The sequence below is a fragment of the Lontra canadensis genome, unplaced genomic scaffold, assembly GCF_010015895.1.
Source record: "Lontra canadensis isolate GAN:19392208 unplaced genomic scaffold, GSC_riverotter_1.0 scaffold2, whole genome shotgun sequence".
NCBI classification, from domain to species: Eukaryota; Metazoa; Chordata; class Mammalia; order Carnivora; family Mustelidae; genus Lontra; species Lontra canadensis.
Genome location: NW_022630996.1, coordinates 35,316,924 through 35,389,012, shown reverse-complemented (window position 1 = coordinate 35,389,012; position 72,089 = coordinate 35,316,924).

Below are 72,089 nucleotides of genomic sequence, written 5' to 3'. Positions count from 1 at the left end.
ACCTCCACAGTAAGGGAAGGTCATTGAGAAAACTCACAAACTTTTAATTTGTTTCTGCAGTACTTTATCTGTACCTATCTGACACCTTTACCCAGTGTCTATCTTGGTCATAATTTTCTCTCCAGATATGTTTATTCTCCTAGTGAACTATAAAATTATGAGAGGCAGAGTTTATGTTAAGAATTTTACACACTGCTTACCATAATGTCTCACACACTCTAATTCACAAGACTTGTTTATTTAATGAATTAATTGCACCACCCTATTCTTGTTGGTTTTTGTATAATTACATCTCTTTAGTCTATAAAAAGAGCTCTCAGTTTGGATTAGCTAAGACGGAACTGTATAATAGAGGGACAGATGATAATGAAACAACGTGGATGATATGTGGGGAAAGAACTAGGGATGTCAGGGAAAGGAATGAGTGAAAGTCAGGGAGAACTGGGAATTAGCAAGAGGAAGGACAGATCTGTCCAGAAAAGGCTGGAGGAAAGAACACTGATTGAACTTGACCATGTTTGCCTTTAATGGAGTTTAAGTGAAATTCCTTCTGAAACCACTCCAAACTCCCATCTTCCTGTCCACTAAGTTTTGAATAATTCATCTTTATGTGGAGAGAGGGGAGTTACAATGGACAAAGCACAAAGTTTTGAGTAAGAAAAGGTGGATTTGTACTGACACTGTCACATTCCTCGGCAAATACACAGAATGCCAAAACCACTGGTTTTGTCAGCTATGCTCACTTTCCGATCTCCTTTTGCCTGGTGACCGGGTATCCCTGTTCTTTGGCCAGCCTCTCCCTTACTCCCCATGGTACAGTATCTTCCTGGATAAATCCACAGGATAAGCCCGGGGTTCAAACTCTGCACATTCCAAGCTCCTCCCTAGAAGTTTTTAAATTAGACATGGGGGGACCATGGACAGGTCCACTTAAGGTCCCTTCTCAAAAATGGTTTGAATCAGAATCCCAAAGAGAATGAAATTTTGGCTGGGTTTAGGTTCAGTTCAAAAGATATTTTGAATGCTGATTCAGTAGCTATAAAAATAGATTTGTTCCAGCTCAAACTGGTTTACTATTTTTGTTTTAAAAAATGTTTAAATAATTGAGGGGAAGAAATGAAGACTTGGGTTTATTAAGAAGCTTTCACACAAGGCGGGGAGCGCAAGTGGCTTTCATGTACGGGTTGCATCAACCCCTTATTGGGAACACAGACATCTAGAAAAGGAAGAACACAGATGAGACCATGCACATTGTTTCTCAGGCTCGTTGTGCTCCCCATGGACTTGAGAAGAGAGTGGAGAAAGCTGGCCAAATTAGCTGGCACAGAACGTCAAAGCCAAATGAGGAATTTTAAAAGGCAGAAAAGACTTTTAATCAGGAGGCTGTACCCTGAGGGAGATCAAAAGCCTGTTAGACACAACTGTTATGATTGAACTGAGTGCTAAAGGGCCATTTGGATCATTAAAGCCTCATATATGACTTTTATTGCCTCTACCCTCAGAGGCCTCTGGAGAGAACAAAGCCCCTGTCTGTGTAGATGGAGGTACAAACAGGAATCCTGGTACAGAGACTACACTACTGACAGCAATGAGGTTTGAAGGCTACTGATGACAGGTGGACCACCATTTGTCACTCAGAGGTTAGAGCCTGGCAGCCTGCCCACCACATTCTACCTGAAGATAGGTGTGTGTGTGTGTGTGTGTGTGTGTGTGTGTGTGTGTCTGTCTGTGTGGGGTGCTTTTTGTTGTTGGGTTTTTTTTTTTTTTTTTTTTTTGGCTTGCCCAGTGTTTAAGATACTCATGATGAAGTGGGGGGAAAAATCCAGTTCTATGACGTCCCTTGAAAAACCAGACCTGGAAGCTGGCTCTAAATTTCCTCACCGCAGCAGCTAGCTGGTTCTGAGTAGCATCGCTCTCTTTATACAAGTCACCACAAGTCCAGTGCCTGTATTATTGCTTATTTTATTTTATTTAAAAATTTTTTGACTGAATTCATTAATTGATTATTTACTATTGGAGTACAGCTGACACACAATATTACAGTAGTTTCAGGTGTACAACATAATGATTTGACAACTCTATACATGTTATGCTGTGTTCACAAGTGTTGCTCCCATCTATCACCGTACAACGCTATTACCATACCATTAACTATATTCCCTATGCTGTGCCTTCTATTCTGATGACTTTTCCATTCCATGACTGGAAGCCTATATCTCCCATGCCGCATTATTGCTTATTTTTTTTTAAAAAATAGCCTTTATATCCTTGTCTGCATAAAAATAGGAAACTAAACAATTGAAAATTAAATAAAATGGAACACAATTTTTCCTACATATGGTCCATGTCACCTGTTTGCTTTATCTGCCTAGTGTCAGGTACAACATTTGATTTAGTCACTCTTTTTTATTAAAGATTTGTTATTTCAGAGAGAGAAGAGGGTTCGAGTGGGGGGAGGGGCAGAGAGAGAGGGAGAGAGAGAATCTTAGCAGACCCTCTGCTGAGCGTGGATCCACATGTGGGGCTCGATCTTATGACCCTGAGATCATGACCTGAGAGGAAATCAAGAATCGGACACTCAACTGACTGAGCCACCCAGGTGCTCCTGATTTGGTCGCTGGTGATATAGAAAATGTTTACACATGAACTTGTTGAGATTTTATTGACCATACCAATGAATAAAACCTGATTTTATTTTTTAATGTATTTTTGACAGAGAATGGGTTGTGACTTTTTTTTTGGTTGCTCAATGTGAGATGATAGTGTGATGGGGAAGAGGAAGACAGGGGTTGGAGTCAGGCGGTGTCGGCTCAAATTCCAGCTCTGCCAATAATCCCAGGGCCGCTGGAGGAGAGTCACAACCTCCTCATCCCTAAAAATAGGTGTGATAAAACTGATCACACAGAGAGACTTTGAGGGTGAAGGGGGAGCATTGCACCAAGATCCTAGCACAAAATAACTGCTCAATAAATGACACTTAACCAATTAATCATTAAATTTTATCTTCCAGCTCCAGATTTAATCGAGATTCACGGGCAATAAAATCAGGTAGCCGGGAGTAAGCTGGGTGGAAACAGGCTGCATAGTGTAGAGAAAAAAAGAAAAATGAGGTCACTCTTTGAGAGGCTAATTAATAAAACCAAAATAATGAATGAGAGCAAAGGTCAGCAAACTTTTTCTATGAAGCACCACAGTATATATTTTAGGCTTTGCTGGCCCCGAGGTCAGCATGGCAGCTGTGCAACTCGGCCATTGGAACATGGAAACAGCCACCATAGACCAAAACATAAAATGAGTGAGTGTGGGTGTGTTGTAGTAAAACTTCATTTATGGACACTGACAGTTGAATTTCATTTCATTTTCACATGTCACAAAATATTATTATTCTTTTGGGTTTTTTTTTCCCCCAACCATTTAACAAAGTAAAAAACTCTTCGTTCTCAGGCATTATGAAGTCAGTTGGCAGGCTGAATTTAGCCTGTGGGCCATAGTTTGACCACCCCTACTTTAGGACAGTAACATGAAGAGGCATTAGGAAAACATTCTAGTTCACAGAGATAAAATTAACTTAAATGAACTTTTATCCAAATAGTCCGAAGCAAATAGAAAGTCACAGAAGCAAATGTTGGCAGAGTAAATCCTCTGAATGTCTGCCTGACTCCAAGCCCTGCTGGAAGGACTAGCCCCATCTGGAAATGGATGTGTTGGACTAACATGGTCTGCTGTTCATCTACAGCCAAACTACCCTCACTCACCAAGTCATCTGAATTTTTATTTGGCTTTTTTCTATAGAGTTGCCCCACAGGGAGGGAACATACAGGTCAGGCTGACACAGATATCTATTTTGTTTGACAGTTCTTTCTTGCTGCAAATAGATAACATTGTGATTCTGATGTGCTCAATCAGACTTTTGTAAATTCTTTTTTTTTTCCCCTTAAGCCTGAATCAGCATTTCCAAATCCAATTAACTCCGGGCTGTATGTGAGAGTGTTTTTATGAGCCTACATGGCTGAAGGCCAGTTCCTCAACACTCATTAATTTATGAAGGTAATTTCCCTTTAAAGGGCCTTTTTATGTGGCCAGTCAGCCTTCCACAGGAAGCCCTACAATCACGCTTTGCTACCCATTCTCTGTCAAAACTCCAAACTCTTTTCAAAAGCTTAGTGTAATGATTCATTGAATTATTATGAGTAAAGTCATACTGGCACATAGGGAGTGCTCAGTATTCGCTATTATGATGATCATGACTTCAATTACTGACACTTGATGTCGCTTTACCTTTGCATCTGAATTGTACCCATTAACAGACCTCACTCCTTCCCATCCTTGATGTTAAAATATTACAAGTCATTTTTATAAGAGGTGCTGAGATAGAGGGAATGACAATAGACTGTCTCAGATTCTTGAATTTAAGGCTGCTCTGACATAGCTTATCTTTCTATTTGGCGTCAAAAGAGTTTTCTACTTAAATCAAGGTCACATATAGAAGAAAAGGAAGAGGGCCTCCAACGCACTGAGTGCTTACTCCCTCTTAGAACCACCAGGCGTTTGCCACACACATTTTGTGTTCTTCAGAGTCCTGTAGGTGGACATAATTGTTCCCTCTGTACCAACAAGGAAAAAGGTTGCTCAAAAAAGTGAAGTCATAAAGCTGGAAATGTGTGGCTCTGGGGTTTGAATTAGAATCTTTCTGTCTTCTTTTTTTCCCCCTTCTTTTTTTTATTAATTATTTTTATTAACATATAATGTATTATTTGCCCCAGGGGTATAGGTCTGTGAATTGTCAGGCTTACACATTTCACAACACTCACCATATCTTTTTAACAGGATAGTTCCGTTTATGCACACATTCTTTGTGCTACGGTTGTTGGATAACTTACAACTAAATATGCTATAAATTTTCCCACACAATGCTATAATTTTGCTCTAAGCTGCCATGTCTTTTTAAAAAAATTAAGAAAGGGAAAGGATGATGTTTGTATTCATGTTCACATAGCTACAATTTCCGATATGGGTCTGAATCTCGTTGATTGCGAGCTTGAAATTCTCTGCTGCATAATGACAGAGAACTCCACCAGGTTCCCAAGCTCTGATTTTCTCCTCTTTGATGCCTTGGATAAAGGATGAGTCTACTACAGTGTAAGACTGTAGGAAGGGGCAAAGAAAGAATACACTGCCTCACAACTTTAAGCCAATAGTGATAATAACTAATACATACTTGGGGTCTATAATGTGCCAGGATTCTTCCCAGAGCTTTATGTGTACTTTCTCATTTAACTGTATCACCATTAACAAGAAGTAGAGACTGATAGGTCCCCCAATGATAAGTCCGTGATCAAAGGAGTGAGACTGATACAAAGCGAAGGTCAAGCAAAGCTTTATTTTGCGCCAAGCATCGAGAATCAAACCGACCGATGGGGGGTGCCTCTTACAGAGAGGGCGACCCTTCCAAGCCTCACAGACTAACTTTTATAGAGCAAAGGCCATGTGGTTGAGTCTGGCCACACACAGGTGGCCAATGAGATTTTAACCCACAGAGAAAGCTGCACAGTCATGCTAGGTCACACGCGGGTGGCCAATTGAATTACAATTCACCCCACAGTAGCTATTTGAACTAGCCTATCACCTTGGTCAGAATTGGTGCCCAAAAAGTGCCCAAAAAGCGGGGCCCACACTCCTTGGTAGCTAGGGAGACAGTATGTGCGCCCCACTGATTGGATATCTCCACCTCGCCGGACTCATCCCTGCATCTTGCTCTATCTCCACTTGACCTGACCCACCCTTGATTTTGGCTCTGTTATCAGGGGCTGGTCGACCATATTTTACTACATAAACAACACAATGGCTGTTTAATCCAAGAGATGGAATTGCTCTGGCTAAGTAGGTCCTTACAAGACTACTATTAGCTCTATTTTATAGGTGAGGAAACAGGGTTAATGAGGCAATTTGCTCAATATCAGTCTGACCTGAGATTAAAATACAAGCCTATTTGACCCCAGAGCCTATACATTCACTGAGATGTCTCCTATTAGTTTGTATTCTGTGTTGTAATTACAATTATATTACTGTATACTTATTCAAATCAATGAACACAAGTGTCATCTTACAATATCCTAAACAACATTCTTAAAATTAAGATATATTACAAATATAACATGGTATCAGTTATAAGATGACTTCCAACTTTTTTTCTGATAGAAATATTCCCTCAGGGGCACCTGGGTGGCTCAGTGGGTTAAGCTTCAGCCTTTGGCTCAGGTCGTGATCCCAGGATCTTGGGATTGAGCCCCCTAGGGGGCTCCCTGCTCAGCGGGGAGTCTGCTTCTCCCTCTGCCTGCTTGTGCTCTCTCTCACTCTCTCTCCCTCTCCTCTCTGACAAATAAATTAATAGAATCTTAAAAAAAAAGAAAAAAGGAAAGATTCTCTCAGAGATTTTTGGTTTTTAGGTTTTTTAATACACATAAAACTTTGGAATGTAATTAACTAGTTAATTGTCTCATTATTTTTAGTCCATCAACTCACTTATGCATACATATGTGTATATATTTAAGTAACTATAGAAAATCAGGTACTCATTAGAACATTGAGGGTTTTTTTTTTTCACTATTGCACTTCATAGAACGATTTCTTTCAAACTTTTCACATGCCTCTTCAACACCAGGCTCCATCTACAATAGAACCACTTTTTCTTTTTTTTAAAGATTTATTTATTTGAGGGAGAGACAAAGAGAACAGGAGTGGAAGAGGTAGAGGGAGAGGGAGAGAGGGAGAATCTCCAGCAGACTCCACGCTGAGCATAGGGCCCGACATGGGGCTCAATCCCATGACCCTGAGATCACGACCTGAGCTGAAACCAAGAGTCAGAAGCTTAATGAACTTCACCACCCAGGTGCCCTTAGAACCACTTTTTTATTCATCTAAGGGTTTTCCAGAACACGTTGTCTTCACTTCCACATAAATTACTGGAGTTGCAGAGCATTTTGAGTTTTAGTTTGAGTATAATGGTACTGCTATAAAATTCTTCCCAAGCCACAAGAACTCATTTTTAAAATGAAGAATTTGTTTTTAATTTGCTGTGCAATCTCTTTGACATAATAATGAACTGACTGTGTTGTGTTTATGTGCCTAAAAACCTTTTGCAACAATATCCATCACTGGCAACAAGGCAGGCAAACTCCAGGGCTTAATTATTAAAGCTGTCTAAGTTATGTATCTTTCTTATCTTTTATTATTTATTTATATTTATTTTATATTATTATATTTATATTCATTATTTATATTATTTACCTATATTTATATATATTATTTATTAAATAATCACACACTAGAAAAAAGTGAAAAGTACATCACAAATAACTTTTTTTCCTGAATCATTTGAGAGTTAGTGGCCAACCTGAAACCTTGCCACCTCTGAACACTTAGTTTGTATATAATACAAACCAGGGCCTTTTTTTATATGCCAGGAAATGTTCATAAAAATCGGGCAATTAACACTAACATCCCACCACAATCTGAACTTCAGACTCTATTTATGTTTTGCTGATTGTCCTAATAATACTTTTACAGCAGATGGATCCAGTTCAAAATCACACCTGTCTGTTTTGTCTCCTTCAATGTGGAGAAGTTTCTTGGCCTTTCCTTGCCTTTTTTAACGTAGACACTGGAAGTTTATAAGCTCATCTATATTGTAGATTCCCTCAATTGGAATCATGTTTCCTTGTAGTTACCTTCAAACTCTATAATGTTGGAAGGATCATCACAAAAGTAATGCTCTGTTCTTCTTAGTGCATGCTATCAGGTGGAAAATCATTTCCATTTGTCCTATTATTAATTATGTTCACTTTGATCCCTTGCTTGAAGTTATGTCTGCCAGACTTTTTCACAGTAATGTTAGTCTTTCCCCCTTTTGTAATTAAGTATTTCTGGGGGAAGGAACTTTGGATATATCAATATCTCATTTTCTTCAAACCTTTAATCTATTCACCTATTTATATCTGTATGGATTTATGGTTTCTGATTTTATATTTCTTATCAAATGGGTTATAACCCTTTATTATGCTTATTGTTTAATCTTTTAAAGATTTATTTATTTGACAGAGAGAAAGAGAGCAGAAGCAGAGGGAGCAGCAGGCAGAGGGAGACGGGGAAGCAGGCTCCCTATCACTGAGCAGAGAGCCCGATGTGGGGCTCGATCCCAGGACTCTGGGATCATGACCTGAGCCAAAGGCAGATGCTTAACTGACTTAGCCAACCAGGTGCCCCTATTATTTTTATTTTTTCAATATTCCAATGATTCCTGGTTTGGCCAGTGGGAGCGCATTCAAACTGACTTCTTCATCCTTCTGACCTGTCACCTTCATTCTTTGAATGCTTCTTTGTTTTCTAGCCCCGGATGTTCCAGAGGTCAAACTGTATTTTCCCTAGCCAGCTGTGCCCACCTAATTCAGAATCCATTTTTCCTATTAATTCTTCCTCCACCCTCTTTTCTGCTGGCCTTGCAGTCTGACTCCCCCTTTATCATAGTCCATTTCCAGGTGGCTTTGGTAAAACCCAGATAGATGGACCAGCTCCTAGTTTCTGATTCAGGAGGTCTATGGCAGCACCCCAGAATGGGATTTCAAACATGTTCCCAGCTGCCGCTGCTGCTCTGGGAACCACACTCAGAGAAAGACCACAGAAGACACACACTCACAACACGGGGAGATGGGCTTCCAGTCAGAAGTTTGATCCTGGTGCTGCCACTTGCTGCTGCTACAACCTCGGACGTTTTGAGCCCACCTGCCTTATCTATAAATAGGAGTAATCCTGACAGGATTATTAGGAGGCTCAAAGGAGGTCACATACAAAAATGCCTAGAGTGAGTGTTCTACACAGAGTAGGAACTCCATTATTATTAGTTCCACAGACCAAATGCAGTCCCGGCTACTGATGAAGGCAATTTTCTGACTTCTGTTTTTTGTGGCTATGGCCCTTTTGTCCTTGAAGGAAGCCCTTGATGGATTACCACCTTTACAACCAAGACACAGAGAGGCAGTGCCTTCAGGCTGCTTAGAAGGCTGGCTGCTGTTTCATCTGCTTGTAAGCTGGTCACTGGGTTTGCTTGCCCAGAAGGTCTTAAAGTGTTCCTCTGGGTTTATTTTCCAGTGGTTCCCAATACTAACAATGATAATGATAATAATCATCATTTTTCTGATTTGGTGGAGAGATGCAATCAGCAGGATACTTTACATGTGTAATAGTGTTTTACAACGAGCCTGAAGTAAAGGTATTATTATCTCTCATTTCCGAGATGAGAAAATTGAAGTGCAGAGAGGTTAAGTAACTTTCTCAAGTTCCCAAAGCTAGTACAGAACAGCTGTCATCTAACCCCTTTGTATTCAAAAATGAGCCATGCTGGGCAAAACCTATGATGGCCACTATGTTCAAGAACAAAGCAATACACATCCCCCTTTCCCTCTTTCCACTGTCAAAATAGGATGGAATGCAAGTAAAAAGTTATAATAAAAAATTAAATTAAATGGAGTAAGACAACATTACGTAATTCTCTGCATGGAAATAAGAATCTTTGTGGCCAAAACAAGATAGTTTCTGGATCATAGGAAATTCTCAGACAAGCCCAGTCAGGCCATGCTGGCTGGGCCTCTGGCTTTTGAGTATTTTTTCCTATGTCGGAATGCCCTTTCTCCTGTCCTTTTATTTTCACTGTCTGGCAAACTTCACAGTCTTGAAGAACCCAGCTCATACATGGTATCTTCTATCAAAGCTTTCTCAAGCCCTGTAGAAAGAGATAGACATCCCTTATCTGTGCTACCATGGTCCCTGTGTTCCATGGCATTTGAAGCAACGATTTATTTCTTACCTTTTCTTGTGTCTGACAATGGTGTAGTGTTTGTATAGTAGATATTTGATGGTGTTTCTTTTGGGAACCTCCCTTTTCCTGAGTCAGCCCACCCAGTTTGGGAAAGACCTATCTACCCTCAGCTCTGGGGGTGGTTGGAATGTTTTTAAAAAACAGTGTATCCCATATAGGGCACCATGTTTGATCCTGGAAGGACAGGTGGTCCCATTCAGGTCAACAAGACACAGTAATGCTAGAAGCACCTAGAGGGATAGAACCTTCTTTGATCTTTTGGGAAAACCAATGAAAAAATGTCTCTCTTCCTCAGGACTTTCAACCCTCTCAGCTAACCTCCTGAAACTCCTCCAGACACTTCAAACTCCACACCTGCCCAGCAGAAGCCACCACTCTCCAACCTTGCTCATTCTCCTATCTTTCCTGTGTTTGTGAACACCATCAAGATCATCCAGGTACCCTGGACTCTGCTAGTTATCATGGGCTCCTACGTCTTCCTCACCCATAACTACTCCAGCAGTAAGTCTTATCATTTTTCACTCCTAAATATTACTATAATTTCTCACCTTATTTTTCTTAGCCACACTTTGGGCTGCTGTCACATCTTGCCAGGACTATTTCAGCTCTTCCTAACTGGTCTCCTTCCTTCTAGTCTGACTCTATCCAATTAGACATGAACACTGTCTCCAGGTTCAAATTTGACTCTGATACATTGCAGCTCAGAATATTTCTGTGGGTTCCCATCAGATCCAAGATTAATCTCAGCTTCCTTAAAATGACATGTGATTCTCTTCCTGATCTGACCTCTCCTTATTTCCACAGCCTCATCAATCCGCATTTTGCCCATGCCCTAATAATTAAATCAAACAATGCTGAATGCATATCCTGCTCTCTCTTGCTTCAATGTCTACCCATGCTGAGCCTTCCGTCTTTAATGTCTTCCTTCCCCACGTCTATCTGGCTAGCATATTCTCTTCTTGCCCAAACCCAAAATCAAATTAAGAATTAACTTTTCTGTGAGTTCTTCCATGATGCTGCAGGTAAATGTGTGTTTTTTTTTTTTTTATGCCCTCCATCTTTTGATTACAACCTTAAGTATCCCTAAGTCTTTCTGCCTATTAAGGTCACCTTTCCTTTTATAGTCAACATTGCAACCCTCCACCATCTAACATCTAAAATTCTTTGCAGGATAAACCATCATTTATATTTCAGCAGTTGCGTCTGCATATCATTCTCCCACAATCCTCACAGTTGTCATCAGTTGATTTCCTGGTTGTCCCCCCTCGTTTTGTAAAGATACTAAGAGATGGGGTATGGGTCTCATCTTCCTTCTCAACACCTGCTTTCATCCTCAGAGACCTCAAGGTCAATGCGTGTGACCCAGCTAATCCCTCTTCTTAATTCCTTTACCTCCATATCACAAAAAACTTTCCATCACTTCACTTTAGCAACTCAGTTCTAAGGGCACATCCTGGACTTGTCATCCATATAAACTAAGCCACTTCTGAAATCATAAATGCTTAACATTATTTTCTAACCACAGCCTTGTAGCCTTCTATCTCAATTGTTCAAAATTGCACAACACACAGTCTTCACCACATCCTTAATATTGGGCTCCAAAGTGCACATAGCTCAGTAGATGAATAAGATAATGTATTGGACTGTGGGAAGAAAATATTAGAACCTCTATTTTTAATTCATCTTTTTGCATATGTTTTATCATGGACATGATATACTGTTAGAATAATTAGGTTACTTTTATGCACACAAATAAGAGCATGAACCCTGCAGTAACTCTGTGAAGTCAAATCCTGTGGCATTTACTAAGTGTGTGGCTTGGAGAAAGTTATCTAACTACTCTATGCCTAGTTTTCTTATTTGTAAAATATGTTTACAGTTTCTACTTCATGGAGTTACTATGAAGTTTAAGATGCTCAAGGGATTTAATGTTTGTAAAGCACCTAGCTCAGCATTGGAACATACTAAGTATATATAAATGTTAAACAAGCACATACCCATGCATGTATGGGTATGTTTTCACTTATATAGGAAGACTATTTGTAAAGTATGAAGGCAATTCCTCCTATCCATTCTTTTTCAAATAAATTAATTCTTTTTATTGAAGTATAATTGATATACAATATCCTGTTAGTTTTAGATGTGCATCATAGTGATTTGGCATTTTTTATTGATATTTTTATACATTATGAAATGATCCCCATGGTAAGTCCAGTTACCATCTGTCACCATGTAGAGTTATTACAATATTATTGACTATATTCCCTATTCTCTACCTTATATCCCATGACTTATTTTATAGCTGGAAGTTTACTCTTTATCTATTCTTCTTTTTAAAGATTTATTTATTTACTTTAGAGAGCAAAAGAGAGAGCACAAGTGGGAGGGGCATAGGGAGAGGGAGACAGATTCTCAGCAGAGTCTGCTGTAAGCATGTAGTCCAACCCGGGCTCTATCTCACAACCCTGAGATCATGACCTGAAACAAAACCAAGAGTCGAAAGCGCAACAGGTGCCCCATTCTTATCTATTCTTAACACCATTGCCTTCCCCAAAATTCTTTTCTCCTCTCATTTTCCTCCACATCTAGCTGAGATTACACTACTCTGAACTCTCCTCTCACTGACCCCCATCATACTTCCCTTTATGATTCCAAAAATCTGAACGAACTTAAAAAAGTGTCACTGTTGGACTTGTCCCCAGGAGGCCAGTCTTAACAGAGAAAAATTATGTAGTGGGCAGGCTGGTGTCTCGCCACACTGGCAATTACTAGCTCCAGATGGACTTTCTGCTCTAAGTAAGTGTCCTACTCAGTTCTTGGCTATCTGCCTTTTGCTTGTTCATCACTGACTATTTCATGTCTCTTTCTTTTCACAGTACTCGAACTTTTTCTCCCTATTGTATTTCTAGCTGGCAAAATTTACCTCTTGTTTCTTTGGGAAAAAAGTGAACTCTTTAAAGTAGATCTTCTCATTGTACAATGAGTAGGTCTAAAGACCTAGTGTATCTTTCTACAGTTTCTCCTTCACAGTTTCTGGGGAGGCAGTGCTCTTCCTCAGCTCACACTTAGGGTCTGGAGCCCCTACTTTACTACCCCAAAACATCATTTGCTCCTTCAGTGTCTCCCTCTTTCTCCTCATACTGCTTAACTGGACAATACTCTACAATGTCCAAGTAGGATTTGGTATTTCCCATCTTAGAAACAAAAAAGGACCATGTCTTCTTTATCCATTCATCTGTTGAAGGAAATCTCAGCTCCCACCACAGTTTGGCTATTGTGCACATTGCTGCTATGACCAAAAATGTGGTCCATCTATACCATGGACTACTACTCTGCCATCAGAAAGGATGAATACCCAACATTTGCATCAACACGGATGGAACTGGAGGAGATTATGCTGAGTGAGATAAGCCAGAGAAAGACAGTTATCATATGATTCCACTTATTTGTGGAAGATAAGGAAAAGCATGGAGGATATTAGGAGAAGGAAGGGGAAAATGAAGGGGGGGAAATCAGAGTGGGAGAGGAACCATGAGAGACTATGGACTCCAAGAAACAAACTGAAGGTTTTAGAGGGGAGAGGGTAGGGGGATGGGTGAGCCCAGTGATGGGTATTAAGGAAGGCATGGATTGCATGGAGCACTGGGTGTTATACACAAACAGTGAATCATGGAACACTACATCAAAAACTAATGATGTGCTGTACAGTGACGAACATAACATAATTTTTAAAAAAAAGAAGGAAAGAAATGAAAAAAGAAAAAAATCTTGGTTTCACAATACAATTCAGCTGTTGTCCCATTTCTCAGATCCTCTTTATATCCCAAATTCCTAGAACACTCTCTTTCTACCTCCTTCCATTCATTCTTCCAACAACTCTATTCTGAATTTTGTTTGGGACTGTACTGAAACTGTTATTTTTAAGATCACCGGGTTCTTCAAACTAAATGTGTGTTTCCCTGTTCTCATCATCCTTCACCAGCCCCCACCCGGCCCCAGCAGGATCCACACAAGCAACAACTCCTATGGCTTCCATACTTTCTCTCCCGCTCTCTCAGTCATGTTCTTGACTTTCCTCAGACCTCTAAGACTGATTCTTCTAGCTTTTATCCTGGGGCCTTTAAATTTGCCTACTCTCCAAATGTTGGAGAATCTCAAGCCTTTCTGGATGTCAGTTCATCTTTTTCAGTCTCCCTCCTGACCCACTCTCCAGGACACTGCCTCCATTCCCCCTGGCTATAAATTCTATCCCTACCTTCTTGACTTCTACATTTACTCTCTTCTTGGAGCTTTATTCTTAGATATCCACTTGTCTACTTGATATCACTTCTTGAATTTATTAGTCACCAATATTTACTATGTTCAATGGAGGCTTCTAGTTTTGTCTCACCTAGAGTAAACTGCCATCACCTTTCAACTGGCCACAGTTGTAATGTCATAATTGCTTTCTCCATTTCCTCTTTTGCCCCATTTTTTTTTATAATTTTATTTTTTATGAACATATATTTTTTTTTTCCCCCAGGGGTACAGGTCTGTGAATCTCCACGTTTACACACTTCACAGCACTCACCATAGCACATACCCTCCCCAATGTCCATAAGCCTCCCCCCAACCCCCCTCCGCCCAGCAACCCTCAGTTTGTTTTGTGAGATTAAGAGTCACTTATGGTTTGTCTCCCTTCCAATCCCAACTTGTTTCATTTACTCTTCTCCTACCACATTAACCCCCCATGTTGCATCTCCTCTCCCTCATATCAGGGAGATCATATGATAGTTGTCTTTCTCTGATTGACTTATTTCGCTAAGCATGATACCCTCTAGTTCCATCCACGTTGTCGCAAATGGCAAGATTTCATTTCTTTTGATGGCTGCATAGTATTCCATTGTATATATATACCACATCTTCTTTATCCATTCGTCTGTTGATGGACATCTAGGTTCTTTCCATAGTTTGGCTATTGTAGACATTGCTGCTATAAACATTCGGGTGCACGTGCCCCTTCGGATCACTACGTTTGTATCTTTAGGGTAAATACCCAGCAGTGCAATTGCTGGGTCATAGGGTAGTTCTATTTTCAACATTTTGAGGAACCTCCATGCTGTTTTCCAGAGTGGTTGCACCAGCTTGCATTCCCACCAACAGTGTAGGAGGATTCCCCTTTCTCCACATCCTCGCCAGCATCTGTCATTTCCAGACTTGTTAATTTTAGCCATTCTGACTGGTGTGAGGTGGTATCTCATTGTGATTTTGATTTGTATTTCCCTGATGCCGAGTGATATGGAGCACTTTTTCATGTGTCTGTTGGCCATCTGGATGTCTTCTTTGCAGAAATGTCTGTTCATGTCTTCTGCCCATTTCTTGATTGGATTATTTGTTCTTTGGATGTTGAGTTTGCTAAGTTCTTTATAGATTTTGGACACTAGCCCTTTATCTGATATGTCGTTTGCAAATATCTTCTCCCATTCTGTCAGTTGTCTTTTGGTTTTGTGAACTGTTTCCTTTGCTGTGCAAAAGCTTTTGATCTTGATAAAATCCCAATAGTTCATTTTTGCCCTTGCTTCCCCTGCCTTTGGCGATGTTCCTAGGAAGATGTTGCTGCGGCTGAGGTCAAAGAGGTTGCTGCCTGTGTTCTCCTCAAGGATGTTGATGGATTCCTTTCTCACATTGAGGTCCTTCATCCATTTTGAGTCTATTTTCGTGTGTGGTGTAAGGAAATGATCCAATTTCATTTTTCTGCATGTGGCTGTCCAATTTTCCCAACACCATTTATTGAAGAGGCTGTCTTTTTTCCATTGGACATTCTTTCCTGCTTTGTCGAAGATTAGTTGACCATAGAGTTGAGGGTCTATTTCTGGGCTCTCTATTCTGTTCCATTGATCTATGTGTCTGTTTTTGTGCCAGTACCATGCTGTCTTGATGATGACAGCTTTGTAGTAGAGCTTGAAGTCCGGAATTGTGATGCCACCAACTCTGGCTTTCTTTTTCAATATTCCTTTGGCTATTCGCAGTCTTTTCTGGTTCCATATAAATTTTAGGATTATTTGTTCCATTTCTTTGAAAAAAATGGATGGTACTTTGATAGGAATTGCATTAAATGTGTAGATTGCTTTAGGTAGCGTAGATATTTTCACAATATTTATTCTTCCAATCCAGGAGCATGGAACATTTTTCCATTTCTTTGTGTCTTCCTCAATTTCTTTCATGAGTACTTTATAGTTTTCTGTGTATAGATTCTTAGTCTCTTTGGTTAGGTTTATTCCTAGGTATCTTATAGTTTTGGGTGTCTTTTGCCCCATTTTTATAAGCATTTTAAACAGCAGTGAAAGTGATCTTCTAAAAGCATGAATTAGTTAAAACCGTTCAGTTCCTCATCGCATTTCAAATAAAACTTGCTTTCCCTATGTCAGCCTGCAAGACCTCTACGAGTCCTGGCCTCCGCCCACCTCTTCAGTCTGTTTGTGCCATTCTTCCCCTTGGGCACTAAGGTGCGACCTACAGATTGCACCTTAACACCCAAACGCCTTGAGTTTTGTCCAGCCCAAAAGGCTTCTGTGTGCACAGTTATCCCCTGGGCCCGAAATGCTCCTCCTAACCTTGCTGCGTGGCGTGGCCTCTCCCTCCCATCCTTCGGGTCTCAGAGTACAAATCACTATCTCAGGCATGACTTCTCCTATCTCTGGAAATCAGTACCATTCCCCCACCTCTTTATTCATTCCAACTTCCTGTGTGTTTCCTCCTTAGCTTTCTCTTCTTTACAATATCTTATTTGTTTATTGCTTATTATCCATCTCTTGCACTGGTATGCATGGCTGTGTGATACAGTCAGAGCTGAGCACAATGGAAGTCGGTAGGGTCTCACACATTAGAGCCAAATACTTATTCCAGAACTTCAGTACTTACTATCCGCGGAAATTCAGCAACATATTTAACACCTCCATGCCTCAGTTTCCACATCTAGAAAATGAAATGGCAGTATGAAGATTAAGAAAGACAACATAACTAGAGCATTTAGAACAATGTTTGGTGCAGAGTAATCAGCACTGTTATTACCAAATCTGCTCCTATTACTACTGATGATGATATTCTTATTGGTAGTATTCAATAAAATTGCTGAATGAATAAATAAGTGAATAAAAACTCGGATTTAGACTATTGTACAACTCCATTGTGCCAGACACCATACTACTTACTGTCACATACACTTTATGTAAAAATGTTTGTTCTCACAACTTAAAGAATAGACAGATTTATGTCAGGATAAGTTATTCAAAGAATCTGATGTATACTGGGATGTATACAACAGAGAGCTATAACTCCTGAGTGATGGAACCAGAATTTGAAACCAGTTTGCCTCAAAGTCTGGTGCTATTTCTAACAATCCACTGTTGATGGGTCAGGGCCAGCCTGCACTGAAGAACCACCTGGAATCACTTTAAGTTACATACTCTTTTTTTTAAAAAAATTATATATGTATTTATTTTTGAAAGAGAGAGAGAGAGAGAACTCATGAGCACAAGCTGGGGAAGGGCAGAGGGAGAGAAGCAGGCTTCACTGATCAGGAAGCCCAATGTGAGGCTCAATCCCAGGACCCTGGGATCATTACCTGAGCTGAAGGCAGACACTTAACTGACTGAGCCACCCATATGCCCCTAAGTTGCACAGTTGCTCTCATCCCTGGAGATAGGGGTTCTGGAGACTAACACAGGACTCTGGACTCTGTGGCTTTCAAAAGTGCTTCAGTGAACCTAAGACAGGAACTGTTGCCCTGTCCTTTCTCTGGCACATGGTCCCATGGTTTCCCCTTGTCTCCACAGTGATGTGTGAGCCCATTTAGCAGCTTAGAGCAAGGTGGTAAAGAGGCCACCATTGTGAGTTTGGTTCTCTTGGCAGGTTTTTCACTTTCATAGCTGCACCTGGACTGCCACGCAGGCCTGAATGTGGGAGAGGCTGAACGAGTAGCTGTGTGGTAGTGCTAGTTCGGATTTTTCTCTTAAATGTGGAGATAAATCTAAAATCAACTTCCAAGAGGACTTTCTTTAAATTGGGTAAGAAAACAAAGTGACAAACAAATGAATTTCCAACTGATTCTTTATGTTAATTTGTTAAACACTCAGGAACACGGTGTGCATGGGAAAAGTTTAGATGTGATCAGGAAGAGGCAGGCAACAAAAAGCCATAGGGAAATGTTTACCAAAAGCTCCCTGTTCAACTAAACAGAAGACCAGATGTTACTGCAAACTGCTCCATGTTTGAAAAATTCTTCTGCAGAGTTCTGGCCAGGAAAAATAATTGACATCTTCTTGAAAACATGGGTAGCTTTTAGTGCTGGCAATTAGGTACCTCAGTTCCTTTCAGTTATCATGTAGAGTTATCACTCCTCTCAAGCCAAATCATAATAGGGTTGGCCATGTTTCAGTATAAATTGGAAACGTTCAAAGAACATTGGGATTATAATTCCTAGTGAACCTTTCAGCTTTTGTCCTTGCCTCACAACCTAAATTATGCTCAGAAAAAGAAAAATGAAGTTGTTATCCTTAACCATATATAAATTCAGAGGCCATCCAGGGTAGACCAATAAAACTTGCCTGGAAACATAAGGTTTCCATGTAACTGGTTATTAAATCCTTTGGGGAAGAGTCAGGTCAGACATAAGAGGAAGAACGCTGGCAAGGATTTAGGATCAGTGTCTGTGAGGGGAAAAGGAAAGAATGTTCCGACTCGTTCCCGTGCCCAGTAGGGTAGATAAGACCACTGAAAGGACCCAGGGCTGGAGCGGGCAGCACTCACAGGTATAATTTGTCTGGATAGGCTAGGATGTACTGCAGTAACAAAGCCCAACTCTCAGTGGCTTTAAAAAAACCAACCAACCAAACAAACAAACAAACAACCAAAAGTGGCACTACAACTTGGACATGAGCAGTTGGGTAGACGTTCTCCAACAGGAAGCTCAAAGAAATGAGGTAATAAGGCAGCAGTGACAAAAAGTACCGTAGAAATGAGGTTCTGGTACTCTGAGGCTGACATTGATTGTGGGCTGATTGTCCTAAATGTTCTCATTTATTGATTCAATGTGTATCTACCGAGTGATGACAATATGAGGGATCAGGAGACAGCAGAGGATAAACCAAAGGGTCTGGCTTTGTGCACTTGACATTTTAATAGCTTTACGCATGTCCCTTAATCCTCCAGAGCACCCCATGAGGTGGGCAGTACTATCATCCCCATTTTAGTGCTGGAAATCAGAGGCACATAGAAGTCTCATCCAGCCAGTGAGTGGTAAAATGGGGATTTGAACCTCAGCAGCCTGACTTCAGAGCACACGTTTTTGACCGCCATCCTACGTTAGTGCCATGGATATCTGATGAGGTTGATCACTCTTTGCTGTTGCCAGCATCTGGAAAAGGGAGCTAAAGAAAGTAGGATGTGGAAACCCATTAAGTCCGTTGGAGAGCCACATGGTACATGAAGTGCCAAATCATCCTGGGTGGACTGGCACTGAGAACCTCAAGGCATCAAGGTTTCTCCTACTGCTGTTCATCAAAGGGATGGGAATCCTAGTTTTTATGATAGTGAATTCAAGAGTCTGCTCATTTCAGAAAGCTATGGACTAGGGAAAACCGGCCCCCACCCCTAAGCTCATGTTAGGGCAGTGTAGGGCATTAGCACCCATATGGCATACATTTGGATTTCAGCCCAAATACCCATGCCTGTGACCTTGGGTAAATCACTTGTCCACTTGAATCTTTGGTTTCTCATCTATAAAATGAGCATTTGTATAGTATTTTCCCATAAATGTGTTATAAGATTAAAAGTGATAATGCATGCAAGTGGAGATCTGGAACATAGAATATCCCCAATAAATTAAGATCCATAGATGTCAAATGGGCCCAATATTCCTTAATAATAACAACAAAGATAGTTAATGGGAACTTAGCAGCCATTAGTTGAAGAAATTCGAAAGAGTGAGGATTACTTTATTTTATTTTTTAATTTAAATTCAGTTTAATTAATATATACTGTATCATTCATTTCCGAGGTAGAATTTAGTGATTCATCATATGCATATAACACCCAGTGCTCATTACTTCAAGTGCCTTCCTTAAAGCGCTTCAACCAAGTACCCCACCCCTCACCCACCTCCCCTCCATATTATTCAGCCATCAAAAAGAGTGAAATCTTGCCATTTGCAATGACACGGATGGAACTAGAGAGTATAATGCTAAGCAAAATAAATCAGTCAGCGAAAGAAAAATACCATATGATTTCACTCGTACATGGAACTTAAGAAACGAAACAAATGAACATAAGGGAAGGGAAGGAAAAATAAAATAAGATGAAAACAGACAGGAAGAATGAGTTTTATCTTAGAACAAGGGGGTGTTCAGAGGATTATGTCCACACACACTGCCCGGCCCCCTTCTCCACTGCCCCGGTAACAAGTCATTATCCCTCATTTCTCTCCCAGTGTGCTTTCTCAGGCTTCTGGCATTCATTTCTTCTCTATCACATTTTGTCTAATTAACATCAAATTCTAATCCACCGTCACTACAAGGAAAACTTCCACCAGGAGTGACATCTTAATCCCAGGTGGTGTGCGAGCAAGGAGGGTGTTCGCGGAGCCTGGGACAAGCTTACTAGCCCAAGAAGCAACCAGGCAGGCATGAAACCCAGACACCAGCAACTGAGCTACGATGGTGAAGAGAAGTTTCCCTCAAAGGCTATTGGTTCCCCAAAGGAAACATCAAGCACCACCGTAGAGAGAATTTAGGACATTTTGCTCTCAAGGGGCTCAATTATTTCTAAATATATTTTCAAATAAATGAGACTTTCTTAAACCATTTATCACCATAGCAACTAAGCTGGCAGAGTTGGTGGGAGTTTTAGCTTCTATCAACTGTGAAATATGCTTGTTGCTTGCAAGTCTTTAGGAAAAAAAAAAGTGTTATATTGAATAAGTAAAGCAACAAATTTGTGAGGACTCACAGGAAATTAATGAATAAAGAGATGACAAGAGCATTTGCAAAGACGCACAATCTTACTCTGAGAGTTAAATAATAAAATTCTGTTGGACAGGATCTCTTGATGTCCCCAATCTGGTTATCTCGTAGGTAAAATAATTATCTTAAAATGAAAATACTTTTCTCTAAGCATATGTACTTCCAGCACATGCAGTGCCTGGAAGTTGGGGGCCCAGACATCAAGAGAGGTGCGTTCTAGCCTTAGTTCCGACATTAATTAGCACTAGGTAGCGAGTAAGACTTCCAACCTCAAGTCTATTTCCTTTTCTATCTAATGAAAGGATGTGGGATTCTATTACTCGCTTTGAATTAAGTGAGGTAAACATTAACTTTTAAAACTTATTTATGGCCTTCAAAAATTTTTGTTGTCATTTATTTATTTAGTTTTTAAGTTCTTAGAAATGAATCAGGATTCAGGCTTACGCAGACTCTGTGTGTATGGCAGACCCCGGCTCCCCGCTTGCCTTTGCAAAGGCTCAAGCATTACCAAAGGAAAAGGAAGGGTGACCACATCGAGGAATTTTTGAAAAATGAAGGCCAATATTTACAGTTCTTGAGCAACTTTGTACGTACAGGCACTTTCAAACATTATCTCCTTTCATCCTGACAGACTTGTATGTTAGGGACCACAATTCCCATTAGAGCTGAGGAAAGAAAACATCTAATCTAGCTGATCAGTGTCCCACACCAGCCAGTGGTGGGGCTGGGGCTTTAGCTCACGTCTGCCGGACTCCTGAGGCATGACTCACCAGGCCGCCTCTCCTTTGAAACCATCTGGTTCAAAGGCACAATGTGGTGACAGGAGGCTTGGTAAGGGAGTCAAGACTTGGTGACAATTTTGGACTCACTGTGGCCATGGGCTTTTCCTGCAGAAAGGTGGTGAGGTGACCTCATGTAGAGGGGTAGTTTCAGCCTTGGGAAAGTGAGGATAAGCTTGGGGAGTCCTGGCTTTGAAAGGGGTTCACTCAGCATTCACAACCGGAAATAGATGTCAGACACTGAAATCAGATAAGCTAATAAAGAGCTTTCTGGCAGCTGTGACAAGGGTTAGGTTGAAAGCAACAGGCTGCATTCTGTTGTCTCAATTTTTCTCTGCAGGTGAGTTGTTTTCAACTGGACCAGGTATCCAGACATGAGAGGAACAGAATTTCTTGGAAGAGTAGACTTTGTTTGAAAATTTTTAATACTATCTTTTGTGAAGTTTCCTTTTCAAATGATCTCACAGTGCATTGATATATTGATAGTAAGTTTTCACTGAAATCCCATCACTCCCTTCTGTTTCTGTACACTCCAAAAGACTAGCCAGCTGCTTTGAGGAGAAGCAAACATACCCAACCTTCCCCTCAATCCTGGCACGTCTTCGTCTAACCTTAGTAACTCTGCAGACACAAGCTCAGCTTTCTTCATTCGTGAATTAGAAGAGAAGCCACTAGATGCCTTTCTTGGAGATAATGCCTCTAGATACAAATGGAAGAGAGAACTTCTGCTTCAGGAAGAACACAGTACAATGCACAGACCTGGGGTCAGCCAATGGTGGGTCTGATCCTGATCCCTTCACCTCCTAATTGTGTGACATTCGTAAATTAGTCATTCCATACTTTATTTTCCTCACATGAAGTTGACTTGGGAAGTTCTAAGAGCTGTCATTTCCCAGAGAGTAAGTGTGGGGTTGAAAGTAAAAGATAAAAGAAGGAGTCAAAAATGAGAATTTTGGGGAAAAGTTAAGGAATAGGACTCAAAGCAGGATGGTGTTTTGAGGCCCATACAGCGGTGGCATTAAGAGCCTAAGTATCCAGAGCCCATGCACAGGCATGGATGGATTGGCAGGAGGGGAGGACCCAATTACCAGCCAGGTGCAAATTTGTTGGCAAGCTTGGTGCTGTGACTGTCCATCCGCATTTTGACCAAATCACCAAGACAAAGGAATAGAGGAAACAAGAAGTCCTCAGACTGTGAGAAGCAACCACATGAAAACACTTCCAAACACAAGCACTTCCAAAGGTAAGAATGATACCAAGAGGACATAGGAAGGGGCTCAGGGACACATTGCTTTATTACTAACACTGTTTGCATTTGCATTCCATGGGCCTGCAAATGCGGAGGAAATCATGCAAAGCCCTCCAGTTCCTCTGCATGTTCTTCCTTTTGCTTTCTGTCAAGCATTTCAAGTATGATATCACACTTCTCTGCACACAGCATCCATCCAGCGCCCTCATTCCTGAAACGAGGAAGAAACAGGGAGACTCTGGGAGTGGCGTTCTGAAATGAGCAGGACTGGAATGAGCAAAAGCAGTCCTTCCATCCACAGGCAGGGGCACTGTGCCTCCTTCCTCTGTCTGTGTGGGCGATAGGGCATTGCTTAGCTTCCCTCTGTGTCCTTGTCACTTTGCCCCACGTAGCTATACACCCGGGCCTGGGAGTGTGGGTGCAGATTATCAGAGGTCTGCACATGGACCCAACAGTGGTAAACCAGATGGACAGCGCTGAAAGGGGCTTTTGGTGGCATCTGTGCGTAGTCGTGGACCACTCTCTTCCCTTATGGCTGGCCTTTACACTTACACAGTTAATAACCATCCATGTAGGCCAATTCCAGACACAAGTCCCTTTAAAAAAAAAAATCAGTTTTAGTTTCCTTGTTTTGCTTTTGTTTTTTAAATAATTCCAGACTTACAAAAAATTACAAAAATGATACAAGGTACTCTCGATACACACTTCACCCAGATTTAGTTTCAAGGGGCAAGAATTCATAGAGAATTCTCATATGTGCTCTACCCAGGTCCACCACCTGTTACTTTGCCACATTTGCTAACTATTTTCTATCTCTCATGTTCTGAACCATTTGAGAGTAAGTAGCAAACATGTACCTTTCATTTTAACCTGTACAGCGTACTGTTCTTCATAACAGAGCATTCTCTTATATAACTTCAGTACAGTTATCAACATTAAGAAATTTCACCTTGATATAATACTATTATCTAATCCACTGGACATATTCAGATTTTGCCAATTTTCCTACTCACGTTCTCTGTACCATTTTTCCCCCTATTCAAGCATCATTGTTGCCTTTAGCCCCTACATATCCTTAATCCCCTTTAATCTGTAACTATTCCTTCATTTTCCTTTGTCTTTCATGAAGGACATGGAGATTTTCAGAGAGTACAGTGCACTGTGCTTTTTAAAAATGTTTCTCAGTTTGAGTTTACTGTGTTTCCTCATGAATAAATTCAGGTTAATACCGTTTTTGGCAGGAATATCATGGTCATATTGTGTCCTCTGTGCATCACAGCAGGAAGCCCAGGACCTCTGTTTGTCTCATGATTGGGATGTTAACTTTGATCACTATGTATTTTGTGTTTGACCTGGACATTAGGATTTTTTAGGAAGATTTTATTTATTTATTTGACAGAAAGAGAGAGAGAGAAGGAGAGAGAGCACAAGCAGGGGGAGGGGCAGAGGGAGAGGGAAAATCAGATTCACCATTGAGCAGGGAGCCCCATATGGGGCTCAATCTCAGGACCCTGGGATCATGACTTGAACCAGAGGAAGATGCTTAACTGACTGAGCCATGCAGGTGACCCTGAACATGAGGATTTTTTAAAACTCTCCATGTCAAGGGAAGAAAAAGAATCACTGCTCTGGCCAATTAAGCCAGATTTTCCGAGAGTGGGAACCAGAATGTTTTCAAAGCTCTCACGGATATCTGGGTGTGTGGCCAGGGTTGAGAACTACAGGTGCACACCTGCGAGATTAGCATCCACCTTCAGTCTGTTGTACCCGAGTTTTTGAGTCCGAGAGACCACCAAGGAGCCAAGCACCGATGCCACTACAGGAGGGTTTATTTGACAAGCTTAAGCTTGGGCCCAACTATACCCGACACAGCAGAGTAGGGACTTGGACCCCGAACTTAGTTAAGGCAGGAGTATTTATGGGTTCCTGTTACTAAAGCGGGTAGGGGGTCTCTGGAACTAAAGTAGGGTGGGGCTTCCTGAAACTAAAGTAAAGTAGGGGAAAGTTCAGCCCTTGGGCACAGGGGTCTGAGATGGCTGTACTTATGCTAAGGCTAAACCTGAGGTGGGATGGCCTTGATTTTTCTCAGCCTCCACATTTCCCCCTGAACAATTTTGACTCTTAAATCTTTAAGGTTGTTGAAGGTGGAAGGTCTCATCTTCTGTAACTTCTTCCTGCTGAGTAGGGGCATAGAGTTGTCCCTACCTACTCGGTTCAACATTGATCAGTTGGGGAATGTATAGGGGAGTTGTGAAAGACAGAGGCAGCTGAGTCCAGGGGTTTAAATCAATCATTAAAGGAGAGAGGGACTGTTTAAAGTGCTAACCTGGGTAGGTCAGAACCCAAGAAATATTTTGTGATAATCTGGAACATCAAGATGACTACACTTATGTCAGGGCTAGACTCGAGATGGGTACAGCCTTGTTTTTCTTGGTCTCCACAAGTCAAAGAGGAAACCTGGAGCTGCCCTGGTTTCCTCAAGAACATAGAGCAGATTAGTGGTGGGGCCATGACTACTAACCCTAAGTCTTCCCTGAACGAGTCAGAAGTCAGACAGTTGACACCTTTTTCACCTGAGAGGGGACCACTTCCAGCCCAGAAAAACTGAGACAAGTAGACAGTTGTGTTCCGGTTCCTCCATGAATGACCACCTCCATTCTACTCAAAGCAGGGCCCAGGGAGCAGCCATGTGGGCAGCAGACTCTCAGCCCCCTCTCAGACTTGTGGGACCAGAATCTGAACATCACAAGATCTCCAAGCGTACTGAATGCAAATTAAAATTTGAGGAGCACGGGACCCTGGCACGGGGGCAATGATGCAGAAGCTGGTAAACCTTCAGATGTTGTAGGTCACACAGTCTTTGTCACAACCACTCCTCCTGCCTTTAGAGCACAAAAGCAGCCACAGACACTGGTGAGTGAGGGTGAGCATGTTAACAGCAACAGGTAGTGGGCCAGTGTGGCCAGTGGACCATAGTTTGCCGACCTCTGCACTAATGCAATGAGGCAGGGTTGAGAGCAAATAAGATGAGCTCACAAAATAGGGAAATGAAAAAATTCAGATCCTAGCTCTTCCAGCAACCAGCTTTGTGAGCTAGAACAAATTACCAAGCACCTCCAGGCCTCATCTGTAAACTGCATGAAGAAACCCCTGCTGTACAGGGTCAAGGATGATTAAGAGAGAAGGCATACCATAGGAGTAGCATGAAGAAGGCCCTCGGCAAAGGTCAGTTTCCTTGCTTCCTTCCAACTCTCCTTGTGTACAAGCTCAACGAGTCTGCCAGTTTGCACCAGGGCACTGTAACACAGAGAAGCCAAACATACTTTTTTTTTTTTTTTTGTTCAAAATAGCATTTTAATTTGGCTCTGGAATGTTCTTTTGTTTTTTATTTGATTATAAGAAGTCTGATCACTGGAAAATCTCCAAATGTTTAATCAAATAATGATGCCAAACTATAAAAATCCAGCTCTCAAAAAGCAGGAAACCCATCAGCTTTATTCCTTCTTACATTGTCCCTTCTCTTTCCCTTTCTTTACAGCTCATTCTGTCTAGAGTATGAAAGGCACCTCCCCATCCAACCTCTTTCTCTAAGCTGAGGTTTTTCTGACTCATAAGTTCCCTGAGGGAGAGGAGAAAATAGAAAGTGAAATGATTTTGCTTGAAAGACTTTGGTAAGGTAGTATGGGGGAAGTGAGCTGTAGCTCCTGTTTAAGGATGAGATTGCTAAATACATTTAACAGGATGATTCAACAGGAGAGAAGAATGTTGAATGGGACTTAACAGTGTGCCCAGGATGGTCTACCAGGGAATAATGACAGCATTAGAGAGGAGGCAGGCAGTGAGCAGGGACATCGATGACGGACCCTCACCCTGGACTAATTATAAAACAAGGGTCCATGCAGAAAGCTGATTGGCACCTTTTCCAAGCAGCTTGGAAGTCAGCAAGAAAATATAGTTCTTATTATGGCTGTCATTAAATTGGGACCAGAAGCTGATGGACAAATATATATGGGCAAGCACAAAAATAAAACTTGATGCAGCCAGGAGAGTGATAAAACATCAACTCAGAGTCTTATTCAGAGCAGTTCAAATAATCCCAATATAGAACATCAGAAAAATAGCCCATGCATGTTATTTGGTTATAGAGAGCTTAAAATTTGGTGAGACATGTAATTGATTATAGGGACAAGGAGCCTTGGGGATGTCCCTTTATGATGACAATTTGATCACCCGTATGTATTATGCTTTTCTCTCTAACTCACGTGCATCAAAGTGACCAAGAAAATATAATAGACATCTCTGGATCCCAGAAAGGGTTCTATTCACATTTTGGAAACTCTGGAGAACAGGCAGATGGGGAAATGGGAATGGCAAGACCTTCCATATTACCATTACCATACACAAGGGTAGCAGTATTCTGAGCTAGAAGAGATATGGGAGGCAAGAGTAGGCTGCAAGAGAGAAAGAATCTGATCTTGATTTAAGAAGTGTACCAGGGTTGAGACCATGGATCTCACTCTGAAGTTATGTCTGGTCTGCATGCCTTCCTGAGAACAGAGAAGAGGTGTGGGAGAAGGGGTCTATCTTTAGGTTGTACATAACACAGAAAAGCATGACTGTGACGTCTTCTTTCTGCTCTTGTATATAAGAATAAACAAATAAAAATCACCAGATGAAAAGATTTAGCAGTTTCAAGAGAAAGGAAATCGAGGTAAGGAATTAGAATAAATATAAATATTCATAATTAAATTTTCAGATATTTCAGATGACATTGCAGGAAGATGTTAGGAAAAGAATATTCAATGTCAGGATAATATTGTTTCAGATAATAAACCCAATTGCCACATTTTTGAAAACACTTGGAGGCAGTCACTGGCAAGTTGAATCATGAGGGAAGCTGAGAAACTGAGAAAAACTGAGCTAAAAGCATGGTCCCAGAATTCAGAGGAAACGGATAAAGATAAGAATATAATGATGAGAAGAATGACAAGAGACTAGGAGGAATGATCTAGGAGATCCAACACTCACGACGGATATAACACCAGAGGGTGAAATGGAGCACAAAGGAAAGCAAAATCAAAGAAATAATTGAATAAAAGTTGCCTAAGTTGAAGAAAAATTTGAATCTTTACCAGGAAATGGATCATTAACTATCTGATGCTATTAATAACAAAAAGAACCAAAGTCTTGCCTTTCAAAGAAAAAAAAAATCTATGCGGGGGGGGAAATCTCAGGATAAAGCCAAGTTTTTTCTTTACTACTCTGAACACTAAGTGAAAATGGAACTTTCCTCTGAGATCTTGAGGGAGAGGTTTGCCTACCTTTTGAGAGGTAAGAATTCTATACTCAGCCACGCTACAATTTACAAATAAGAACCATGGTTTAATTTATTTCCTTTCTTTAAAAACAAATATTTTTTTAAAGATTTTTATTTATTTATTTGACAGAGAGGAAGAGAGCACAACACAGGGGAAGCAACACACAGAGGGAGAGGGAGAAGCAGGCTTTCCGCTAAGCAGAGAGCTGGATGCAGGGCTCCATCTCAGGACCCTGGGATCATGACCTGAGCTGAAGGCAATCGCTTAATGACTGAGCCACCCAAGTGCCCAAATATTTTTTTTAAGATAAAGAATAACATGTTGCTTTAAAACAATCAGACAAAACAAACAAACAAACAAATAAGAAACCTAAGTTAACAAGCTTTTCCTGTTTCTACCACCACAATCTGGACTAAGATCCAAAGGTAAGCATGTTCTTTTTCTAACAGCTTTAATATGGCTTTGCAGCTTGGTAAGAGTGAAAAAACAAATTTTTTGAAAAATAGTAAATATAATTAACATGATTATTAATGATGATAATCGGGATGATCCTAATTAAATCCCAGATGATCCTAATTAAAACTACTAGGAGGACAAGGGAACAAATAAACTGTAGACAGAGCCTACAGTTTGCAGCTTATGTGTACACAGCACTGGATACTATTCCTAATCACAGTAGGGAAATGGGCTATTTTAAATTTATTTCCTTTCTTTAAAAATAAATATTTTTAAATTAAAGAACTTGATTGTCTATTGAAAGAAAAATACCAAAATGCTAATTACACGTTAGCTAATATATACATAAACGATGTTAGAAAGCAACACCTGTGGGACATGACAAAAGAGGTAATGAAGAAAATGTCAAACCTAAAATCCTGTCATCATGGTGAATCTTACCTTCGGTGGCCAAAACTGAATGATTAAAAGCAACATTATGACTGTACTAGTGAGTGGGCTGAGCTTCAGGGAGGTACAAGGTCATTCCTGGTGTCAGTACCAGTGTGAAGTGAGTCCTGGAATGTGTTGGTCTTTCCCAGACCTGCTCCCTTACTGCCTGCTGGGGTTCAGTGACTAGGGCCCCACTCTAGAACTGTGTAATATCAAATTCACTGTTACAAAGAAATGTTCCCAGAGTGCCTGGGTGGCTCAGTCAGTTAAGTAGCCGACTCTTGATTTCATCTCAGGTCATGATCTCAGGGTCCTGGGATTAAGCTGCGCCCCCCCCCCCCAACCCTGGCCCTGTCTGGTGGGACTCTGCACTCAGTGGGGAGTCTGCTTCGGGATACTCTCTCTCTCTGCCCCTGCACCTATGTGTGTGCTTTCTCTGTCTTTATTACTAAAATAAGTAAATCTTTTAAATAATAATAATAAAAAAAAAAAATCCCTGCTACAAAAACCCAAAAAACAAAAGACTAGATGCCCAACTGGGAAATAGCGGTGTGCAAGGACTGTTGAGTGAGAGCCACACCCAACAGCAAGGGTACCGCAGTATCTTTTCAAATACATAAATCACACTAACCTTTTTAAAATAAAAGCGTCTCAAGTCATCTTGACATGTCCTCTTTTAAATATAAAGAAGAGCTCGTGTTTCCTGAGATGAGGCAAGGTGGAGGTGAGCATTCTCTATCTTTGCATCAACACAAGCCAGAACTCCGATGCATCATTTGTTCAGGCAGAGTGTGGGAGCCGGAAGTGAAGTTTAAGAATCACAGGGTTTGGAAAGAAAGAAAGAAAGGAAGAAGGGAAGGAAGGAAGGAAGGAAGGAAGGAAGGAAGGGAGGAAGGGAGAAAGGAAAAAAGAAAGAAAAAGGAAGGGTCACAGAGTTTGCTAAGGAAGATATCTAGAGACAGAGTCCCAAGGAGGTTTGGCTGAGGGAGGGATAAAAACACAACTGGCCATAGCACCAAATCAAATAACATACAGGAGTCAGTGTGTAATTCAAGATGATGCACATTCTTCACATTTTTTACATTCTTGCAATTTCCAAAAACTTCTTTCATAATCTTATTTTAGATACACAGCTGCGCCCAACACCTACTGTCAGGAAAGTTTCTGATGTAGTCATGTCTACACTAGTGTGAATCCAAAGATCACCTCTGCCAGAAACCTTTGCACTCTAAGTCTCATTAATTATTACAAAACTGAAACTCCTACATCTCCTTAGAAAAAATTCTGAGCACCGACAAAATGAGTAGGAAAAGTATTTTGAAGAGCAAAAGATAGTTCCTAATTTGAAAACTCATGTCTGTGCAAAATCCTGCACATGGATGTTTATAGCAGCTTTATTCATAGTTGCCAAAAACGTGGAAGCAACTAGGATGTCCTTTAGTAGGACAATGTAATATTATTCAACGCTAAAAAGAAATGAGCTCTCAAGCCATGAAAAGACATGGTGGAACTTTAAATGCATATTACTATGTGCAAGAAGACTATTTGAAAAGGCTCTATACGGTACGCTCCCAACAATACAACATTCTGAAAAAAGCAAAACTGTGGAGACAGTAAAAAGATCAGGAGACAGTAAAAAGATCAGTGGTTGCCAGAAGTTAAAGGGAAAAGAGGGATGAATGAAGTAGAACACAGAGGAATCTTTGGGAAGCAAAACTACTCCTTAAGACATTATAATGGTGGATACTTGTGCCATTAAACATTTGCCCAAGCCCAAGAATGTACAACTCAGTTGTATATGGTGGACTTTGGATGATTATGGTGTGTCCGTGTGGGTTCATCAGTTGCAACAAATGTACCCCTCTGAAGGGTACACTGATGGTGGGAGAAGCTGAGCCTGTGGAAATAAGAGAACTCTCTGCATTTTCCACTCAGTTCTGCTGTGATCCTAAAACTGCTCTAAAAAATGAAGTCAATTAAAAACAAATTTCAAGTATCAGCAAATGAGCAAAAAAAGCATTTTGAAGAGCAGGAGATATTTCCAAGAGCCTCTGCCTTTTACAACACTGGAAGCTTGCTAAGGCCTTTCCTCTCAGAGCAGTCCCTGGGGCCATGGGGTCAACATGGGTTCTTTGCTTTATCGGTTCAGTAATGCCAGCCACGTGACCTTGAGTGCAGCGTTTAACTTCTTTCTTCCCTCCTTCATGGAATTGTTGCAGTGATAGAAGAGTGCACGTCCTGATAGAATAGATCAATGAAGAGTAGTCATTGCGATTTTTGTCATTATTTAATACATCCTAGGGGAATTTCATGGGTTGTAATAGGGAAATTTGAAAAAGAAAGAAAAAGCCAATTTGTTTTATGCCCATCACACACATATGCGCACATACACACACAGATATACATCCAATGTGTGTAGATTCTTCCTCTACACGCCCTGTAGCTGGCTCATTAAAAATCCACTGCATTTATGGAAGTGTTTTCCCATAGAAAACCACCATCATTTATCAGATCTGATAGTAATGGTTCAGAAGGAGACCCCTAACACTTTAGTCCTGTTCTCACGACAGGGTAATTTGTTCATCAATTAGTGTAAAGGAAAACAGAAAAGAAATAAATAAGAAAAATTTTAAAAAGTGTAAGTGGGGAAAGAAAACATGGTGTAGATTTTTGTGCATAAATAATAAAAGGATGGCTTGATGAACAGGAAAAAATTAAATGCAAGCACAAAACACTTGTCAGCTACAGAAAGAGGCTTTGTTTTTCATTTTCCTTCATTAAACCTTTTGTTACTATGGAAATTTCTTTGTGTTGACATTTTCAATACTTGCTCAAAATTTTAAAAAATATTTACTAATTATCAAGCTCCAGAATTCGCGTTTATTTTTAATGTTTTTTAGGAGACTGGGTTTTAGATACTGTGTTTTTAGAAATCAGGATCATTGTTTGACACTTTTGTTACTCATGTTTCTCCATTACTTGCTCCAGCAAGCCTCATCTCCCACATTGACAGCCACTTTCTAAAGGGGTCGTAAGCAAGCCTCAAGAAAAATCAGCCCAAATAGCTTTATGGTCCCACGCTCCAGTCCTGACATTTGTAAAATGCCATTGTTCTGACTTCAGTGCAGCAAAACAATGACACTGTTTCCACTGAGCTTCCCTTCTACTTGGAAGAGAAAGACACATAACAAATAATTTGGACAATTTCAGATAGGCTGAAGTTCTATGAAGATGAGGAAACAGTGTAATCCTGTAAAGGTGGACTCCGGGCAAGAGAAGAAAACTTTTTAAGGGGGTAGTCAGGGAAATTCTGTGATATAGCCACACCTGAGGAGAACTTGACTGATAAAAAATATTTCAGGGAGAATTCCTCACAGATATAAAAGCTCTGAAGCTGAAATGTGCCTGAACTGTCTTCCAGAGAGATCAGGGCAGCCATGATGGCCAGGAGCACAAGGGAGCTATGGGGAAGTAGTACGAGATAACGTCTGGCAAGAATAATACCACGTAGGGCTTAAAGGCCACACTCAGGGACATGAATTTTATGTTGAGCATCAAGAAAAAACATCAAAAAATTTTTTAATTGGGGAGCAAAACTCTCTTATTTATATTTCACAAAATATACTCTGGTACATAACAATGGATTCCAGGGGCAAGAGGTATGCAAAAACAAGGAAAGAGGTTATAGCAGTGGACCCAGGAAATAAGGATAGAGAGGCAGAGTATTAGCATTGGATATGGTGAAAAGTGGTTAGTTAAGGGATACATTTCATAATGTTATGACATAGGACTGTCCTGAGCAATGAATGGATAATTTATATTATTATTATTATTAATTATTGTTCAAGAAAAGATGAAATATATGAAAAACATTTTCAAAATTAATAGGGATAATATTGTGATTTTTTCCCTTTTGTTTTTATTTTAATTTCAGTATAGTTAACATACAAGGTTATATTAGTTAGATGACTGGATAAAGAAAATGTCTCACACACACACACACACACACATACACATCACACACACATACATACACATCACACACACACACACACACACACACACACACACACACATCATACACACACACCACAGCACATACCACACTGGAATATTATTCAATCACAAAAAGGAAATTTATTTCCCTTTTGATTATTAACAGGTATTTAAATATTAATTAATTCTTATATTTCTGAAATTGTATCTCCTTGGTCTTGCTTTATTAATTCTTTTGAAGTACTAAATTTGTAGTACATGTAGTACACAACCTGAGCTGAAGGCAGATGTTTAATGACTGAGCCACCCAGGCGCCCCTACTTACAGATTTTTAAAAGGATATGTATAATTGTAATTAACTTGTAATTTTTATCTTTATAGGATTTTAAAAACAGTATTTATGCATGCTTTAGAATTTAGAAACTTTCTTTTTTTATGCTCTGGATTAGAATATTTTAGATGGCTTTAAATGATAAGTTCCTTTATGGTTTGGTAGAATTCCCTAGTGAAACATTTGAACTTGGTGCTTTTTGTTTAGAGGTAGCTCAATAACATTTTGAATTTCTTCTGTGGCAATTAGTCTGTTTCAGTTTATTTCTACATCTTATAAAGTCAATGTACTAATTTATATTTTCTTAGAAATGTAACCACAGCAAAGGAAACGATCAATAAAAGTATTTCTATTTTCAGAAGCATTATTTTGATTTCTAAGTGTTACCTTAGATTTCCAGAATTATTTGTTTGACTTTTTTTTCTATTTCAATATTTAATTTCTATTTCTGTTGAATTATGACCAGAGAATATTGTCTGTAACTTTCTACTTTGAGTACTTAGTTGATGTTTCATCCGTGGTCTAATACACGGTCAATTTTTATGACTTTCTCATGAACTCTGCCTTTTGGTTCAGATTTCAACATGTGGTTAAAAACCAACATTTCTTTCTTGTATATGAATCTGCCATGTTTTTTACTTTATTTATGGAAAATCTTTGTATCTACCAGTTCTCCTAGCCATAGTTGTGGGTATGTTCCCATTCTCTAAAGAAGAGGGTCTGAGGTAAAGATAGAGTTGTCAGGTCCCTAAGGATACCAATTTGACTGTTCCATGGGGGGAAAAAAAGTGGAGGGTACAAAGTGGATATGTTTACCTAGATCTAAAAGTATGTATGCCAAGTCCAGATTTATGTGATCAGATGTGATCAGTTCCTATATTGGACACTATTCTTCAAATTACTGTATCTTCATACTTCAGCATACTATTCAGTTTTATTTAAAGACTTAAGGACTCTTTTCATGCACTATATAGAAATTCTCCATGAAAAATGTGGTGAAGAAAGCCAGGTGATATACAGTGTATATAATATGTGCAAAGAAAAACAAAGAAAGAGAATTTCTATTTGTAATAATTTGTATAAGCATACTAAAATTCTGAAATGACCATCTAAACCATTAGGAATTGATGTGAAAGTGAAGAGAAATGTGTAGAGGAAATACTTTTTCATTATTTACTTTTATGCACATTTAAAATTTTTAAACTATACAAAAATTGTACAAAATAAAAAATTTAAAAATTAAAATCATTTGATTAAAATCAATATCATAAAGGACAAACCAGTCCACACAAAATGCATCTAAGTATTTCCCAGGATCCAAAGGACCCCAATTTGAGAAATTCCTATTTTGCAAGTTCGTTTTTTATAGCAATACATGGACATGAAAAATATTCACAGAGTACAAAACTGAAAGTTAACTTCCCATCATGTTGTCAGAAATATCTCTGTGCATAACTACCAGCTTTCTGGGTGCATATCTGTGTATGTGCTTCTGCATACATTGTGTATGGATGGATACCTGAACATTTCAGGGTTGGAATTGACAACACTTGTAATTCCTTCCATAATTTCCAGTCCCTACTGGTTTCTACTTCTAAATAAACTTTAGTAATTTGTGTTTTCAAAACATTATTACTTTAATTCAAATTTTCAAATTTGCTTCATAGATTTCTCTGTAATCAGCTCCTATTAACTTTTTAAAGCCCTGTGCATGACAATATATTTATTTCTTTTTTAAATCTCCATCATGGTATATTACTGCTTTATCTTCTTTTAGCTTAATAATTAATAAACTTCCTTAAAGTTCATTTTCATAGTATTATTTTCAATAATATAGTTGCAATATATGTTTACCATTCTTTGTTTCTACTATTATACTATTTGTATATACTATTTGTTTCTACTACTATACTATTCTTTGTTTCTACTTTCTAATTTATTAATATCTACCATATCATGTATTATTTATTTTTCTTTCCTTAAATTTAATTGATTGTTAGCTTTTTGAGTTAAGACTTAATCTGTTTTTATTTCCAATTATAATTTTTATCATCATTAAAACATAGGAATTTTTTTGATGATATTTTGTTATATTGTATCATTGCTTGCTTAAGAGAACAGCTTTACATTTTCCATATGGTTAAAATATTGGCTTAATTGTATTGTGGTCAAATGATAACTTTATGCTTTTGACTTTGAAGCAGCTACAAGGTTTTCTTTGTGGCCTACAATATAATTAATAGGACTCACTCTCTGCTTATAGGGTAAGATCTTTGATGTAAATATATACAGAATGAAGCCTGATAATTATAATTTTTAATAATCTTGCTTAATAGTTCCTATTTGATTTTTCACAGCCCAGAAAATGTCTTTAAGAATTTAAATTCTAATTATTTTTAAAAAGATTTTATTTATTTATTTGAGAGAAAGTGAGAGAGAGAGAGGGAGCAAGCATGCGGAGGGGGAGGATCAGAGGGAGAGGGAGGAAAAGACTCCTCACTGTGCAGGGAGCCCAACTCAGGACTCGATTTCAGGGCCCCAGGGGTCATGACCTGAGCTGAAGGCAGAGGCTTAACCAACTGAGCCACCCAGGAGCCCTGAATTCTAATTATTATTTTATTAATTTATATTTTGAGACAAAGAGAAATTTCCATGCTATATAAACCATTAGATGAAAGTACCTGCTCTCTTGAGAACTTGATCTCAGTGAGAACAAGCAGCACCTTAACACAGGGACGGATGATCAGATGCTTCAAGGATAGAGAACACAACTTTGATATTGATTATATTCCTTATTTTTATATTATATATATATATATATTTATTTTAAATAAAATACTCATTTTTAATCAAGTTTTACCATCTAACTATGTATCTACCAAAAAAGATTTCTATGCTTTCACATATGAGTTTAACTTATTTCAAATAACTGTCAATTAAATATAATCCCAACACAAGGAGAACCCTAAAATTGAGCATTCTGGGAATTTACACTTGATTTTAATATGTTTGTATAAATGGTCTCTCTTTCTTAACAAAGATTTTTTTTTAAGATTTTATTTATTTATTTGACAGACAGAGATCACAAGTAGGCAAAGAGGCAGGCAGAGAGAGAGAGAGGAGGAAGCAGGCTCCCTGCTGAGCAGGGAGCCTGATGCGGGACTGGGTCCCAGGACCCTGGGACCATGACCTGAGCTGAAGGCAGAGGCTTTAACCCACTGAGCAACCCAGGCGCCCCCTTAACAAAGATTTTAAGAGGAATGCATGTTCAGAATCATGAACTGAAATTATACTGCAAATAGTACTTGCAATTTCAAAGCAACCAAAGCTTCATTTTGTGTATGGATATCAATAAAAGGACAGACAGTTAACACACTCTTTCAACCACACTTACAGGGTATTATCTTTGACAATGACAGACACTAAGATGATCAATTTTACCTTTGCCTATTATGTGAATCTTCTCTTTGTCAAAAAACTAAACTTCAGTTGGAGCAACATAGAAAAAGTCAATTCTAGGTCCTTTAAAAAAAAAAAAAGGAAATGAAGAAAATGAATGACTATTGCATTTTCAGGCCATGTAGGCATTAGTTTATAGAAAAGGTATTCTGTATATCTGTTCAGGAGTATTGCAGTTCTTGTTAAAATGGTTCAGCAATGTTAAAGAACCAAGCCTGGTAAAAGACTCTTCGTAGAATTATAAAATGTTATATATAGTAGGAATACCAAAGATCATTTGAAATATATCAGTTAAGTTCATTGAGAGAAACAGATGGCATGTCTAAAATAGGATAATTCCAGCAGAGTTTTTAAAAGGCACTAATTGCAAAGGCATGGGAAATATGCAGGGAAATGATGAAGGATGATGCAGTACCTAGGACTTAGTGAGATGCATTTACTACTCCCTAAGCCTGAAGAAATAAGGGGACTTGAATGTTAAAGATGGCTTATATGGGGACTACGAACTTGGTAAGAGTTCAAGTACCAGTTTGAACTCAACTGATGGACATGGCTAACTTAATAAGTAGTATAGGGAGGGGTTTAAGAAAATAAACATATAACTTCTCTCTCTTCCCTTTCTCCAATCTCCTGCCAGGGCTCCCCATAGGCCAAACCCAACTGGGAATCAGAAAATGAAGAGACCTATACAAGTCAACCTTCTAGGAAAAGGAGCAGAGTGCAGAGGCTGAAGGCATACCTAGAAAGGCCAACAAAAGATGTACAACACATGACCCAGTGATCTAAACTTTTAGATGAAGACTTTGAGTTAAATTGAGGAACTGACTTGCTCAGGTTCAACAAGCAAGTTAGAATCAGAGCTAAAACCAGAGACTCCCAATCTAGTTCCCATTTCATGGAAGTTGGCTGTGTCCCACTTCCAAAATATCTTGCTTTGGGGCAACTGTCATGATTGGAAAGGCTCTGGTGAGTCTCCTGGATCAAAAGGATAAAGTAAGTACAGATAGCCTTTCTCCCTTCATTCTGATGTTCAATCACTGTGTTACAAACCACCCCAAAAATTACAGCATTGAATGGCAACAATTTTATTATGTTCATGGACTCTATGAGTCAGAAATTCAGATATGAAGCAGCACAAGTGAATTTTTTCTGATGCCCAATATTTGGGGGCAATCCAGGAAGTCTTGAATGGCTGCTTAATAATGAAATAGCTGAATGGCTGGTATCTGAGGGCTTCCTCATGAATGTGTCTGCTACTGAGGCTGGGATGACCAGAAGGCTAGGCTAGCTGGGACTAATGAGTAGAACATCTATACATGACCTCTCCGTGAGGCTTGGGTTTCTCAGTGCAGATGGACAGATTCAAAGTGGGAGAGTCTTGAGAGGGAGCATCTAGAGAGCGAGGTCTCCAAGAAACCAAAGCAAAAGCAGCCTTGCTTCTTGTGAACTAGCCTTGTAACTTACACTCTATCTGTTATGCTAAATTCTTTGGGTTAGGAGTAAGTGACTAAGGACAGGTCATATTCAAAGGGAAGGGAATTACATACCAACTCTTGAGGAGGGGAATGGCAAGATCTGCAGAAGAGCACGTGAGCTGGGAGATACTGTTGCAGCCACTGTAGGAAAATACAATTTTCCTCATGCCTCAAAGACAACATTTAAATAAAAGCAAAGAAATTTAAAAGTATGAGTTGATGTTGAATAAAAGACTAGAGTTAGGAATCATCTGAGGAAAGAAACACCAATAAATTTTTGGTAGAAAGAAACTGAATGGGATGCCTGGGTGGCTCAGTGGGTTAAGCCTCTGCCTTCAGCTCAGGTCATAATCTCAGGGTCCTGGGATCGAGCCCCGCATCGGGCTTTCTGCTCAGCGGGGAGCCTGCTTCCCACTCTCTCTGTCTCTGCCTGCCTCTCTGCCTACATGTGATCTCTGTCAATAAATAAATAAAATCTTTTAAAAAAAAAAAGTAAAGAAAGAATAAAAGAGTCACAGCTGATGGTGTAGAGTCTATAAACCCACATTTGTAGACACAAGATAAACCCACAGAGATACTATTCTGCCTCTAGAAGTACAAAGAAGCACAGGACTGGGAAATGCCAGGTAAAAACAGGAGTGTGGGATGTGCAAATGGGGATATTCACTTTCTGTGCATGTAATTGTCAATACTCCTGTCAGGCTGTATAGAAAAATTCATGTAAACTAGTCATTTATGTGTTTGATCTTAAAAGAACGAAATCATGTTTTTGCCTCAGGAAATTGAGCAGCTACAGAATAAAGACACTAAAATTCTGGCAGTTAGTTCCCCACCCAATTACCTAACACAAACTCTTTCAGAAAATATTGGAGTAAGGAATATTTCTTAATTTACTTGAAGGGGCTAACATGAATCTGACACTGAAACAGAGGAATAAAATTACAACAAGAAGGATTGAGGATCAATATCCTCAAGGAACAGGGATACAAAATTTCTAAACCTAACTAGGAAATATAGCATAGAAGTATATGAAGAATATAATACATCATGAGGAATTGGGATCTATCTCAGGAAAGTTAAGTTAGCTCAATATTTTAAAAATCAATTAATACAATTTCTATAAAGAACAGAATAAAGGAAAAAAATCATGATATCTTAAAACCTATAGGAAAAGCACTTGATAAAACCTGACATCCTTCATGATAAAGACTTCAGCAAACTACTTAGAGAATAGCACTTTCTCAGGGGACCTGGATGGCTCAGACATTTAAGTGTCTGACTCTTGATTTCAGCTGAGTTTGTGATCTCTGTGTTGTGAGATCAAGCCCTGCACTGGGCTTTACACTGGGTATGGAACCTGCTTAAGATTCAATCTCTTCTTCTCCTTCTACCCCTCCCAAACTCCTCTCTAAGAAAGAAAGAAAGAAAGAGAGAGAGAGAGAGAGAGAGAGAAAATAAATAAAATGTTCTCAATTACAATAAAAAGAATCTATGAAAAACAAAAGACTCCAGCAAATACCATGCTTTATGTAGAAAAACTGAACATTTTCCCCATAAGATTGGAAAGAAGGGAATAGGTCTATTTTTAGCAGTCTTACACAGGATTGTACTGAAACTTTCCCACAAAATCTCCAGGTGCCAGAGCCTTCCCCCAATGAATTCCTACAAGCATGTAACAAAGAAATAACACAAACTCTTCCAAAAAATAGAAGATGCCTCATTCTGTAAGTCTAGCCTTACTCTATTACCAAAACCAAACACAAAAAAAGAAAATTACGGGTTAACATCAATCATAAGCATAGATGCAAGAAAGTCATTTAAAAATTAGCAAACTGAATCTAAGAATATATAAATATGATAATAGATCATAATCTAGTCAGCTTTGTTCCAGGAATACAAGATTGGTTTAACATTTGAAAATCCATTAATGTAATGCATTATGTTAAAAGAATAAAAAAAGAAAAAAATATTATCAACTTGATAGATACAGTAAAAGTATTCTACAAAATTCAACATCCATTCCTGCTTAAAACTCTCAGCAAAGTGGAAATGGAAGGGAATTTCTTCAACCTTATTAAGAGCATCTATGAAAAACCTCAACTAATATCACAGTTTATGGTGAAAAACTAAGTATTTTCCTCCAAAGAGTATTAACAAAACAAAACAAAAAAAGGATTCCATTATCGGAACTTCTATTTAATATTGCTTTGGAGGCTTTCGTGATTTAGAAGTGCAATAAAATGATGTAAAAGTCATCCAGATTGGAAAGAAAGAAGTAAAACTGTCTTATTTGTAGAAGACATTGCTCTACAAAGAAAATTCTATGGAAACTATAATAAAAGCTACTAGAATCAATAAGAAATTTCAGCAAGTTGCAGAATATAAGAACTATGTCAGAAATCAATTGTATTCTTAAATCCTACCAATGAATTATCAAAAGTTGAATTAAAATAATACCATTTAAAAACAACATCAACACATAAATTTCTTACAGACATATATGACAAAAATTGTGAAAGACAGGTTTGCAGAAAAACTATGAAATATTACTTGGAGAAATTAAAGATCTTAACAGATGGAGAGAGATGCCATGTTCACAGATCAGAATGCCCAATATTTTTAAGATGTCATTTCTCCAAATTTATGTATTTACTGCAATCCCACTCAAAATCCCAATAGGAATTTTGTAGAGATTCACTAGCTGAATATGAAATTCACTTGGAAATGCAAAGGAAGGACATGGAACATCTCTACAACCTTTAAAAGAACAAAGTTGGAGAACATACATTATCTAACATCAAGACTTTATAACGCTAGAGCAATCAAGACAATTTGGTATAGAGTCATGGTAGATAAATCAAGCAAGAGAAAAGATGGGTGTCCAAAAAAGTTCTGACAAAGGTGCCAAAGCAATTCGCTTCTTCAACAAATTGTCCTGGGACAATTGAAGAATGATATACAAAAAAAGAAAGAAAAAGAGAGAGGAAGAAGGAGGGAGGAAAGAAATCAGGAAGGAAAGAAAAGATGCTCAGTGTCATTAGTCATTAGGGAAATGCAAATTAAAACCATAATTATATACTACTAAATACTTACTAGAATGACTGAAATTAAAAAGACTTACTGTATCAAGTCTTGACAGGAATATATGAAGTAGCTGGACTTCCTATTCCACTCCTAGGTGTTTTCCTAAACGAAAAGAAAGTATATACTCATGCAAAGAATTTTATGAGTGTACACAATAGTCTTATTTGTAATAGCCCAAACTGTAAACAACCCAAATGTCCATGAAAAGTGAACAGTAAACAAAATGCAGTGTATCTATATAATAGAATACTACTTAGCAGTAAAACAGTATGAATTATTGACACGTACAATAACATCAATGAATCTTAAAATAATTAACTTGAATGAACTAAACAGACAAAAATTTTCATGCCTTACGATTCTATTTATATAAGGTTGTAAGAAATGAAAACTAATCTATAATCACAGAAATAGATCAAAGGTTTCCTGAGGAATAGAGTTGCCTGAAGGAATGCATTCCAAGAGGGCACAAAGAAACTTGTGGTGTAACAGGTATATTACCAACATCGTAGTGGTGTTTGTTGGGTGTGCATGAATTGTTAAAACTTATCAATATGCTCACTTTAAATATGTACAGTTTATTGATGATAATTATACCTCAATAAATTTGCTTTAAAAAAAACATTATTAGTAATCAAGAAGACAATGAAACCCAGGGAAAAAATATTCCAAATACATATATTTGAGAAAGGATTTGTAACTAGAATATACTTAGCTTAAAAATCTCATACCTGCCAAAAGAAAAAAAAAGTTTAAAAAGCTTTTTAAAATAGGCAAAATTTTAAACAGGTCACAAAAGAAGATATCTAAATGACCAATGCTAAGCTCATAAAAAATATGCTCAATTTCATCACTGCAGAAATGCACATTAAACCACAGTAGGTCTGACTATATACCCACTATGGTGACTACACTAAAAACACTGACTGTCCAAGTTAGCAAAGACATGCAAATACTGGAGATCTACCACATTGCTGGTGGGAGTGTAAAATGACAGTAATATTACAAAAGTGTTTGGAAATTTCTAATAAAGTTATCTTTACATCTACTCTATGACTGGACATTTCACTCCTAGGAATTGCTTAACAGAGATAAAAACAACTGTGTACCAAAAATGTTTTTATAAGAATATTCCTAGCACGGTTTTTGTTGTTTCTCTTGTTTTATGAATTTTGAAGTTTATTTTCTAAACATGAACATATGCATAGTTGGTATATTTGAGAAATTTTGAAATTTTTCTTTGCTTTTCTTTTTTAAAATTGAGATGTAATTGATATACACCCTTATATTCATTTCAGGTGTACAACATACTGATTTGATATTTGTATGCGTCGTGAAGTGATCACCTCAATGAGTCGACTTAACATCCATCAATACACAACTATTTTTCTTGTGATGAGAACTTTTAAGATCTATTCTTTTAGCAACTTTCAAATAGGCAGTACACTATTATCAACCATGGGCAACATGCTGCACATTATAGCTTCATGACTTGTTTTGTACCTGGAAGTTTGTGCCTTTTGACTATCTTCATCCGTTTTACCCAACCCGCTCCCACTCTCTTCTCTGGCAACCACCAATCTGCTCTATGTATGAGGTCAGGTCTTTCTTTCTTTCTTTCTTTCTTCCTCTTCCCTCCTTCCTTCCTCCCTCCCTCACTCTCCTCTTTCTCTCTCTTTTCTTTTTTTTAGATTCTACATATAAATGTGATCACATAGTACTTGTCTTTTTCTGTCTGACTTATTTCACCCATCATAATGCCCTCAAGGCCCACCTATACTGTTGTAAATGGCAAGATTTTCTGCTTCTTATTATGGCTGAATAATAAAATAATGGAATATCATTTTACTTCACAATATTCCAGAGTTGGAAGCAACCCAAAGGCTAATCTGTAGAAAATGGAATAAAAAAATGGAGATACATTCATACAATGACATATTACTCCACAGGGGTCCCTGGGTAGCTCAATCGGTTAAGTCTTAGACTTGATTTCGGCTCAGGTCATGATCTCAGGGTCAAGAGATTGAGAACTCTGTCAGGCACTGTGCCGGGTGCAGAGTCTGCTTAGAATGCTCTCTCCCTTTCCCTCCTACTCTCCACCACTCACCTCTCTAAATAAATAAATAAATAAATAAAATCTTAAGAAAAAGAAATATCACTCAACAATAAATGGAAATATACTACCGAAATATGCAATAATTGTGAATGAATCTCAAAAACATGCTTTGCAAAAGGAGCTAGGTATAGGAGTACATCCTGTGTGGTTTCATTTAAATAAGGTACTATAATAAGCAAAATTATTCCATGGTATTAGAAATCAAAAAGTGGCTGCTTCTAGCAAGTGTGGGCAGGGGTTGGCCCCGGAACTTTGGGGGTGACAGACATGCATATTCTATATCTTGTTTTGTGTAGTGTTGTGTGAGTGTATATAAAGTTCACCAAACTGTATGTAAATAGACCTCAGTGGAAATAAAGAACAATCAGTGAGTTAATTTCCAAATAATAATGCAAAAGAATATCCCAAGAGGAAATGTGTCTCTAGGTAGTTTCTTTAGATAAAATAGCCCAATGCAGAACAATGGATTCCAACCCCAGCCAAACTATCATTCAAACAAACAAACCAAAAAAAAAAAAAAAGTTCTTTCATATATGAAGTGACAAAAAAGTTTTTGGACCCAGCTATGGTTGGCAACATAGAACACCATCAATCCAAACCCCATCAGAGAGAGTACACTAAATTTCTTACCTTCCCTTCACCTTTTAAGAAGCTCCCAAACCTGACTGCTCATCAGAATTCCCTGGGACAGCTTCTTAAATTACAGATGACCAAGCCTTACCTTGACTTGACTACCTGTGAATAGAACCTAGAAATACACATTTCGAACACAAAGTCACCCCGTGTTCTGATAGGGACCGTCCAAGGTGAACTGGGTTTGGGGAACACCTGGTATATGCAATGGCCTTGGGAGTGAGACCTTGTATCAGTCACGTTTCCATACCCACACTTGGCCCAGTGTGTAGAACATGGGAGATCCAAGTGCTTTGGGGCCTGAACGGAACTAATAAATGCATATCGAAAGGACAGACAGGATGCTGTGGGGAACACCTGCGAAAATCAGTCACACCAATCATAGGACATTTAAGTGGAATATCAAAACGTAAGTAGAAGAATGGCAGGCACACCTGTGGGGGTGGTGATGATAAAGAACTTCCTCGACAAGAAGTTTTTTCCCAAAAAGGATGTGGAAGAAGGTGCAGCACCTGAGGCTGGGGGTGGGCTCTGGGCAAGACCCTGCCTGGCTCTTCCTCATTAGACACTAAAATATGTGAAGCCAACTCAGCCAGGAAGAACCCCTAGGTTCAGCCGCAGCACTGACTGTGGAAGGCCTGTCATCCTTGTCTTTCTTTGACCTCTTCAACCCTCAGACTTCCCCAGTGTCTCCAAAGTGGAAATTTTGCATTTTAGTTTCTGGTGACCTCCCCATACTCTCTATCATTCCGTCAGCTGGATACATATGATGATGTGGGCTTGGAGGGGGGGCTCCCTGAATCCCAACTAGGGGAGCGCTGCTTATCATATGGGAAGCCTCAACTCAACCATAATGTAAAGAAGAAATACACTTTTTAAACTGTATGTGGCACCTATCTGTTGAGGTAACTCAGCCTAGTCAAACTCATAACAATAGGAAATTGGGTTACAGGTTAAATCAGCAACAAGTAGTATTCTTTCATAAACCAACAAGCAGTCAGCTGCAAGGGACCCTGCTATGTTGCTGGAATTCTAACCCATAACTCTGTCAATCAACATTAGTTTGGCCCAGCTCAGATGTCCAAACCATGGGAAGTAGTTTGAATTTCACCTAAGTTCACAAAGAAACCATTAAAGGATTTAAGTAAGGAACTGACATGATTAGATTGACATTTTAGAATGACCAATAGTGCAAGACCAAAAACAGGGAGACTGGGTTGAGTGTCATTGCTGGAAGCTAGGTTCCTGGTGGTGTGGACAGAAAGTGGTAGGTGTATTGAAAATGGACCTAGAAGGGAGAAGGAGAAAAGGCAGTAAAGAATAAGTAGTATGAACATTAAAGAGATGGGTAGAAACAAAAGAGCCTACTGAGGAGAAAGAAAGCATTTAGAGAATAGGGGAAAAAAACACAAAAATGTTTTGTACAGTGGAGAGAGATGTAGAGAGAGAATTTTCAGGAGTGGGTTATACGCAGAGCCAGATAATGTTGAAGGGTAAATGAGCTAAGTTCAAAAAGGTGTCCATCTGATTTAATAAACGAGAACCATGCCAGGGGGCGGTGAGGGTGGGATGAGACAGCTAACCCTTATTATTGTAGCTTGAGGAATGGATGTAGCAGAGGGATAACGAGACAAAAAATTTAGAAAACTCTTTGCTTGCAACAAAAGTGCAGGGAAGTAGTCAGTTACAGACATGGATTGAAGGAGATTTTATGTTTGGGGGTTGTTTTATTTAAATGTGAGATGATCCTTCTTGGGATCCTCTTGGGAAGGAGCACACAGAGAGGATAGAGAATGATCAATGGAGCAAGTCCCAGATGAGAGAGCTACAGGCGGTATGGGGTGTAGGGTAGGTGAGAAATTAACCATGGGCAGGATGGAGGAACCTCCTTTATTATCGGAATGAGAAGTGAAAAAGAAGTACAAGTGGAAGAAGTGATTTCTATTTGGCAGATTATGTGTAAATGGAAGCAAGGAAATGTACATTGTCTGTAGAAAAGGAAAGAGAAAACATCTACTGAGCCTATTACAGCTTCTGTTACTTAAAGGGAAAGCAAAGTGGCCCATACAAGGACGATTCAGAGGAAAAATACACATGAAAATGATCCATGCAGGATCCGGAGTAAAATTTCAAGAAACCGTGGCAATTGTATTCTCTAGTGGCTAAAAACATGGGCTTTGAAATCAGAGGAACAAGGTTTTGCATTCCAGTTTCATTATTTAATAACTGCATGATCTGGTACAGTTTGCATGACCTTACTAAGGCTCCAATCCCAATACCTAATACCAATGGGATTATAGACATAAAACAATGATTGTTTAGGGTAGCACGTTATCGCTCATCAAAATACGTTAGGCATCATCATTATTACCTGTCAAAAGTATTCAAGGAACTTACCTTCAAAAAACAAGCACAGAGATGCTGGGATTATAAGTTATGATGGAGAGACAAATTGGCTAGTTTCCTAGGATATTTAGAAAATGAACAAAGATTTAAACAATTAGAAAGTTAATGAATATGGAGGGCTAATATGAGTAACTCATGGACCAGAATGAAAGAAGACAAGAGGAACAGAAGCTAAATCAAAAATATGCATCCATTCTTTTGCTATCTTTCCACATTTTCACACAGAAGTCCATACATTTATAAACCACCCAGTTTGGTATACAGAACAGGATTTTTCACTTCTACAATGTTGAAGTTGGTTGTAGTCAGCTCAGAGGCATATGACATAAAATTTTTCTTATGTATTTTTCAGTATTGGTTAAAATGGAGTTCTATTTTTAACAGTATTTTCATTCATAATTTATTAATTATATAAGTAATGATACTTGATATTATAATTAATATTTGTTACAAAATTCTGTCCTACATACATTTCAACTATCCCTTGTAATTCACACAAACAAAACAATGACAGAATGGCGGGCACTGATGTTATTACTTTCCTAAAATCCCTATCACTTCAAAAGTTTTTTAAATTTAATTGCATAATGATAGAGATTATAATTATCTACAGTATGTAATTACCAACACTCATTATTGATATTAACAGCTTAAAGCCTGAACTTTGTTCTCCATTAATAGAAGCAGAGCAGTTTTCCCACTAATGTTAAGGATAAAATGCACGTGTTGTTTTGCCCACTAGCTAAGACTTTGGAGCCGACTACACTTGTGTGGTGGGGCTAAATGTTTCCGAACACTCCCATGACCTGGAGATATCTGTACACAATGTAAATGACTCCCTGCAATGCAGACAAAATCAACGACAAGGCATCCATGCTAGATTCCATCCTGGCAATTTTTCTAATTACACAGACATAAGAAAATCCTCAAGTGTTGAGGCTTGAGGGGATGACAATAAATCAAACGTCTTCCCCCATCTCCACCTCTAGGTTGAGGAATCAGACCAAATAGCCAGATGGATGGAGAATGCAGGAGGCTACTCACGGATACGGCTGGTTGGGGAATGCAGCCAAGAGCTGGTGCCCAAGGGGCATCCCGAACCACGTACTCCTCTCAGTGCCACGCTCGAAACAGAAGGGAAACTTGCTACCCTCATCACTAACAGAGCTGGGTGACTTCACAGTTCCTATCGATCGCAGAGGAAGAAAGAGAGAAAGTTCTAGTAGAAGAAGGTCACGTGGTGGGCAGTTCAGTGCTCCTACACATGACCTCATTTTCTAGACAACTAGCCTGCACTTCTTCCATGCCACTCAGGGCTTTGAGAGTGAAGTAACAGAAACCACCGGTCCTCCTAAAGGCTAGCCCGGAAGCTGCTGCAACATCTCTTGTACCATAGTCGATTGGTCAAAGCATTCAGTCCAGCCCAGAACCGAGTAAGTAGGCAAAGGGGCCCTGCTCGGTGAGGAACAGGCATGAGGGGTAGAGAGAGGGAAAACACAGCCATCGGGCAATCAAGCCGTCACACACTCAGGTATTTGCAGCGTGACTCACAGTCGCATCTGCATAGGGACTTCAAAGCCCATCCACAGGACCCAGAGGTTTCCACCAAGTGCTGCCGCTCCACTCTCTGAGTGTGGAGTAAAGAGAGCCCCAGCGTGCACAGGATTAATAACATTCTCCCCTCCTCTGGAGTCGTGCCGCTCTTCAACTCAGGGAGTGACATATGAAGCTTGTTCTGCTCTGCCTGGTCCATGAAAAATGAATCTCACGAAAGGTAGACCAGTAGAGCCTGAAGATTTTATGGGTAATAAGAGTCTCACCTTCTTAATGCCTAAAATAATCTCTTGAGTTTGAAAAGCTGGAGGAAAAGTACCTTAATAGATGTTATAATTTCTTTATTTCGACATTTTGTTTTCTGATATATTTGAAACTGATGACAGTCCTCTGGGATAAGCAGATGCAAAAAGCGCTGGGTGCAGAATAGGAACGTAGACATTCTCCCTTTAAAAGAGAACATTTTGTTTGTTTATAAAAATAATCAGGATACTTGTGGAAAATCTGGACATACAAAAGTTTTAAGAATTATTTTAAAGATACGAATTCCTCGTAAAAGCATGTCTCAAAGATCAGCAATGAAGCACTATCACACTTACGATTTAACTTCCAATAGACTGCTCCCTGTTTCCCCTTAGTTACCAGCAATAAAATCCTCTCTCAAGACCCTCAAAATCGCATAGGTAGTTTTTCAGTTGTAATCATATCATAAAAAAACTAGGGATAACTTTATTTCTCCATCATTAAATGCTCTTCAAAACACAATTTGTACATAATATGTTTTTAAATTTGACTATATAAATTGATGCATTGTAGAGTATCTGGAAGTTACAGAGAAATACTTTAAAAACTTTTTTTAATTTAATTTTTTTCAGTGTTCTAAAAAACGTTTTTTACAAAATTGTTTTTAATTCTCTGAATGCCCACAACCCACAGCTAACAACTGCTAATTTTTTGCTGTTTTCCTTCTGGAAATATTTTAATACAGGTAAAGGTAGTACTGAAAGTGGCATATAAATCTCTCTCACTTTGTGCATGTGTGTGTATATATATATATACATATATATATATATATATATTTACAAAATTATGATCATAGTCTACACCATTTTGTAACCTTCACTTCACTTTTCAGAACAACATATGTTGAATATTCTCCCATGTTTTGTCTTCTATAACACCATCCCATTCAACATGTTATTATGAACATTTTCAAACATTCAAGAAAGTACAGATTGTGCCTTGCATGCCCATATACCGGTGACCTAGATTCTGCAATTGATGGCACCTGTTCTCATTACTCTTTGGTTCAGGGTCATCCCCGGGACTCCGTCTGGCGCTCCCAACCTGCCATGCAGCGGGGATGGCTGGGTTCAGGACACACTCCTGCGGACAGCAAACACCCTAGGGCAGCACTGGACCTCTCTTCGAGTAACAGTAGGTAAGGCCAGGGTTTATGGGCAGGGTACTGACAAGGTCAACTGAAGAAAGAAATGATCTATATGGTTCCATGGCCCATCCCAACGCTCTACTTGTCACAGTTCTTTGAAATCTTTCTGAAGTGCATGCAGCTCTCTGACTTTCTTAGGCAGTTGCGGGGGAAAAGATTTTCTTGTTCTAATACCAGTGTGAAGAGTCATTCCCTGATCTGCCAACATTCATTGTACTGCAAAGAAACTATTTTTGTTTTTGAAAATGGCTGGGATTGGTCTTTTAGTTTTATACACATAATCTAGAACTCCCAAATATCCTTGCTATTTGAGAATATAATGATTCACTAAGAAAATACAAACATTCATACCAAAGAAAAACCATATTCATAAAAAATTGAGCATTTTGGGGAAAAAACACTACACTTGAATTCTATATGAAACTGTCTCAGTGCCTGTGGTCTAAGTGGAACCCAAGCAACCACAAAGAGATAAAAACAGAGCTGAGTGGCCTCCCCTGGAGTTCACCTCCCACCAAGTGGAACTAAGACACTCCAGAGAAAGCTCCACTGTCCATCAGGCAATGACATTCCACACCCGTCTCACTGACCACTAAAACAACCTCAACCTTGAAACTTGACCTCTTCATCTCAACTCCTCCCTCTCAAGGGCAGGGTGAAGCAGAGAAGAGAGAAATAAACAATAATGGCTAACATTGAACATTCACTTTCAACAACACTGTCCCTGACATTCTTTCCTTTTTGTCTCACCACCACTTTGTGAGGTAACAGAGACTACACACACTCCCAGCCCAGTAGTTCCTGGGCTCAGACCGCTATTCCAACCTGCGTCTTCCCACATCTAGCTTACCGCTCCTTCCTCTCCACCGCCCTTTACCTCTCCTCACAAGCAAGAGAAAAGTGGTCAAGACAAAGAGCTGAACAAAATGGCAGGCACAGCGGCTTTATGAAGAACCCACTTGCTCGCCAGCTCTCCTCATTCCACAGTTTAGTGTCTATAAATTGTGTATTGCCTTCAAGGAATTGAAGTTCACTCTTCTTGCTTTTCCTCACGCAGCTCCCTGCAAATTGAAAGCCATTCTGATGAAATGATGGGAGGGAGCAGACGCTCACATCAAGGTCCCTTAACTCTCATTCTGCTAAAATGAAATTATAAGGTAACTGCCCACCTGAGGAACCTTAGACAAAGTAATGGGGTGGCGCCTGCTAACCAGCAGGGTATTTGTTTGCCTGTCTCTCCAAGGACCACCCCTTCTTACCTTCGGGCCACGGAATATCCTCAATAATTTATGGTCATAAAAACGAAAAATCACTACAAGGAAGTGAAGTAAATGAGTTCTGTGCAACCAATATGAAGTGATATATATTTTTTTTCCTCCCACAAAGCATTCCTACAAAGGAAAGGTCTAAATCACAGAATTTCCAAAGATCTGTCTCTTCTCTTACACAAATCAGTTAGCCTGAGTTCTTGATTTGCACTCAGACGAACCTGTCACTTGGCCAGTATCTATTTCGTGTAAATCCCACGGAGTTCCATGGAAGTGATTTTCCAGAAGAAGCAGGGATTTGCCAGATAAATTTTGAATCATTTTCCTTTAAGAATTAACATAGATGTTATCTCCATAGTGGTGTGCCATCTTGTTTTGGATTATCAATTGCCTTTTGAAAGATTAAAAGCTCACATCTGAGCTTCTAGCATTCACCAGTTACTCTTCACAATGAGTGAAAAAATAAAAGGATGAATGTAAAGGTGGAAATTCTGAAATTCTCCCCCTGATTGAAGCGAATATTGAAAACTCAGATCTCAGCAGATTTTAAAAATCCTACCCTAACATAGTAAGTTTCCACTATTTATTTTCCCTGATCATCATTAAGCAAGCCTTTGAGACTCTCGGGTTTGCCTAGTCATCCAAGGACAAAATTTAGGGAATTCAGCACTCTCACCCATGGGAAAGTCTGCAGCAAGTCAGGGTATAGAATTGTTCCTTATTTCTCCCAGAGACCAAACCTAAGCATTTCACCAAACTTCATGCATTGGGTTCCAGGATTCTATTCTAATATGTAGCATCAATTCTTTTATCTGCTTGAATTCCTAGTCAACAAGGAAAACTGAGACAAAATTTGATATTATTTCATGGGGCAATTTGACCACTCTGGCCACATGTGGTCACGCAGCCTTGTTTCCTCACCTGTAAAATGGGCCCATAGTGTTAATGAGGTCTCTCTCTCTCTCTCTCTCTCTCTCTCTCTCTATATATATATATATATATATATATACACACACATCTCAATGTTTCATATATTATGCTTCCTTTCCCCTCTCTCTGCCAACCCGGACTTCTGTGACTACCAACCTTCCCTTCTCATGTTCCAGTCTACATCGTTAATAGCAGTGTGTACTACTGATATGAAGTTCTTTTCAGTTAGTCCCAGTGAATCACACAAAGTTAGAGTGGGAGAAAGAGTTTGTAGATCACCTAGTTAAGCCTCTTTCTTTTTTTTTTAAATCAAGAACATGCCTCAGGAGGTACATAGTTTCACCAGAATGTCTCTCCTTGTCTGGTCAGTTGCTCTATTCTGATCTTTTGAATCAACACTGCGCTGTCCACTCATATACCACTGGTTCAAAACATTTTTCACCCCTGAACTCTTACTGCAGATGAAATACGCTGAGGAAGGCAACAGAAGAAGAGGCTCAGTTCAGAGCACAAGTGGGACCTGGAGATCCATGTGCCAGATCCTCCCCTCATTCTCTACCTCAAGGAAAGGCCATAAAACCTCTGGGGAAGGTGATAATAAAAATATTAGCCACTGGTAAGGACAAGGCACAGAACGATTAAAACAGATACCCCAGTCACCACTGTTGGGCCACACAAATGCCTACTGATTGATACCAGTGATGCCTCCGGGGGTCCACCACTGCGGTCCATAAACCACCACACGTTACCATGTTAGCAAGGCTGTAGGGGGAAAACAGCCATCCAGCATTTCACTGTCTAGAAAGGTCCAGAAATCGGAATTTACAGCATCGATTGGTAGAGGACTCATGTCTAATCACTGATTAGTCACAGTGTCAACTTTCTTTGAAAAACACAACAAAAACATACAGAGGTAAAGCAAACGCAGATGATGATGTCAGCTAAGCAGAGTAAACTGGATGGGCAGAATAAAACAATGTTGCCAAAATTCCAAACAGTGGGAAAGCAGGGAGTTCCAATTATCCATAGGGAATGGCAGGCCTTTGAAAAAAATTAAAGTTTTGGGATGCCTGGGTGGCTCACTGGGTTAAGCATCTGTCTGCCTTTGGCTCACACCATGATCCCAACGTCCTGGGATTGAGTCCCAAGTCCGGCTCCTTGTCCCCCGGGGAGCCTGCTTCTCCCTTTGTCCGCCGTTACCCCTGCTTGTGCTCGCTCTCTCTCTCTGATAAACAAACAAATAAACAAATAAATAAACGAATAAAAAATCTCTAAAAAATTAAAGTGTTAAGAGTGCAAACGTGTGTGTGCATGCGCGCATGTGTAAGTGGTTCTGAAGAGTAATGCAACAACCGAAAAATAATTTTTATAAGAATCGGGCTTTAAAAAGCAGTTATACACACAGGCAAAATCCTAAGACACCTCCCCATCCCTGGGCAGATGGAAAGAACCAAGAAGCTGAATCAATGTTATTTTCAGCGACATCAATACAATACTTTCTTTCATTTGGAAGGGTAAATATAGGAAAGAAGCAGCTGAGAACATCTGGAAAATGACAAGTAAACAGGTTTGATTTGAGAGCCTAGAGTTTTCCACTCATGCCCTTCCTGGGTCCTATGCTGGGCGCCCATCCCATCGCCTCCGTACCCTGAAGACAATGTCATCAGGCAAGGCCAACTTTTCTTTTCCAGGTCAGTTTATGATGCTTAGGGAGATCAGGAGGGTGCAGGTGGAAAGGTCAGAGACTCAGACCCTGTTGGAGCACATTACTGTCCCGGCTCCAGGAAGTCACCAACATGTAGGCATCTCAGCTTCCTCATCTGTTAAATGTCAGAAGGATGTTGTTTACTGGCTCTGTTGCTGAATGTAATAGCTGGGAATTTTAAGTTCACTGATATTATTAATATTTCTGAGAAATACGAGATGACTATAGGTGGTATCTGGGCCTAAAGGCTACCTTATTTTTCTAGAACCCACAGAGAATAGAGAGGAAGCTTTAGACTGAGACTCTAGAAGCAGTTTTCCAATCCTCTTCAGAACAGGGGGTTTCCTTGGGAGCTAGCAAATCACTTGGAGGGAGGTCATGTGTTCATGCCTCTCTGTACATAACTGCGGAGTCGAGACAGGGTTGTATAGCCATTATGTACAAATCTTGTGTTTATTTCCTCTCAATGTTTCTTGTGAGCATAAAAAAGAATGCTCAGGGATATAAAATAATTTCCAGACAAATTCTACCAGTGTCATTTTTAAATGTATTCTAATTAATGAACACTTGCATAGCCCTTACTATATGTAGTAACAGTTTTAAAGGCCCTGTGAATATTAACTTATTTAATATTCAACTCTATAAGGTAAAATATCCCCTTTTATAGATGAGAAAATAGAAATATACAGAGGTTAAGTGATTTTCTCAAGATCACACAGCTGAAAGTAATAGCACCGAAATTTACACACAGGTGACTGAGAGCAAAGGCCCTGTCCTTACCTATTAGGCTATGCTGCCTCATGGAAAGGTAAATACTACCTTTAAAAAGTTTCTTCACATCGTATAAATCCAAAACTAAATCGTCAGCCTCAAACAACATACTTGGAATAGTTGGGATCCAACAATCAAAAGGTAGAATAATTTTCCTAATCTCCTCTTGACTGCTGGAATTGGGTAAGTATTTAATCCCCTTGGTGTTGAGTATTAATCTTTAGCAAGTGTCTGCCTCCTAAAAATTCTTGGGGATAAACTAAAGTGGGCTTTACAGGCAAAGCTGTATTTTAATTGCACTCTCTGGATTAGCAGAACGGTGAATGAGTAAGTTCAGGGCTACGGTAGTGTTCTCTTCCTAAAGGTTCCTCCAGCTTCCCAGAGGCTGTTTGAGCAGAAGCTAAATTAAAGCTATAAACATAAAGTTGCAGAGAATATTATTTAAGGGTGATTCTTTTCATGGGGCTAAGAAGGGGACTTAACCCTAAGTACCTGAGTCAGAGCTCTAAAACCTACAATATCTGTTTGTTTTCTTCGATAACATGAAAAAGAACTGTCATGTTTGTCTGTGAGCCCCAAATCATGAGAGTAGAACACAAGTCCTGAAGACAAAAATGCCTGAACTGAAGCATATAAAGGGCATCTTGATGAGGGAGCCTCCGCCTTTGATGATTCAGCTAACCTGGGCCTTTGTAGCAAGGATGGTCCACGAAAGATGCTATTGTATCTTCAACAGAAGGCCAAGTTTTAGACTCAATGTCATTGCCAATATCTGAATCTGAGTACCACCCAATGAGCCGGCCCTGGTTTCTCTTTGGAAGAAGGTACCTAATCATAGCAGTTGAGTGAGTTTTCCTTTAGGTGGTCCAGGAGAAAATCAGCTATGGCCCCACTAGTGGAGAAAGCAAACATGCAATTCAGGACAGTTACCTTCTCTCCCCACAATGAACAAGTGATCCCACCTTTTCGGAGCAAAGGCAAACCAAGAGAGAGAGAAAATTCATTAACACAGAGCTGTAGACTGGGACCAGAGTGAGTCAGACATAGGGAGGGAGGGTCACTGGGCAACTGTTAACGTATAGAAAGAGGACTGTCCAGAGAGAGGTGGTGAGCATGGAGAGGTGACATGCAGAGGACCACATGGATGGAGAGAGCTGCTGAAAAAGGGGACACTCTCTGAAGGCCTATGGAGCACGGCCTGTCTCCTGACTTCCCCCACAGCTTCCCAGGCTCCTTTGGAGTTCAAGGGTATGGATTAACTGGATAAAATCACATCTATCTGCCCTTAATTTCACACTGGTTTGGGGTACTTACTTCCACACATTCATAAGAAAAGTGGGGTGGAGATATTTGAGATAGAGAACGTGAGTTCCTGATAAGACACATCTCAAAAAATATTTTTTACAGAAATCCTGATTTGTAGCATTTGTCATTTTCTTTGGTGTAAATCATTGCTGATTTCAAGCAGCTAAGGTGATGTGACTGAGTGCAGAGTTTGTAAGCAGGGCCCTCAGTCCCTCCCTTCTGAGCCAACAGTCTCGCTGCCGCTGGAGACTGATACCTCCCCTGGATGGGGACCAATCCCCTTCACACCATCAGCTTATGCCTCATGAGTACCTTGCTTAAAAGCTTATAAACCAGCAGATGATGATAGACACTTGAGAGACTATTAGACAACTTTCTTTGACCTGTCCCTTTCCCCAGAGAGTATGAAAGAGATGCATATAATTCAGATAATGGCCATGAAAATATATGGTCATTGTAAGGCTGAGGTCAGGGCAACAGTACCAGGACCCCTGTGTTTATAGCACCACCCAGGTGCTGAGATCCACTCAGCCTGAAAAATGAGTCAAAGAGTAAGCAAAATGCCTTATTACTGGAAATGGCTACTAGAGGCGAGGCTGGAGAACAGAGCTTATGTCTGCGGTCAAGTGGGCTTCCAAACAGGCAGTTCCCTGGAAGGAGTGTGAAGGAGTAGACACCTTTAAAATGGGCAGCATGGAGGAGAATAACCGAATCCAGGCTCTCTGCAGGCAGATGGTCTCCCAAGACAGTGCAAAGAAGGAGGATGTGATGGGAGGCTGTGACTCAAACCAAATGGGTACCCATTCTGACACATGCAATATGGGACCAGCGCAGGGCTCCCGGAACTTCCTATGGATTCTTGGTCCTGCTAAGGGGTGAGGATTACAATGTGAAGGAGCAAAGGGAAGAGTTAGTCCTAAGAGAAGCTTCTCCCAAGGAGTAAGGGAGAGGGAGAGACTGGGCATGTTTCTCCTATGTAACTTGCCAGTCAGGGTGGTCAGTTCAGAGGCCAGAAGTGTCACATGGATGGACATCACCCTACATGAAGGGAGACAACCCTCATATTGCCTAGCTTATTTTCACCTTGGTCCATTGAGCTTAAGCTTTTGGTCAATGAGGGGTGTGGCTATTTCCTATAGGGATAAGATCATCACAGGGTTATAGGGAAGACCCACTTCCACTTAATTAGGCCCCTCCCCAAGAATTAAGATCTGCATTGTTATGTATTCATGAGACTGCTGATGGACAATATGTAATCTGCCTCCATAAAGCTCCAAAACTGGTCAGAACAGTTAATTAATCAATACAACCCCAAGGTCATTCAATTCCCAAGCCTGAAAATTTGTTCTTTATTTCCCTTGCCAAATTATGTTCACCGAGCATATCAGAGGTTCTGCAATAAAAACAAATGAACAAAATGCCAACCAGATAGATATACCCTGAATCCGATAATTAAACTTTCTCCCTTAATCAAATTCCAGAAAGAAATGAAATTCAAAGATGAAGATCACGTTTCCTTGTTAAAGTCCAAAATTTATTCTCTCTAATTTCATATTCTGCTCATCTCAGCTAAAAGGATTGTCTGAGAGCTTTTAACCTCACTTATAATGGCTTCCTACAGAACCCTCTAGAACAAAGAAATGGGAGAAGCCAATCACATAGCTGACTTGCCGTCCTCTCTTCTCCCAGACCCCATAGAGCAGTGCCAAGGCCTAGGATTCCTTGACTCAGCTTCCCACTACCACATGTTCAGACTTTCTCCTTTTCTGTGTGTCCTCCCAACTCCCTCCTTCTTTATTATCCCAGACAGTAGAGCTGGGATGACATTGACATGCACAGAAGTGAGAATGTCTCACCTCCTGATTCCACATAGTCACAAACATCAATGGTTATTCCACCTTGTTTAGAAAGAACTAGAAAACTGGGTGTTGGATACACTCATCCTTCTCTTAATAAGAAAGGGTTAACCCCAAAGGACTCTCCTTTTCACTTATGGAAAAGCACAGATCTCTCTCTTGCCCTCTGCCAAGATGTGCTGATGTCTTCTAGCAAGAATAGATTGCTCCTGCTTTGGGGGAATTTCTTTGCATTAAATATGTTAGGACCAAAAAGAAAAAAAAAGATACAATTTTGGTGCCATGATTCATTAGGAGAACCCCGGGAACACTGTCTTCAGGGACCATGCCACGTAATAAGACCTATTTGGTTTTAGAACATGACTTTAAGTAAGGAAAGCAGTTTTTCTTACTTAAAACTATAATGTCAATTTTTCTACAACTCTAATCATGGCAACCGACTTTGATAAATAATTTCTGACATTTAAAATGCAGCTCTTGAATCTCTCATTAAATGGGAAAAAATAAGTTTTGGAAACAGCCATTCCTCCTGGCCCTATTACTGGATGATTCCCTTTTTAAATAAATGCTTTCACTATAAAAGTAGAACATGCATATTAAAGAACATTTGGAAAACCCAGAAAAGTAGACAGAAGGAAAAAAAAAAAAAAGCACATTTGCCCCATTACCCAAGAAAAATCACTGTTAGCATTTCAGTGTTTTCATTTATGATTTCTTCTTAGTTTTATGCTTATAAAGTTTTTTTTCAGATTGAAAATAGGTCAATCACCCATAAAATAAGCTATTCATTTAACGTAATTCTAAGTTGTGATTCCTTATTGGAATTCCATTCTAATAAGCATCCCCATGCATTTCTCTTAAAACCTGATTAATTCACTCTAAATTCAACCTAAAATATAAATAAATGAGACTTATGTAAGGAAATCTTTTGGAACAGCAAAGGAAGAAGAAGCCTGGTAATAAAACTAAAATGTACAATGCATAATCCCTTTGACCTAACAATCCATTTGAAGGAAACTTTCACATATTTGACTCTACTATGCAAAGACACAAGTCAAGGGTTATTTGGAGTGGTTGTTTTGTTTTGGAACTAGATACACAGCTCACTTTCCTCAATTCATAGAACATTAATTGATATCACACACACTTGGAAAAACTGTCTCGTTTTGATTTTTTTCTTATTAATTTGCTTATTAATTCTTATTAATTTGCTCCCTTTGCTCATTTCCCTGTTCCTCCTTCCCCAGTATGGCCCATCACATTATGATAATCCATTCTTCTGGAAATGGCACCTATGTGGTCTCAGGACATTTTATCACAGCCAGGGTCACAATGAACATTGTCATGCACTTTCCTGATGAATCTATATAAAAATTTAGCTGGAGACACAGGGATGTGTGTGTGTGTATGTGTGTGGGCGTGCGCACACATGTGCACTTGTGCACACGCGTGTGTGTAAATATATAAATACCTTTTGTTGCAAGTACTTTTGAATTGATTTTTATATTGCTCATATATTTTTTTCTTTCACCAGCACTCCCTGAGGTTCATTCCCTCTCACTCATAGCAATGCTTGTTATTTACTTCTGTCGGAATAACAGGGATAATAGCGCAGCTCACAACTGTTGTATTTCACGTGGGCCTGTTTAACTAGGGACTTCGACCATCACTTCACATACTTAATAGCCATTTGATTTTTAACTTCTGGATTCCAGTATACATGTTATTTGTCCACTTTTTCTTTTTTGTGTTCTGACTTTTTATTAGTGATTAAAAAGAATCCCTTCAGGAGTCTAGATTTTAATCCCTTGTCCCTCTTAGATTTGGCAAATACCTTCCTCCAGTTCATTGCCTGTCTAATAATTTTGTCGATGGTTTCATTTAACAGAAATTTCAGCTTTGGGGGTACCTGGGTGCCTCAGTGGGTTAAGCCTCTGCCTTCAACTTGGGTCGTGGTCTCGGGGTCCTGGGATCGAGCCCCGCGTCTGGCTCTCCACTCTATGGGGAGCCTGCTTCCCCTCTCTCTCCTGCCTCTCTGCCTGCTTGTGACCTCTCTCTCTCTCTCCCAAACACATAAATAAACTCTTAAAAAAAAAAAAAGAAATTTCAGCTTTGATATCATCCACTCCTAATATTTTATGCTATGGGTTTTATTTTTTAAGATCTTCTCTAGGAATATTCATCTGACCTGAAGTCAGAAAGATAACCTACATTTTTTTCCTATTATCTTGTATTTGACCCTTAATACTTACATTCTACTGGCCTCCATCCTTGTATTTTGCATGATGTATAGTTCTTTACCCTGTGTTCTGGTTTTCTGAGCACCTTCGATTAATAATCTAACTTCTCCAAGATGTGGTTTATTGTACATTAAATTCCCTGAAAGACCTCACTCTGTTTCTGACTTTCCATTGAATTCCACTCGTACTTGAACCAGTAAACCATTTATTTATTTATGAAAATGTTTTTGTCATAAGATTTATTCTCTGGTACATTTATTTGGTCCTCTCTGTTTGCCTTACTTTTAAAAAAGAATGTGGAGAATTTCAAAGTGTGTAGAGAAAAAATTGATTAAAAAAAAAAAAGAAAGAAAAATTTAAATCTATATCTTACCAGGAGACCCTAACATACCTCTGTGAGAACTCAATAGAATAAGAAAATTAAAAATTAGTAAGAATATGTAAGATAGGAGAGACAAATTTTTAAAAACTGACCTAAGTGGAGTATATAGAACACTACACCCAACAATAACAGATTCCTCATTCTTTTCAGGTTCACAGAGTACCTTAAGCAAAAATAATCATAAGCTGGGCATAAAGCAAATGTCAATAAACTTCAAAAAAGTTATGTCATTCATCCTAAGTTCTCTGATCATAATAGAATCAACCTAAAAATTTTAAGTACAAACATATAGGTATAAATGAACTAATACACTTCTGAGAAGTACCTAGGTCAAAGAAGAAATCACAATGGAAATTACAAAATATAAAACTGAATTATAATTAAGAGATGATATAGCAAATGTGGAGGAGGCAGGTGAAAGCTATGCTTAAAGGGAAATTCATAGTGATATATATTTATATTTATACACAGTGATATATACTTATACATATAGATCCCTCTAGCTTTAGAAGTCTACAGCAGATCATGTTGTCCTTTCCTTTGGGGTACTTATATAGTCAAGGAAATTAGCTCTTCATCCACAATGGAAAAAATTTCAGTTCCTAAGTTTAAATTTTTAGTCTGGTAGAACAATTCTATACCTATACCTCCTTATGTGAAGAAAGAAACATTTTTTTAAAGATTTTATTTATTTATTTGACAGAGAGAGATCACAAGTAGACAGAGAGGCAAGCAGAGAGAGAGAGAGAGGGAAGCAGGCTCCCTGCTGAGCTCTAGAGAGCCCGATGAGGGACTCGATCCCAGGACCCTGAGATCATGACCTGAGCCGAAGGTAGCGGCTTAACCCACTGAGCCACCCAGGTGCCCCGAGAAAGAAACATATTTTTAATGAAACTTTAAAAAATCATTCTCTGGTCTCAATAAGAAACAAAATACAAAAATCCATTAAGAACTTGTGTTCCCTCTTGATACAAAAAGTTACTATAGAGAATACTGTAAGAAAGCCCCAAATGACAGAGAGCTGGAGACTATCCCAATAAACACTCAGTTAGCAAAATACTCCAATTACCTAATCCTTACCTCCTTTATTTTCTTGCAGCAAAAACTGAAATAGTAGGTGAATGAAAGTATTGATCAAAATAAATGGTTCTGAAGTTTACACTGACACTACCTACCCTAGAGGTCACAATTCATAAAAAGGACATGTTCAAAGTAAACTTGTCTGTATTTGGCCTGACAATCTGTCTATGTCCTTATCTTTGACAATAGAGTTTTAGAGAAAACAAGGTCTCTAATGGTTTGCCATGTCCTCATTTTTGTTCTGGTCAGTATTGTTATTAATGATTGGGTCATGGACAGCAATGGTATACTGAGCTAATAACCTTGATCAGAGACGAGGAAGTGGGGGAGTGCACTGGGGAGGAGGGCAGGAAAGTGGGGTCAACCTGGCTGTCCAGCACGAGAAGCAGAGATCATCAACATATCACAGGGTAGAACCAGACTCCTCTCCTTTCACCATATCAGCTGGGAATAATTATCTATCAGCGAGACATCTGCTTATTTGGTTGCAGATTTCGTGGAAATCAACAATTCTGTGTGGTTTCCCATACAGTTGATGTGAGTCTTGGGCTCCAATGATAACTGGAAAAAAGGAAGGTCATGGTCCCAGTGTGTGTTTAGCTATATGATAGGGTTCAGTTCTGGAACCTACTCATGAACAGATTACTCAGATGAACTAAAGCCAGTTTGGAGGAGGACAATCAAGATGGGGAAGGCATTCAAGCATTGTCACATGGGTTGCTGCAGAAGAGACAAAGAGAGCTCCCATGTGCTCTCAAATACCTGAAGGGCCGTCGTGCAGTGAAAGGACAGACAGACCGCTAAAGCAGAGTGTGCACCTGTGTAAGGCAGGGCTCTCGAAGACTGAATGGCTGCTGAAGTAGGACTACCAACGAGGGGCTCAAACAGACAGGTAGCTATTAGGGACATTTGGGGGTGCAGGGATTTGGGTGTTAGAAATAGTAATGGCTGGGGGTGACTGAGGATTGGAAAGCTGACCTACGTGGCCTCTGTGATGCCCTCCACACCCCAATCCTATGGGGTTATATGTGCAAATCAGGTTTCCCCTGATCCTTCTTCTCTCCTCATTGTTGCGTGAAAGTGCCTCTTTCTGTGGCTGCCTTTTCCAGTGACCCAGCAAAGAGCTCTTTTCCTCTAGTTCTCAAGGCCCCTAAGAGCACTCCCCTCACTGTCCAACATGGCATTGCTCTGTTCACATACCTTTCTTCCCCATCTGACTGGGAGCTCTGATGTGTCAGGAGGAGGTTTTTACTCCTCCTCAAGGCTTATCTTCCTTGGTCTGAAAGTTTCTTGTCGGGAGTGAGTATGTGCATCTTTGCAAATGCCGTTATTAAGAAACTCTGAGAAACTAGAAGACTCTGTTTTAAGAAAAGGAGAAGGGGTTGATGAGACACTTCTAATACTTGTAATGCAGAACTAAAAAATTAAAAGAACAAGCCAAAGCTTCAATGTTCCATTGTAGAACCGAATTACATTGTACTTATGTAAAAAATAATTCCTTCCAAACTGCAAAATATTCATCACAGGTTGAGGAAACTAGTGTTTTTCTGAGGTCAACCATACCACCACTCAGGGATGAAAAGCATAAAAATCAAGAATTCAGAAACACAGAGGAGGGGCTCATTAGAACATTGTTGGAGCCCCACTGCTCTGACTTCCCACTGCTCTTATTACTCTCAGTCTGACATGTTGGACAACCAAGTCCTAAGCCGTCAATTGTCAGTTTTCCAGAATCATTAAATGGAAAACCTTATCAAGTCATTTCCTGGACAGGCAACCTCTTCCTGGGGTCCTGTTTAGGTGTACTGAGGCCCAGAGTTAACTTGCAAATGTGGTAGAGAATTATGGAATGGTTCTTCCAGACTCTTCAAGCCATGGGCGAGCTGCAGCCATGGATATAAGGGTTGGGGCGGGCGGGGACTGTCAACCTTGCCTCCCACGATTACAATGGCTGGCAGCAAAGTAAAGTACACCTGTTAGGTAAGAAGAGATATATTTGAGACCAATATGTTTGAGACTACCAGAGGAAAGCTATTAGAAAAGATTCCTGTAATGGTGGAATTGGAATGTGCTTTGATGTCATTTTTTAGAATTAATTTTAATTTTTAAATAATTTGTGACAACATCTGTCCTTGTATTTACTACTCATCAACATTGCATTCTATAGAGTGAGTGTTCGAATCAGACAGAAGAAGGAGTCCCTGGCCTCAGGGAGATAATAGCCTCTTTGGGATGCAGGTCTGGGTTTAACATAGGCTGATGTCAGGAAAGACAGAGGAGCCAAGGGAACTGGATCAGTAAGCTCTCCTGCGCAGAGAGGACGCGGCTGCAGCACAGGCTTCTATAATGGTGCCTGACTATCCTGGGCCATGGGGTCCAGCAAGCATGAGAGCACAGATGCCAAACCACGAACCTGATGTCACAGCAGAAGGCATCCAGGCTTCCAGATCCTGTGCGATCCAGCACAGTCCAGCAAAATCCAGCATGGCTGAGTTGTGCCATGCTTCTCATTGATCTGACTGTTTATGGCAGGAGCCCAGCCAGGAGCTGGGAAAGCCTGATCAGAAACTCTTCCTTGGAAGGAGGGTGCCAGAGTTGGCCACCATCATGGCAGGATGAAAGGAGGCCAACAGGGAATACCAAAGGCATCTTTATGTAAGTTTTTCTAAAGAACAGTTACGATATTGTTCTCCTGGGCCATACGTGATGGAAGATATCCACTTGCACTACACAAGCCACGAGTGTAACTTGACTTTGACAAACATAACCCTCTGCCCCTCCCCACCAAATTATGCGGCATGGTGTTTTTTTAAGCATTTCATATTCATTAAAACCAGTCAAGTCAGGCACTTATCTCAAAAATTGATGTTTTAGAGAAAAGAAAAAGAACTGTAAGTAACCTAAGTTTTTTTTGTTTTGTTTTGTTTTGTTTTTGTTTTTTTTTTAATTAGAGCAGTGAGTGGTATTCGCTGCCCGTGCAGCTTGGCAGGGTTAGGATACACGGAGGATTACTGCAATTCCAATTGAGTTAGCTCTCAGACCCCCTTTTTCTCTCTCACTCAGAGTTCAATTACTAACAACAGACCCATATTTCATCTATGTCATAATCTCTAATTCCTGATGAAACTGAAGTTTTCGCATGCTCTTGTACTGGAGTGCCAGCAACCCCTCCCCCCAGCCCCCACAACGCACCACAGCACATCATCACATCTACACCAAGGGCAGGACAAAGGGCTTCCTGGGACCTGATACAGTCTTCTGAAAACTCCTTTCTCTATTTGTGGCAAGACCCTCACATCCAGGACTCTTTCTCTTCTCCACTGATGTCTCACTGCCCCTGAACTTCCAAGGAAAGGACAAAAACCCTACTCCAGAAATAAATGGGGTAGCAGAGGTGGAGGGTGTGGACCAGGGGCCCATTGGGAGAGATACAGACAAGCAGCTTCTTTCTTTCTTCCTCTCTCCCTCTCTTTCTTATCACCCTGTCACTTCACGAAGAGGAAAGAGGCTCTTAATAACCATATGAGATCATTACAGATAATGTAGTTCAAATGTGATAAAAGCAGAGTCTCCTTTTCTTCCTCACAAGCTGTGCTAGAAACTGAAGGATAGGTTTTTCTTTGCACACAATGTCTAGCACGACATATAACCCAGAAAATTGGGTAATTACACCTGCCTCGGTCCCTTGAAACTTTCCAGGTTCAAATCCTTGCTTTAGTTCTTGATGTGACATTGAGGAAGTTTCTTGATTTTCTACACCTCAATTGCCATATCTATACAATGCAGATGGAAGAAGGGCTGCTTTACAGGGTTGCTATCATCACAAAAGGTTTGTGACCCAGAACTTATAAATAATAGCTGTTAGCTGTTACTCTCCCATTGAGGCGAGAACCATTCCTACCCTCCCTCCCCCAGGGTATATAAAGGATCAGAACTGGTATTTCGCATTCAGATTGACTTGTGTTTGGATTTGGAAATCACCAAGGCAGCTTGCTGGAGCTGATTCTGGGTGGCTGTGGGGTTCCTCCTGACAATGGGTTTCTCACTGAGCTCTCCCACTGGCAACGGCAACCCACTCTATACCCAGGTAATTATGAATTCCTCACCACTTTTTAAAGAACTCTGGATAGTCATGAAAAATTCATGTCCTGGGGCACAGCACATAAGACTCCTGTAAGGCACGCCATTCCTTCCCTCTTATCATTCAGTGGCAGACGCTTACTCAAGACCCAGCTTTGAGATTTCCTTCTCAGGGACTCCTCGGTTAGAGATAGATGGTCCCTTCTCTGGGCTGCACTGTTCTGCTTCCTAACTATTATCAGATGGGTCTGTGGCATTTTGACTCTGGGTCTATGGTGTATCGTCTTTCCAGCTACAATGTGGGCTCCAAGGTGGTGATTGTTCCATTCATCCCTATTTCACTAAAGATTTCCTGCGGCTGGCACAGAATATGTGTTCAATACATCTTTTAACCTAAAGAAAGTAAGTCCATTCAATGTTTCAGTAGATCATATTCTCAGTTTCTTTCAAGCTCTCATACTAGCCTGAGAGGTCCTTCTGGGAAGGATATTTTTAAAAATATTAGTAGCCCCAGACTAGTCAAGAATATTATAGGTGCTTAATCATCATTTATGGAATTTTTGAGCTGATTGCTTTTGAACACAAACCTTTTATTAGCATATAGAGTAAATCAAAAATTCTTGGATCAGGCAAATAGCATAATTTAATCAAAATTAAAGAGAAATTAAAGATACATAGTACAATTTGATCAAAATTAAGGTAGTATCTTGTAAGTAGAATGCTTACTTGATATAACAAATCAGCAATATTGTCTAGAGACCCTAATCCTTGCCTCTCAGGCAAATTATGGCAGTGGGTCACTCACGAGCTTTTAAAATTACCAGACTTAGGTTCTACCCCAGTGTCTTAAATCAAAGTCTCTAAAAATGAGTTTAGGCAGAGGTTTTGTTTTGTTTTTCCAGATTTTCCCAAGATTCATGTTTAGGTTAAGAACCATTCTGGCTCTCTAACTTGCTAGCCCTGTGATCTTGAGAAAATTTTTAATTTCTCTGAGCCCCAATATCCTTATCCTCATTAATCCTTCATTAAAGAAGGATTAATATCCTTCATTAAATGAAGATAATTATCATACCTCCCTTCTCAGGTTGAGAACATTTAAATGAAATAATTCCATAAGAAGTGCTGAATACAATACCTAAAATGTTAAAAGCATAGAGTGAACATTACTGTTATGTTAGTGATATTTTTATTACTGGAGTATATGCCACACCATCACCCATGAGCCACTATTGCCACATCTTGGCCAAATATCCTAATTGCAGGTCCCTGTTCTTATATTTAAGTAATTGAAACTGGACAAACCTACCAGCTCTAACCCATCTTGCACCATAAGAGAGAGGTGAGCTTTCAAGCATCCTCCCTTCCATCAGTCTCTGCTTTCAAGGCCCACATTGTTCTCCAATTAATGCTAAGAATTAAATTATGCAACTTTGATTCAGGCGTGAGAGTGTTTCTTCTTTGGGGAAGAAGAACAGGCAACAGGAAAATGCTCTAGGACAAAACTTTCTAAGTATTATCCATCTCAAAAGGACAAAAAGATGGCATGAGAAAACCTGCTGTGTGGGGAAATTGTTTCAAAAGATATTATGGATTTATTCATTAATTTCCTTTCTCTTATCTCTTTTAAGTCCTTATAACTCTAGCAAGTCCCTAATGTCTGTTTCCATCGCATTAAAAAGGAGCCAAATGAGTACATTCCATGCAAATTGTGGCACATGCAAACTCTTTAAGATAAATTCAGAAACCAATTTGTATATTAACATTAGGGAAAACAAGGCAAATATTTATAAGGAAAATAAATGCTTACGTAGGAAAAAGCATCCATGAAGAAAATAGCCTAGGAATTCCTATATTCTACCAAGAGGGCAGAGGTGATAAGAAAACAGAAACAAGGTTCTAGAGCTGAGAAAACATGGACAGAAGGTCTACAGTTAGAGATGACATCAATACGATGTCTGCTACATACCTCATCTTCAAATCTATCATCAAAGGTAATCTTCCCAATGACAATCAAGAGGCAATATCATTATCCCAGGACTAGAGATGAGGAGATGCAAATGTGTAAAAGTGAAGTTTCACAAGTCCACACGCCTATTTAATGGCCGAATTCACACGAGACTCAACATGTGACTGGCTTCACTTCACAATTAACCTCTTTCCATCAAACCATTCTGTGCAGCACAGAGAAGAAGCCCACAACTACCCAAACCACTGCTCATCTCACCAAAACAGACTATCGGAATTCACTGGTAAGAAAGGCTCCAGAGCTAAGTACAGGCTCTGAGGGAAGCAACTGCTGCTGTGGGAGGCTGGCCAGGGCTGCCCGGGCTGAGCCCTTGTGTCAGAATGGTCTGAAGAAAATTCGCTAGGGGGTAGGGGACAGTTTTTCTCCCTCAGGTCTTCCTGTTTGAATTAGTAAAAGTTTGTCAGTTTGTTGGTTTTTGTTGTTCTTTTTTTACTTATTGTGGAAGGATAGGTAGAACTTCTCATGGCCCTGTGACTTATTGTTCAACTTTGTCAGATGAGGACTCTACAATTTTTTCACTCTCCCTTTCTCTATGGCAACAGAAAAATAAAGCTTTTTAATCAAAGTATTTAGCCTTTTCCTATCAATTCCTCACAGTCTTACCATGTGTTGGTCAGGAACACCTCCCCCGAAAGCTCAGGGCTGTCTCTCAGAGGCCTGAGTGCGCAGGAGGGGATAGAGGATCCTCAGGGAAACCCATACCTGTAGGGCTAGGTTAGAGCAACTATACACAGGCTCACTACAATGTCCTCTCAATTATCTCTGGGGTTTGGATCCTTCAAACTGACGTCTATCTTACAAAGTTCTTACAGGAAACAGAGAAAAAAACAAAAAAAATAAACAAACAAACAAACAAACAAAAAACCCGCAATGAATAAATGAACCCTTCCGCAAAATTTTACCAGCTTTAAAGGGAAGGTACTAAGCTCAGATCTTTGCATCTGTTGTTCTCATTTAATCCTTAAGACCACTATCCCCGTTCATCAGAAAATGATGTCAAGGCCTAGAGGGGACATTTGGTTATATCAAGCCCATACAGATCCTGAGAAGTGGAGACAACTTTCCCCGATCCCTAACTTGTGAGCCTGTGCAGTGTATGGACTTATATTCTCACTCCATGAGCTGTGTGACCTCAGGCAGGTTTTTAACTTCTCTGTGCTTCAAAGTCTTCATCTCCAAAATGAGGAATAGTAGTAGAGATAGTAAATCACAGGTCTGTCATGAGGATTAAATGAGTTAATACATTTAAAGTTGTTAAATCTGTAATTCCTATCCTGTGTGCCGAGCGGTCCCAGGGCACCAGGGGGGGAATCATAGAGAATTGCTGGGACATTTAAAATTTTCAAGGGAAATGTGGTGATACCGGACATCTGTCTGACATTGAGTGCACTACTAACTCCAAGTCATTCACAGTTGCAACATTAGATCGCACCACATTCTTCTTGATAATGGTATATCTCCTCAAAGCTGGGTTTTCAGATAATGCCATGCAAAAAGGTAAGTCCCACCCAAAATTCAACATGGAGCAGGAAGGGAGCATGGCAGTGTCCAATCTAATTCCTATGTTCGAACAGTTGGGCAGCACCCAACAGGTGCACATGTCCCATTATAAGTAATTATATTCTTTAAGAAAGAAATAAACATATTGTCTTTTAATTTATGTATGTCTTTTTTTTTTTCAAATGGCTACGGAAGTTGTCAGGACATAAATATGTATTAAGTTGTTGATACCTAACTACTTAGTAAATGGATATGATGGGTATCTCTTTCAGCCCAGATGTGCCCTAAAAAAACGATTGTTGCTATGAATGCCACAAAATTAGGATGTTTGGAACTTCTGGGTTGGAATAATTCCTGGTGAATAGTCACGCTGTATAGAAGTCAGCTGTTATTATCAACCCCCACACTGTACTGAGTCTTATACTAAGTTCTGCCAGTTCCATATGACTAAGAGAGCAGACGTTTGTGTCTAAACAGGTTGGACAAAAGAGAAGGACTGATTTTTACAGATAAAGGTATGAGGCTAAGGCTGGCATGTGACTTATCCTAGATCATCCAGTGCAGCCTCATGGTGCTGGGACTTCCCCAGCGAACACCTGTTGCCCTGAACCAGGCTGGTTCTTTGGGGTGGGGGTGGAGACACAAAACAGGAAAAAATATGTCACAGCCATCAAGATTCTTTTTTCTTTTTTTTGCTATTTTTGCTTTTGTAGGGATGGGGCAGGGTGGGGGAGGGGAGTTGCATCTCTTCCTTCCTTTAATTATCAATTCGTTTGAAAACATGTTATTGAACAATTTTAATGACAGAGTCACTCTGCTGATTAAGAAGGTACATCACCAGAATTAATTTCCCTCTCTTACTAATTGGGAAGGCTTGAAGTAGATCCTGACATGGCATTCTAGAATTCAAATTCCCATCTGTTACTTTTACCTCTGGGAGGTTCATGCCCTGTGGAGAAGGGAGCCTCCTGCTATCTTTTAGCAACATGGCTGGCTTCCTCTGAGACCCTGCCTGGGTGCCAGCAAAGGGGCAGTGGTTCAGATGTTTTATGCTTTAGTCCAAGGACCCAGCTCTGTTATCCGTAAGAAGTGAGGGGAAAATATGGTGAAAGGACTCCACTTCACGTAGATAACTATGCTACTGAAGACAGAGCCTTCTCACAGATTGTTTCAAGAAGCTGCCCTGAGAGGTCTGTGCTTTCTTGTTTGTTTTGCACATTATTTTTTATGTTTCCCCACAAGTTCTTAGGAAATTGGTTTACCTTTACTTGTTTCATGGCATCCCTGGAGTCGTCCCAAGGGAGCATTTCATATTGGCTATAAGCTGCATATCAGCTACTTCAAGCAATGGGTAAGGGAGTCCACAAAAGATGCTCTGAGAAGGAAAGGTTCGGCCAGTTCCAAAGGTCCAGATTTAAGCCTTGAAGCCTCTGCACTTATTCATGCCTCCTCTTACAAGGCAATTGCAAGGTGGTTTCTGTTCACTGACTCAGCCCGGAAGTGCCTTCATCAAGTAGGACCCCTTCTTTCTTGCCCTCATCTTGTATCCTGGTAACCTCGTTGCTCAATCCCCTAACTCTGCCTTTGCTTCACTGGTGGTGCTGTTTCCTTCCTAGTTATGAATGGGTTTCCTCTCATTTTCCAAAGATAGTGCTAGACTTTTCATCATAGCGACATTCTCACAAACTACTTTAGACCAAGCCATTTGTTCTCAGAGTTTGAGCCAACCTCAAAGACTTATCTTCCCTGGCACTCATAGCATTATCTAATATCATTACTATTATTGTTAGTGTAAACTATTTGTTTCTTTGTTCCATCATTGCAGTCTCATTTTCTGGTTGGTATTAGGAGGTCATATACCTAACTTCCAGGATTATTTCAAGGATTAAACGACATGCTGACTGTAAAGCACTTGGCCCAACCCCAAGCTCACAGCAAATAGTCTTTACTATTATGAGAAGGGGCACCTCCCCTTCAGCCTATGAGGACAAGGGGAAACTTAGAGCCTGTGGTAATCAGAAACCCCCTCCCCCCACAAATATGTGCACTCTTACCACTGAACCTGTGGGCATGCTTTGTTAATGGCAAAAGGGATTTTGCAAGTGTAATTAAGGTGGCAAACCTTAAAATAGGGAGATGAGCCTGGATTATCCAAGTGGGCATTTCCCATCAAGTGAGGTCTTGAGAACAGAGAGAACATACCAGCTGGAGTCAGGAAGATGTGGCAGAGGGGAGGTGGGAGAGATCTGAAGCAGGAAAGGGATTTAACGTGACATTACTGGAGGAGGGGACACCTGGCAGATAAGAGAAGAAACTCAGGTAGCCTCCAGAAGCAAAGACCCGCCCCCAGCTGACAACCAACCAGATATGTGCTCTGCAGCCCGCCAGTGCCTCCCACTGAAACACCTTCCTGCCCCTCCCAGACAACCTGATCTCCTTCCTCACACAACAGAGCAGATGCATCATGAATACAGCCTTCTCCCTTTGTCTGCACAGTTGAACAGCTATCTAACAACCTCCGACTGAATCCTTCTCAAACCCTAATGTAGAAACAAAATAGGTATGGTATCTCCCCGTAAGAGCGAGTGAATAGAAAGAAGTTTCAAATGTGTGGAGACATTCAGTAGTTTCAAACAAAGAGACCATCCTGAGAAATCCGAATAAAGGTCTTCCATTAAAGAGAAAGCCAAAGAAAAACCGAGGTTAACAAATTTGGTTTATATTTTCGAAGAGATTCAAGAGAAACTTGTATCTGTGAGAAGGTACAAATCAGGAATAAGGAACAAAGTCTTCAGATGATCAGCATAATTATTGTGAAAATATCATGGAGGCTATGACTAATATAATACATTTTTTAAAAAAACTGAAATGGGTTGATTGGATGAAAGGCTTAAGACATTTTCTCAGAACCTAGGAAAAAAAGAAACATGATGAACGTGGTGAACATACTCAAAATAAACACAGATGAAAAGACCAGTTTCATTCTATAATAGGAATTAGAGAAGCAATTATTTAATAGAGGAGCTCCTTATTTAAAGGAGGCAGAAGGAAACCAGTAATAAAAAATAAATAATAGAAGAAAATTCCCTGAGATGTAGAAAGCTTCCATCTTCAGATGAAAAGGCTTACTGAGTATTTGGCAAAATGCAAAGAACTTAGGAGCCAAACTTAATCAAAATCTTGTTTGCAAGAGAGCCTGGGAAACATGGTTTCCAAAGCTCCTCACCTCCAGAGTCAACAAGTAGAGCAGGGTGAGGGCAGGGAATAGATTATAGAACAAACATGGACAAATTGGCACAATGACCAGGCAAGATCTATTCCATAAATAAAAGTATAATTT